This window comes from Trachurus japonicus, chromosome 18, assembly GCF_045865225.1.
Source record: "Trachurus japonicus isolate A0001 chromosome 18, Traja_1.0".
NCBI lineage: Eukaryota > Metazoa > Chordata > Actinopteri > Carangiformes > Carangidae > Trachurus > Trachurus japonicus.
Genome location: NC_140924.1, coordinates 3,870,158 through 3,930,760, shown reverse-complemented (window position 1 = coordinate 3,930,760; position 60,603 = coordinate 3,870,158). Strand labels below are relative to the sequence as shown.

At 42.2% G+C, this 60,603-nt stretch overlaps 6 protein-coding genes across 8 annotated transcripts; 4 read left to right on the top strand and 2 right to left on the bottom strand.

Moving 5' to 3' along the window:
- Window positions 1-14,148: 14,148 nt before the first annotated feature.
- Window positions 14,149-16,046, bottom strand: LOC146968386 (type-2 ice-structuring protein-like). Its single transcript, XM_085760503.1, has 5 exons — window positions 15,989-16,046; window positions 15,307-15,416; window positions 14,661-14,795; window positions 14,466-14,577; window positions 14,149-14,216 (listed from the first exon to the last, which is right to left on the bottom strand). The coding sequence occupies exons 1-5, from the start codon at window positions 16,044-16,046 to the stop codon at window positions 14,149-14,151; spliced, it is 483 nt and encodes a 160-aa protein (XP_085616629.1).
- A 4,727-nt stretch (window positions 16,047-20,773) lies between these two features.
- On the top strand, window positions 20,774-22,650 carry LOC146968385 (ladderlectin-like). Its single transcript, XM_085760502.1, has 5 exons — window positions 20,774-20,792; window positions 21,365-21,474; window positions 21,982-22,116; window positions 22,200-22,279; window positions 22,557-22,650. The coding sequence occupies exons 1-5, from the start codon at window positions 20,774-20,776 to the stop codon at window positions 22,648-22,650; spliced, it is 438 nt and encodes a 145-aa protein (XP_085616628.1).
- A 2,048-nt stretch (window positions 22,651-24,698) lies between these two features.
- Window positions 24,699-26,076, top strand: LOC146968384 (uncharacterized). The gene is made up of 4 exons (XM_085759141.1): window positions 24,699-24,778; window positions 24,906-25,052; window positions 25,145-25,247; window positions 25,872-26,076. The coding sequence occupies exons 1-4, from the start codon at window positions 24,758-24,760 to the stop codon at window positions 25,946-25,948; spliced, it is 348 nt and encodes a 115-aa protein (XP_085615267.1). The 5' UTR covers window positions 24,699-24,757; the 3' UTR covers window positions 25,949-26,076.
- Window positions 26,077-30,241: 4,165 nt separating this feature from the next.
- Window positions 30,242-41,881, top strand: LOC146968383 (butyrophilin subfamily 2 member A2-like). 2 transcript variants are annotated; one of them, XM_085759097.1, is made up of 6 exons: window positions 30,242-30,646; window positions 35,016-35,384; window positions 36,828-37,038; window positions 37,133-37,197; window positions 37,937-38,062; window positions 40,721-41,881. In XM_085759097.1, the coding sequence occupies exons 1-6, from the start codon at window positions 30,598-30,600 to the stop codon at window positions 41,104-41,106; spliced, it is 1,206 nt and encodes a 401-aa protein (XP_085615223.1). In that variant the 5' UTR covers window positions 30,242-30,597; the 3' UTR covers window positions 41,107-41,881. The 2 variants fall into 2 exon arrangements, with proteins under 2 accessions (XP_085615223.1, XP_085615222.1); XM_085759096.1 differs by lacking the exon at window positions 30,242-30,646 and adding an exon at window positions 32,126-32,524.
- Window positions 41,882-42,309: 428 nt separating this feature from the next.
- On the top strand, window positions 42,310-44,446 carry LOC146968382 (uncharacterized). Its single transcript, XM_085759115.1, has 5 exons — window positions 42,310-42,363; window positions 42,688-42,957; window positions 43,459-43,707; window positions 43,802-43,933; window positions 44,346-44,446. Exons 1-5 carry the CDS (start codon window positions 42,333-42,335, stop codon window positions 44,408-44,410), a joined length of 747 nt encoding a protein of 248 aa, XP_085615241.1. The 5' UTR covers window positions 42,310-42,332; the 3' UTR covers window positions 44,411-44,446.
- A 6,945-nt stretch (window positions 44,447-51,391) lies between these two features.
- On the bottom strand, window positions 51,392-56,307 carry LOC146968381 (uncharacterized). Of its 2 annotated transcripts, XM_085759105.1 has the most exons (5): window positions 56,237-56,307; window positions 55,503-55,772; window positions 54,173-54,433; window positions 53,754-53,894; window positions 51,392-51,493 (listed from the first exon to the last, which is right to left on the bottom strand). In XM_085759105.1, the coding sequence occupies exons 1-5, from the start codon at window positions 56,265-56,267 to the stop codon at window positions 51,441-51,443; spliced, it is 756 nt and encodes a 251-aa protein (XP_085615231.1). In that variant the 5' UTR covers window positions 56,268-56,307; the 3' UTR covers window positions 51,392-51,440. The 2 variants fall into 2 exon arrangements, with proteins under 2 accessions (XP_085615231.1, XP_085615230.1); XM_085759104.1 differs by lacking the exon at window positions 51,392-51,493 and having other exon boundaries at window positions 53,534-53,894.
- Window positions 56,308-60,603: the final 4,296 nt, after the last annotated feature.

The following is a 60,603-nucleotide window of genomic DNA, read 5'->3' as shown; positions in this document are numbered from 1 at the left end:
GCAACTCACCACTATGCCGCTCCACAGTGTCATACTGCCGTCACTTTCTCCAACTTCAGCCCTATCCTAAGCCATGAGTTATGCATGCGGATGGAGCGCAGCCGGTCTTCATCTGGAGCAACACCGTGTCCTCCCCAATGTGGCAAGGTGAAGAGGGCCCGGGCGGGGATTGAACCCACACCTCCCGGGTAAGAGTCACGCGCGCTTGCCAGTCACCAAGGTCCTCCCACGGTAAAATGTGATGATCCCTCGGTCAAAGCAGACAGGCACCACCGACTCGTACCACAGAAGGACCGCGACCACCGGTGGGGCCGGTGTTCCCGACCTCCTTTAGCCGAGAGACCATCACATTCCGGTGTTCCCGACCTGCTGTGGCCGAGAGACCATCACATTCCACGGCGAGAGGCTGTGACACGGCACGGTGCATCTGTCTTATTGTTGATCCCCATTAGCTTTTGCCACGCAGCAGCTATTCTTCCTGGGGTCTTTCCATCATAATAAATGACAAATACAAACCATTAACACACAACACATTAATACATAAAACAGAAAATACATACAGAAAACACATACTCAATACAATACAATACAATACAATACAAAAACAAAACATTCAAGACAAACACTTAACATATGTTACCCGCTCCTACATTGAATCACTACACAACAAGGATACCAGGACCCAATTTACAAATAAGCTACTAATGGTCAAAATTGCGATCAAAATAATAATCTCTTAGTTTCATTTTAAAACTAACCATGTTTCTTTGTTGTATAACATAATTCAGAAGGGCATTCCACTCCTTCATAGCTCGATATAACACTGTACCTTGAGAGAGTGCCCTGGGTAAGATAAAATGACCTCCAGCAGCATGTCGAGTTGAATAATTATGTATGTTTGAACTAAAAGACAATTTTCTATACAAAATGTATGGCATTTTAGTTGTTATTATATTTTTAAGAAAAACCATCAACAAATATGACAATCTGTGCTTAACATCCAGCCAACCAAGACTGGCAGCATTTGACAAATATTCAACCTTATTCCACACATAAGTGCAACACGTGCTGCTTTATTTTGTATAAGTTGCAGTTTTCTGATGTCGGCTAGTGAGGTATTGGACCAAATAACTGTACAATAATCCATATGTGACAAAACCAGTGCTTGAATGACTTGTTTAGTAATTTGTGTTGTTAGATATTTAGAGCATCTCCTAATCATTGAAAGAATGTTTCCAATTTTGGTTATTATCCTCTTAATATGCATGTCCCATGATAATGTATGATCTATGATGATTCCTAATAATTTTACCTCTTTCACATGTTTAATTAATTTGTTATTGATCATCACATTAAGCTCTGGGTTTGAACGCAGTGAATAGTTTGATCCAATAACCATACTAGTTGTCTTAGACACATTCAAAATTAATCCATTACAGTTAACCCACTCAGAAACCAACTTCATTTCTTCACTTAAATTTCAATTTAATCCATCAATAGTTCTTTCAGCTAAATAAATTGTCGTATCATCGGCATACATTGTCATGCGAGCTGTTTTTAATGCCAAGGGAAAATCATTGGTGAAGATTGAGTACAAAAGAGGTCCAAGGCAACTTCCTTGGGGTACTCCATGTCTTACTTGTGTAAGATGGAAGTTATGTTTTAGTTATGTTTTAAGTGAAAAAGCTAAGGTTACATAATGGGTTTAATGTAATGTTGAGCAGAGTTGTTCATGATGGTGTTACCGGGGTCAGTCACTGGGTGGCGCTAGTAGAACAGGAGGGTTTGGTGAGGGCGAAGCGGAAGTAGAGAGGGAAGAAAAAAGAATGCCGAGCGGTTAACCTGTTGTTGTGTTGAGAGACTTACTAAAAGTTTGGAGTAAGAACCCAGTACGTTGTTGGACTCATTCATTGACTCACCCACACCCACGTCGCTTACACTGGTGGCAGCGGTGGGATGCATCTCTGGAGAATCGGCCGTTGGGATTCTACTCAAGTTGTGTGAGTCTCCGAAGCTACAGGCTAACGTTGCTAGCATATTAGCTGGAAGTGCAGTGAGCTAGTTTAGTCAGTACCGTCGCGTTTTTTTTTGTTTTGATAGCTTCAGTGAAATTAGAAATCGCGTTTCGGTCTTCTGATTCCGTCGGGAAGCTGCATTAAACAACAAAGGACGGGAAGAATTATCCATCATGTCTGTCGAGGGGGCAGCCGCAGCGGGACAGCAGAATGCCAGCACCAGCTCCGGCTCCAGCTCCGGCTCCAGCTCCGGCTCCAGCTCCAGCTCCGGCTCCATCGGAGCTCCAGCGCCGGTTATGCAGCCACCCAGCAGTACACAGGGAGCACCGCGGGGCATTCCGCTGCCGCCACCTTTTCTCAACGATGGCCGGGAGTCCTTCCAGTTATGGGCTCGCCGCTACGAAGTAATCCAAGCTGCACGCTACAAAGACAGCGGTGTGGACCTGGACACCGTGTTAGCAGCTGAGCTACCCACTAGGCTACCACCGGAACTGTTCATCGTATGGGACAACCTGTCGTCAGAAACCCAGGTCTGTTATACGGAAACAAAGAGGCACTTGCAGAATGCTTTTGGCCAAAAGGATGTGATTGCATCTTTCCAGACTTTCCCCAATGCTCGTCACAGACTGCCCAATGAAGCTATGGAAGTGTATGCTGCAGATGTATGTAGGCTTGTAAAAGAAGCTTTCCCTGATTTTGAACATAATGCTTCAGAATATATGAAAATGTCTCGTTTCATCGCTGGTCTGGATCAGGAGCTTCAGGTAAAGTGCCATGAAAGAGGGGTGAAAAATTTCACCGAGGCGTTTGAGGTTGCCTCCCAAGCTGAACGGGCCCGCCAAGCTGCTAAATTAATGTTGCCAGCATCTTCAGCTAATGTAGCCATCAGAGACATGGGCATTGTGCAGTCAGTAAACTCTGTGAGTGAAACCAACACTGAACTAAGAAAAACAGTACAAAACCTCACTGCTACTGTCAAAGACTTGAGCCAGGATCTTGCTGAACTGAAATTGAAGCTGGAGGGGCGCAATGACATCCATCACTATGGCAGGCGTCCTCCTAGATCTCCCTCCCCATATGGGAGGAGCCCTGAGAGATCCGCAGATGCAAGGCGTTCAGGCTATGGACGCTCCCCATCCAGGTATTCATATTCATATCACTCCTCTCCAGAACGCTACCCCCCACAGAGAGCTCGGCCCCATCAGGAGTACACCCACAGGGAATCTGACCGGTATCGACAGTCTTATAGAGAGCCCCGTTACTCAGACCAGGCCTCTAGCCCTTATGAAGTACACAGAGGGAGAAACTCCTCTCCCAGCAGACCATACTATGACTCTCACCGTCGAAGCCCAAGCCCCTATGCCAGGCATGTTTCATTCCAGGAGCAGGACGATAAAGGCCAAGCACGTGGTTTCAAGGAGCATGGCAGATCTCAACAGGGAAACGGCCACTAGCTGGTGATGTGGGGAGTTCATCAGCTACTTCTCTGGAAGCCCCAGGTGACTGCCTCACTGACACATCAGACAAAAGCAATACACCGCAGACACCTAGTGGTAGTACAGATATGTCAATCCCCTTAATTGAAACAGAGAACACTGAGACCACTGTCAGAACAGACTTAACCTCCTATGTGAATGGCATTGTTGAGGGTACAGATATGCACATCATGCTAGATTCAGGTGCCACTATCTCATTTATCAGTGAGCAAACCAAAATGTCAATCCCCTCATTAGCAAAAAGACCTATTACCAAGAAGTACATCATGTCCCAGGCTGTAACTGGCCAAGGTCTGGACACACTGGGTATGGTAGACATCACATTTAGGCTGGGGTCTCAAACTCTGCAACACGAAGTGCAAGTGATCAGAAATGTTACCCAAGGCTTTATATTAGGTCTTGACTTCCTCATTCCTCAGGGTGTTATTCTGGACATGGGGAGAGGGCTATGTTATTTGGGTGATGATGTCTTGCCCCTTCTGAGTAAAAGTGAGTTAGCACCTGCAAGTTGCACTGCCCAAGTAATGGAAAACACCACCATCCCTCCCCACTGTGAAATCATCTGCAAAGTTGCACTCATCCCACCTATAACCGGTCTAGGGATACCACTCAGCTACAGCGGCTATTTGGAACCCAGGCAACTGGAGATGGATGGTATTTCAGTTGCCCGCACACTGTCTACTGCTGTAAATGGCTGTACTGTCGCACGCATTATTAACCCCACACCTGGGCCTATGGTGCTGCATTCAGGTATACAGCTGGGACAGTTTACCCCCATAACGGACACTGAGATAAGTCAGGATTCAGCCCCTGTATGTAAGGTATCCACCTGTCCAACACCACCACCTGGCCTCTCACCTAATGTCACACAGCCAACCGACCCACCTTTTAATGTTAAATGTGGAGATCTGACGGATGTGGAGAGGTCTGATCTGCATAACCTGCTCTCATGTTATCAGGATGTTTTCAGTAAAACCAGTACAGACGTTGGTAACACAGACATTGTCAAGCACAAAATCTTCACAAACCAAGCTCCCCCAGTAAGGAAGCGTGCGTACCGCACTTCCCCAAAGATGCAGACAGTAATTCAGTCACACGTGGAGGAGATGTTGGAAAAAGGATTAGTGGAGGTCAGCCACAGCCCCTGGGCAGCACCTGTGGTGATGGTTAAAAAAAAAGATGGCACGTGGCGTTTCTGTGTCGATTACAGAGGTTTGAATGCAGTCACAGTAAAAGATGCACACCCTTTGCCTAGAACAGACGACACACTGGATGCACTCAGGGGCTCAGCAGTCTTCAGCACAATGGATCTCTCCTCGGGATACTGGCAAGTGCAGCTGGAGGAGCAGGACAAAGCAAAAACAGCTTTTACCACGGGCAGAGGACTTTATCAGTTTCGGGTGATGCCCATGGGCTTGGTAAACGCCCCGCCCACTTTTCAACATCTCATGCAGTTGGTGTTACAAGGTCTCTCATGGTCAACATGCCTTGTATACTTAGATGACATAATTGTCTATAGCCCAACTTTTTCGGTCCATCTTCAGCACCTGAGAGAAGTGTTAGACCGCTTAAGAGCTGCAAACCTGAAACTGAAGCCCTCAAAGTGCTGCTTTGCTCAAAAGGAAGTGACATTCTTGGGACATGTGGTCTCAGCAGCAGGACTGCGGCCAGATCCAAAAAACATTGAGAAAGTGAGGGACTGGCCTGTGCCTAAGAACCCCACAGAAGTGAGAGCGTTTCTAGGCCTATGTTCTTACTACCGGCGCTTCATTTACCAGTTTTCAAAGAAATCAGAGTCCCTACATGCTCTCACACAGAAAGGAAAGACATTTCTGTGGACAGAGGTGGAGCAGAGTGCATTTGAAAACCTCCGTCATGCTCTCTGTAACACACCCATCTTGTCCTATCCCAATTTCTCATGTGAATTTCTGCTCTTCACAGATGCATCCAGCACATCAGTTGGATGTGTTCTAGCACAGATGAATGCTGAGAACATGGAGAACGTCATTGCGTACGGCAGCCGCAAATTGACAAAGACAGAGACCCGGTGGCCCACATATGACCGGGAATTGTGGGCTATTGTATGGGCAATCAGGCACTTTCGTCAATATTTGACAGGCTACCCTTTTCGCATCATCACAGACCACAAGCCTCTTCTCTCCCTAAGGACAATGGCTCTGGATTGTGATCCTACGGGTCGCAGAGCCCGGTGGGCTCTGGAAATTGATCCCTATGACTGGACAATTGAATACAGGCAAGGCGCAAAACATACAAATGCTGACTCCATGTCTCGTCGTCCTGAGACAGCTGAAGATGCCACCCTGGACGTGACAAACAATCAGGTGGAATGTGTTTCAAGTCATACACAGACAGACCCAGTAGCGCCATCTACATGTGCCTCAGCCACGGGGCTGGACATTTGCCCAGAGGCTGTCCCCACTTTTTCAGTCACTACAAAGGTAACATCACCTACACAGTCTGCCACGCCACACATTGCAGTTGTGACTGTGGACACTTGTCCCCTGAACATTGACAGACAGTTTCTCATTCAAACTCAAAAGGCTGACCCTGTGTTGAAAATAGTCCGGGATTGGGTGTTGACTGACTGTAGACCACCATTCTCAGAAGTGAAGGCAGTGTCAGCTGAGATGAGACAGTACTGGAGGGAGTTTCCAAAACTCACTCTTATTGATGATCTTTTGTGTCGCAGAGTCAGGCCCCCACCAGGTGACCTTGTCTTACAGACTGTTGTGCCCTGCAACCTACAAAAAGAGGTATTCCAGAGCTTACATGGACATTCACTCTCTGGACATTTCAGCACACAAAAGACATTACAAGGGGCACAGGTCAGATGCTTCTGGCCTCACATGTCACATGACATAACTGAGTGGTGTCTCAACTGTTCAGCCTGTGAAGCACGTCGGCCACAGACACCACACCAACAGGCCCCTATGCAAAACATTGTCACATCCAGGCCTTTTGAAAAAGTTGCAGCAGACCTGACTGAACTGCCACTCACATGCCGTGGTAATCGATACATACTTGTTGTAATGGACTATTTTACTAAGTACCTCAACCTGTATGCTCTCCCTGATCAACGAGCAACTACGGTGGCCAAATGTCTGTTTGAGGATTACATCAGCCACCATGGAGTGCCACAAAGTTTACATACTGACCAAGGCCGTCAATTTGAATCAGATCTTGTCAAAGAATTGTGTTCCCGGCTGGGAATACACAAAACACGGACATCGCCCTATCATGCTATGTCAGATGGCATGGTGGAGCGAGCCAACAGGACTATAAAGGACCAGTTAGCAAAATTCCTGTACACCAGGGGAGGTGAATGGGATGACTATCTGCGACAGGTCGAGTTTGCATATAACACAACTGTTCACTCTTCCACCAAATACACTCCTTTCTTCTTGGTCCATGGTCGAGCGGCTCGTCTACCAGCTGATCTTCTCCTTGGAGATCCCCCGAGAGCTTCAAATGCTACTCCTGGTACTCCAAGTGACTATGCCAGTTCAGTATTACAGAGACTGTGTTCTGCGTTCCACTCTGTTGCACATAACATTGAGGTGGCTGGCGCGCAGCAAAAGCACTACTATGACCGTCGGATGAGACATACAGCCTATGAGCCAGGTGATTTAGTGTGGGTGGACCTCCCTGCCCTGACTAGACAAAAACTGTCGCCAAAGTGGTCTGGTCCGTTCAGGGTGTTAAGGCGGCTCAGCTCAGACATGAATGACATTGGAGTGGACTATGAACTGTTGGATCAACGAGACCCCAGAGCAAAGCCTAAGATAATTCACTACAACCGTCTGAAACCTTATCGCTCTGCCTGGTCAGCTGGTGGTATACCACCGTCACCGTCCAATGAAGCAGTATCTGTGGACAATCCAAGTCCCCCACTCTTGACCGCGCTCTCAGGCTCCAGACCATATGTGTACAGTCACCCTGCCAAATGCCCTGTTACACCACCTCAAGCAAATGTTTCCTCGTCACAGCCAGGGCCTGCTACTGCAACGCCACAAACAAGGGACACGGTGGCGACAGGAGGTCATAGTGAACTTTCTCCAGTAGTGCAACCTCTCATGGGGGTGAGGACCAAGTCTGGTCGTTGTGTGCGTCCCCCAGTGCGCTACATGCACGATAACTGAACTGTTGCTCACGTGGGATCAACATGGACTTAATAAAAAAAAAATAAAAAAAAAAACCCACAATGACATGTACTGTGTTCTGCTGTAACTGTTGTATGCTGTTCTTTGCTGTGTTGATACAGTAGTAATTGTCGTTATGACTCTAGTTGAAGCGAAGCGAGGACGCTTCTTTTTGTAAGGGGGGGAAGATATGTAAGATGGAAGTTATGTTTTAGTTATGTTTTAAGTGAAAAAGCTAAGGTTACATAATGGGTTTAATGTAATGTTGAGCAGAGTTGTTCATGATGGTGTTACCGGGGTCAGTCACTGGGTGGCGCTAGTAGAACAGGAGGGTTTGGTGAGGGCGAAGCGGAAGTAGAGGGGGAAGAAAAAAGAATGCCGAGCGGTTAACCTGTTGTTGTGTTGAGAGACTTACTAAAAGTTTGGAGTAAGAACCCAGTACGTTGTTGGACTCATTCATTGACTCACCCACACCCACGTCGCTTACACTTGTTTTAAATCTGACTCACTTCCATTGAAATTTGCCATCTCTCACTCAAATAACTTTTAATAATTAACAAAGCTGATGATGAAAACCCATAATGTTTCAGTTTTGCCAATAATAATTCATGATCTAGAATATCAAACGCTGCCGAAAAATCCAGGAAGACAGCTCCTATCATTTTCTTTTGCGTGATTTCATTACACCAGTCATCTAACATTTGTGTCATAGCTGTTGTTGTAGAATATTTTTCCCTGTAAGCATGCTGAAAATCTGTAAATAAATAATTAGAAAAATATGACTGAATTTGCTCATACACAATTTTTTCCATGATTTTACTCAACATTGGCAATAAACTGATAGGTCGACTATTTGACTCAGAAAACTGCAACTTTTTGTTTTTGGGAATTGGTATTATTTTTGCAATTTTCCATCCTTGTAGCCATATATTTTTAGTCAAACATAAATTAATTATATGTGTTACCACTGGGGCCACAATACCAACAATAGGTTTCAATAACCTTCCATCAAGAAAATCAACCCTGCGTGACTTATTCTTACAATTCATTAATAATAACTCAACTTTTAAAACTGTAACAATCTTGAAATCAAAGATACATTCTTTACCTTCCATAATTTGGTTAATTAGTCTATCTGCGAGGTCAGTATCATTATGCTGTACAGTACTTTTTAACTTATCGATTTTATTAATGAAATAATTATTCAAATGATTAGCAATATCCTTGAGTTTGGTCAAGAACTCTCCTCCAGTTTCTAAGTAAGATGGTGAAGACTTGGTGTGGCCCTTAACTAAAACATTTAGTGTACTCCATAATCTTTTACTATCGTGCTTCATTTCCTGAACTATGTTATCATAATATTCTTTTTTCCTCCTCCTATTTAACTTTGTAACAAAATGTCTTAATTTACAATAAATTTGCCAGTCTGATTTAATACCAAATGATAAAGCAATCTGTTTTGCCTGATGTCTTTCAATCATATGTTCTTTTGTTTCTCTGTCCAACCATGGTGAGTTAACAGTCCTCACTGTGGCTTTTCTCACAGGTGCATGTTGATCTATAACACCTGTTAATGTATCATCAAAAACTTTAAAGGCAGCTTCAGGATCTTCAAGCAACAGAATATTTGATATCTTAGCATTTGAAACATCTCTTACATATTTTTCTTCATCAAATGCTTTAAACGACCTCTTCTTAATTATTCTCGACCCCTCCTTGGGCACCTTTGTTTTCCTAACTATTGCAATTAGATTGTGATTGCTGCATGCTATAGGCATAGATATAGCTTTGGAGCAGATCTCAGGTGTATTTAAATAGAGATGATCAATACAAGTGGCCACTCTCCTGCCATCATTATTAAAGCTAATTCTTGTTGGTTTATTCATTGCTTGAGTCAATCCTGAAGCTGCAAATATATCAACCAATTTCCTTCTCATTGGACAGGACAACAACTCCCAGTTTACATTCATATCTGCCATAAAATATAATTCAAGATTTGTACAACAAGCAGAGTCAAGCATTTCACACATTTTATCTAAATATTCACAATTAGCACTGGGGGGTCTGTAACCACATCCTATAAGTATAGGCTTAAGATGCTTTAAGTGTACTTGCAACCAAAGAACTTCAATGTCAGTTTGCATTAAATCATGTCTTATTCTTACAGGTAGGTGGCGCTGCACATAAATGCAGATCCCACCTCCATGTCTTTCCTATAAATATTAAACCCCTCTATCATCAGTGATGTGTCCTCAAATGTAGATTCTAAATGCGTTTCAGACACGGCTAAAATATGAAAATTATTTGACAAGACTATTCTCCACTTTATTTAATTTATTCCTAATACTACATATATTTATATGGTCCATTTTTAGGCCTTTCCTTGGTAATTTATATGACATTAAACAGGGTGTACATTCTTATCAGTCTTATTCGAGTTGATTCAATTTCAGAGCAACATAAAATACATTTAACATTGTAACAAATACCCACAAACATTAAAAAAACAAATAAATTAACACTTTGTATTGTCATAAAAATTGTACCACTCGTCTATCCGTGAGAATCAGCCAACCTCCTACGTTGACACTTGAATAAACTCAGTTCTGTTTAATCCTCCTGAAGTCATACAGTCATATCACTGAGCTGATAAACTGCAAATGCATTAGCTTAAACTTAATTTTCTACCCTTTTATCACTCCTTGGAAGTAAATATAATAATAATAATCATAACGGAAACCTCATTTATTTCTTGATATAAACAAAATCATATTTTCTTTACTGATCACCCATAGTTTATCCAAACTTAAACCATCCAAGTTTAGACAATTTATCATCATATAACAAATAATTATTCAGTCAGTTCTGCATGCTTACCGCACAAGTTTACTGTCTCTCTTTCTTTTCAGGGTAGATCATGTTGAGTCAGTCTCCACATTACGCACAGTCTGTGCTCGCGCTGTTCACCACTCCCCGTCTCCACATTACGCACAGTCTGTGCTCGCGCTGTTCACCATTCTCCCACACCTCAGCGACCTTGCATCCTTTTAGGATTGTCTTCGTGTTCAAATGTCATTCCATAAACTTAATCCAAAGTCCAAATCATGAGTCCCGTTCCTGTCCATTGCTCAAACACACACTGCTTCATGAGCTTCCTCCAGCTTCAGTCCAGCATTTACTGCGTATGCAGCGATGGTTTAATCTTTTCCTCGAAGAATTTCTCTGCTTCAGTAACTTTCTGGAAGATCTTTTTCTCTCCATTGAAAGTTAGGATGAGAGTGGCCGGGTGAATTAGACCACTTTGTATGCCAGCCCGATACAGCTTTCCTCTGACGTTGTTAAACAGTGCTCTCCTCCTTGCCATTTCTGTTGTCAGATCAGGGAATATCTTCAACTTCATGTTTTTATATTCCAACACCTTTTCTGATTTTGCCATTTTCAAGATAGCTTCCTTCACCATAAACCGCTGCAATCTCACGATCATGGGTCTTGGACCAGGGCCTTTGCCGGCGACTCTATGCGCAATCTCTACGTCAGGAGGACCAGGAAGATTCCTTTGTCCCGTGAAAACGTCTCTCAGAAGCGCAGACATATATTCAGTGGCATTATCACCTTCGACACCCCTGTCCAGTCCAAAGACCCTTATATTAAAGGGATAGTTCAACATTTTGGCAAATTGGCCCATTGCCATAATCGCTATAGTCATAGCAGTAGGTTCGTTACCTTTATTTGTCGGTGTAAGCTATATTTAGAACGGCAGAGGGAAGCAGCAGGCTGCTCAGAGCTACGCTATGGAGGCTAAAGGAATTTCTTGGTTTCCCTCATCAAACTCATCAAATACACAATTCAACAACTCCACAACGCTTTCGTGGACAAGTTGTGACCTGCACATTCACCACCCTATGAGATAATAATGGAACGTTACGAAACGGAGCCGTTTTCGAGGTAAATACAGGGTAAATACAGAGTCTGCTTGCTGAAAAACTGTCCCTGAACGCAACGCGCATCAGCGGTTTTGCATGAATTTACCTCTTAAACGGCTCCGTCTCGTAACGTTCCGTTATTATCTCATAGGGTGGTGATTGCGCAGCTCACACGATCCACGACAGCGTTTTGGAGTTGTTGGATTGTGTATTTGATGAGTTTGATGAGGGAAACCAAGAAATTCCTTTAGCCTCCGTAGCGTAGCTCTGAGCAGCCTGCTGCTTCGCTCCGCCATTCTAAAAATAGCTTACACCGACAATTAAAGGTAACCTAATGCTATGACTATAGCGATTATGTCAATGGGCCAATTTGCCAAAATGTTGAACTATCCCTTTAAATCTTCGACTGTAACCTTCCAGTCTGTCAGTTTTGTCTTTCAGCTCTTGATTTTCCTGTTGGAGTGCGTTACATATTTTCCGAAGTGCACCACATTCTCTCTCCAGTTCATTTATTTGGTCAGACTGACCCGATAACACCGTCTCCATGCCCGTCACTTTTTCTGCACATAACTTCACATCAAGTTTTATGGAATTAAGCTGCGGTTGCAGTTCATCCATGTGTGCTTTTAATTCCTCCCGTATTATCGAGCAGATTAATTCAGACATTTCTTTTTTATCCATCTCTTTTACTGGTACCTGTGCCGCAGTTGAAACAGGTGAATCAGGTAAATCAATGCCAGGTGGTGCGGAGATTGGCGTCTGCTTCTCTCCACGCTTTCTTCTAGTCATTTAAACTTCCAGACCACTTTACTTGGAATTTAACCATAATATCTCGGAGTATTGGCGTTCTCCGCACACGAGTGCTCCTCACGTGCCACCGGACATGACGTCTCTGTCATGTCTTATTGACATGTCTCTTTCATTTCAAAGACTGCTTTCTACCATCCTAGGAACATATCTAGTGTTAGACCCATTTTATCCTTACCTGATTCTGAAAAGTTGGTTCACGCTTTTATTTCAAGTAGGTTAGACTACTGCAACGCACTTTTACCAGGATTAACAAAACAAGCACTTTATGAACTGCAGCTTATCCAGAATGCTGCAGCCAGAGTTTTAACAAGAACCAAAAGATGTGAACACATCACTCCGATTTTAGCATCTCTCCACTGGCTACCAGTGAAGCAGAGAATTGATTTTAAAATTCTACTTACTGTTTTTAAAGCTCTGAACGGTGCAGCTCCTCTCTACATTTCTGACATTCTCACTGAATTCACACCAGACAGATCCCTGAGATCATCAAGTAAAAGTCTACTCACTATTCCAAGAACTCAAACTCAGCTCATGGTGCCTTTAGTCATTATGGTCCTACTCTTTGGAATTCCCTACCTCACAAACTCAGGTCTGCTAAAACAGTATCTTCTTTTAAAAGCAGACTAAAAACATTTTTTTTCACAAGCTTTTAGTTTTTTATTTTATTTTTATTTTTTTCAAAAATTGCAATATTTCCCTCTATCCTAACAAGTTTTTTAGTTTTTAAATTGTTTTTAATTTGCAACATTTTCTTCTTATTGTTTTTTATACGTATTTTGAGTTATGTTGTGCTTTGTTTTGTTTTTGTGAAAGCACATTGAGTTTGTGCTTGTCGCATGAAATGTGCTATATAAATAAAATTATTGTTGTTGTTGTTGTTGCTGGACAAGTTTTTTTTTTATTGTGGTCTTGAATACACTGTTGTTGAGTATCTACTTCTTCTCTCTGCTTTCCAGTGATGATGTCACTTTACATCTAGTTACTAGTTATTAGTTATTGTAAAGACCGGTGATCAACCAATTGCATTGGTTTACTGAGGAATTACAAGGAAAGCCACACAACAAATGAAAAATGTCGGTCTTGATGAAGGTCGAGAACGAAACGTTGACCCAATAAGCAGAGCTTTGATAGGAGTACAGGATTATGTCCTGACTGATATTTTATTATTATTTCTTAGTAACTAATGTAAGATGAATTTTATTTTATTATAAGGGACTATTTGATGTTGTGTGATTTCAACTGTGTTACATTATGTTATAGGGTGGAATGATCTGGGGGGCCGTTGGGGTGAGATGTCAGTTGAGGAGAAAAGAGAGTGACTGGCGGTTGTTGTTTTGGTCTTGTTGTGGCAAATCAACTTTCGAAAAGCATGAAGTTCAGGATCAATTAAAATCATATTCAACAAGATTCATTTTGTTTGTTTTGTGCTTGATGGAAAAGAAACTGGGCAAAGGAGACGAGGACGAGGAACAGAAAACAAATCTGCTGCTTGAGCTGAAGCAGGAAGGTTTAAAGTGTTGACAAAGACTCAGACCAGCGTGTTTCAATGTTTCATGTTTATTCATCACATTTTGCTAAAAGCCTTCTTTCCTCAACACGTTCAGTTTCCTTCAGATTTTGTTTACTTGTCGTTTCCTCCCTTTAACAGCGTTACAGCAGAGAATTACACATGTGATTACACAACACACTGATGACACCTGAGGACAGGTGAGTGTGGGTCACAGCTGATCTGGGGTCAGCTCCTTCATGCACTTCTGGCACAGACTGACGGGTGATGGTGTGAACACGGCTTGTCGTTCCAGCAGTTGAAGACTGTAAACAGAAGGAAAAACAGGAAGTCAGGAAAAAACCAAGAGAATTAAAGGAGTGTGTTTTCCCAGAACAGTTGTTGTTTAAAGCACTCTGTCATCAGGGTGTAAAATATCCAACGGCTAACATGCTAACAGTAAAATATAAATGAAGTGTAATAAACTCCACCACTGTGCTGCAACAGCAGGAAGCATTAACACAGAGTCTTCATCGTCCCTTCAACTGTCACAACTGAAACGTGTTGAGATTTACCTCCATAATTCATCATGAGACAGTGCTGTCGTGCAAGGAAATTGTTTGGTTTTCCTGGACACCAGTTGGTATAGCTGAAGTTTTTGCCGTCGCTCCAGAGCCAAACGTCCTCCTAGAGGACAAGAGACGACATGACAGAGGTTGTTAGTGAGTGGTTCTATCAGTAACATCTTGTGACTGTTTGTGGTGAGTTACCTGTTGAGCGTTGGAGCCTCCAATCCAAGTCAGTGTATCATTCTGAATGTTTGTCCGAGTCAGAGTCTGAATGAATTGATAATCCTCTAAGTCCTGGACCGACGCCAGGTTTGCGTCGTTGGTCTGACAGTTTTTCTACAGAGGAGACGGACAGACAGATGTGATTTTCAGAGATAGCTACTGATACAGAAGAGAAGACGTGACCAGGACTTCACTGTGGTCACCAGCTAAGATGAGCTAAGATAAGCTAATGCTTTAGCATCCACATCAGATGAAACTTTTGATACGTCCCAGACTTCATGACGAAATAAATGAAAAACTACTGAGATCATCTCTATGTTCTGTTTTGTGCTAACTAGCTGATGTTTGCATGCTACCTGCCAAACATTAGTTTAACTGTTAGCATGCTGACAGTAGCTTGTTTGTCCTTTAGTCATTTTGTCAGATACAACACTAACACCTTCATCACCTACAACCGTTTGGAAAAAGTCAAATCACCAGATGTGACAGAACCTGCTCTTGCATGGGCTCTTATTAATATTTCCAGTCTCACCACTGCACTGGGACGTTGGAGGCAAATACAAACCAGAGGTGCAGCAGGATAAACTCAGCAGATGTACAAGAACCCAGAAGTTCCTCTAATTACCTCAGCGTCAGCCCAGGACAAGTGTTTGAGGATGAACTTGAAACAGCGACGACTGAATTTACTCCAGCCTTCGGGACAACGGTGGAAGAGACCACGCTGGACATCATCATCTAATGAAAACAAACAGGTTCTTGTGAGTCAGTGTTTCCCAGACAGAGGCGTGCTGCCTGAGTTTATTAACAACAGCTTTCATTCAGTAGAATTTAACATGCTCTTTAATAACAACGAGCTGCTCATGATGTCTGGATGTTATCTTGGGACTGTTTCACTTCATGAAATCCTGTCTCTTCTACAGGAGCCAGTGGAGGTGGTTCATGCTTCTGATGCTTCCTGAGCTTCTACCACAGCAGGTTTTACTGGCAAACACAACTGGTAGGAGACTCTGGAGCCGACCGGACCCAGAATGCACTGGGGAGCTGGACTCTGCTGGACGTCTGGACAGTCAGTAGCTAGTTTGCTGCCACCATGGCCTCATTTAAAGTGAGAGGCTGGATGGATGACTGAGTAATTAAAGGAAGTAAAGGTGCAGCTGTAAAGTCTAAGGGCTGGAGGTCATCACCACGATGCTCTGACTCCACATTCATCTGTTTACTTTGGTCTGTTCTCATGTTTCATCTTTCAGCTGACGGATGTCAGAACGACTGCCAACAGGTTTCTACAAGGTCTCACTAGTGATACTCACCTGCTCTGGTCAGAACCATCATGGCACAAACAAGCAGAGAGACGATCAGGATCCTCATGGTGAAGATGATGAAGGATGTAGGTGCTGATGATTTAGCTTTGAAAACAAACTAGAAAGACAGAGAAGTGTTATAACCCTGGAGGAAGAGGAAGGCAGCAGAGTATCTGAGAGGAAGGTTGTACCAAACCTGCTGAAGAACGATCTGCTCCTCTTCTTCTTCTCGCCTGTGAAGCTGCTGGACAAGAGGAAGCATCACGTCTTTTATACACCAACTTATCTGGACAGGTGGCATCACGTTGATGTCATCTGTTTGTGCCCACAGGTTAATCAGTTCAGAGGTTGATCAACAAACCAAAGGGCACAACATCCCACACTGTTGTTTAACCAATGCTAGACCCTGAAGTGGGAGGCAGATGTGAGTCCAACTGATAAAAAGATGCATTTTATATGATGCTGTGTTGTCTAGCTTTAGAGCTAAATGTCTCATTTTAAAGGACAGAAACAGACGTTCAGTTTGTCTGTTCTGCTCTAATGTGAACCAAGAGCCTCGTTATAGACTTAACTCCACTTTTCACTGAGCTGCTTCATCTTTAAGGCTTGTGAGTGACGATGCTTTTGTCAGGACAAACAGACAAAATGCATCATGGGTAAAATTGGATTGTTTTAGCAATGTTTGTTTTAACCAGCAGAAAGGTTCAGAGACATGAAATAGAAAACTGGATGAAAACAACAGAAAAAAACGACTTAGAGGATCCAGCTGCTGACTTCAAGCTGCTAATCAGTTAGCTAGGGCTCAGGGTGAGGCATGTGGGTGAGGAGGATGAGGAGGGAGAGTCGGTATCAGTGCTTAAACCTTTGACTCTGAGTCGTAGATAAATAATGGAGAAGGAGCTTTAACTCCATTTCAGTTGGGTCCAACAAAAACCCAACCTTGGTTTGTCCATTTTGGGCTACCGTAGAAATCTGGTGGTGCAACTTGGTGAGCTCCATGAAGGCCGAGCGTGTAGATACCAAGAGCTCAGTGTGAACTGTAAAACAGTGTGTACAGCAGCATCAGTGTGTTTTCTTGACAGCAACACTGGGAACATTTTCACTTGTTCTTCCTTTTTCTGACATCTTTGAGTTTTGGTGAGATTGAAATGAAAACAACAAAGAGACGGTGATCGGTCTGAATGTATTTGATTGTATGTGAATGACTGAGTGGGTGGAGGTGGATATATGTTGCCACAGCATATGTTCCACACTGTATCAATGGTCTGTGTCATGTATTTATGCTTTTGGTGTTTTGGGGAATGTGTCATGTGGAATGTGAGAACGATTATCCTGGAAAGGACAAATAAACTAAACTAAACTAAAAAAAAAACCCTGAGAGAACAAACACTATTTGATGAAGATGTTTACAGCTCATTTGAAGCGTGGCCCTGATCACACTGGTTTCTGAACTACGTCATGAGCCCAAAATCCTTGGAAAGTGGTGGGTTAATCTTTAACAATGAGTAAAATCTCCATCTTCTAAGGAACTAGTAACTAAAGCTGTGGTGCAGAGGAGGAGGAAGTTCATGATCTCCCTCTGACACCTTGAGGAGTGGGAGCAGGATCAAGATTTACATGGAAACACTGAAGTACACCACTGCATCAAAATGTCCCTAAGCTGTGGTCTTGAGTAAATGTACTTGATTACTTTCCACCACTGTTTTACTCCAGCTGTGGAGGAGGACTGACAGAGGAAGGAGCTGCACAGCTGGGTAAAGTCCAACACCACTGAACTCAGCTCAGGTCCATGACAAACAAAATGTCCTCATTAAAGCTGCCAGTGTGGGGTGTAACACACACATCACCTCACCTCACCTCACCTCTCAACACCCACACCTGTATCCACCAGCCATGGGGGGAGGAGACGCCCACATACTAGAAAAACATGTCCTAACTGTCCAGTAGAACTATTTAGTAAAAGTACTACAACTGAACAGTAACACAGTGCACAGCAGTATTTGCAGATCATATTTCATCACATAACTAACTGAGTAGCAGATGAAAGGACATTGTCTCCTGAATCTGCAGCTCGGTGTTGAACTGTTTCCTCCACAGAGTCACTGTCAATGACTGGGGATTGTTTAGTGGAGTGAGAGCGCCCCCTGCTGACAATCTATGAAAATATGTCACTGTGGAGTCAGAGGATGTTACTGTACTGTAGTATTGTAGTACTGGACAGTTGGGACATATTTTCCAGTACCTCTCAGAGGTAAATCGTGAACTGCTTGTTGTCATACACAGCACAGACCAGCATGGAAATGGTTCTGGTCTGTGCTGTTGTTGTTTTTTAGCAGAGTGTGACAAGCACTGAAGGAACAACAGAAATGAAAGTGACATATTTCATGTTCGATGTGTTTGGTGTGTTTAGTCATTTTTTCAATTAGTTATGAAATATGATCTGCAAATACTGCTGTGCACTGTGTTACTGTACAGTTGTAGTACTTTTACTAAATAGTTCTACTGGACAGTTAGGACATGTTTTTCTAGTATGTGGGCGTCTCCTCCCCCCATGGCTGGTGGATACAGGTGTGGGTGTTGAGAGGTGAGGTGAGGTGAGGTGATGTGTGTGTTACACCCCACACTGGCAGCTTTAATGAGGACATTTTGTTTGTCATGGACCTGAGCTGAGTTCAGTGGTGTTGGACTTTACCCAGCTGTGCAGCTCCTTCCTCTGTCAGTCCTCCTCCACAGCTGGAGTAAAACAGTGGTGGAAAGTAATCAAGTACATTTACTCAAGACCACAGCTTAGGGACATTTTGATGCAGTGGTGTACTTCAGTGTTTCCATGTGAATCTTGATCCTGCTCCCACTCCTCAAGGTGTCAGAGGGAGATCATGAACTTCCTCCTCCTCTGCACCACAGCTTTAGTTACTAGTTCCTTAGAAGATGGAGATTTTACTCATTGTTAAAGATTAACCCACCACTTTCCAAGGATTTTGGGCTCATGACGTAGTTCAGAAACCAGTGTGATCAGGGCCACGCTTCAAATGAGCTGTAAACATCTTCATCAAATAGTGTTTGTTCTCTCAGGGTTTTTTTTAGTTTAGTTTAGTTTATTTGTCCTTTCCAGGATAATCGTTCTCACATTCCACATGACACATTCCCCAAAACATCAAAAACATAAATACATGACACAGACCATTGATACAGTGTGGAACATATGCTGTGGCAACATATATCCACCTCCACCCACACAGTCATTCACATACAATCAAATACATTCAGACCGATCACCGTCTCTTTGTTGTTTTCATTTCAATCTCACCAAAACCCAAAGATGTCAGAAAAAAGAAGAACAAGTGAAAATGTTCCCAGTGTTGCTGTCAAGAAAACACACTGGTGCTGCTGTACGCACTGTTTTACAGTTCACACTGAGCTCTTGGTATCTACACGCTCGGCCTTCATGGAGCTCACCAAGTTGCACCACCAGATTTCTACGGTAGCCCAAAATGGACAAACCAAGGATGGGTTTTTGTTGGACCCAACTGAAATGGAGTTAAAGCTCCTTCTCCATGATTTATCTACGACTCAGAGTCAAAGGTTTAAGCACTGATACCGACTCTCCCTCCTCATCCTCCTAACCCACATGCCTCACCCTGAGCCCTAGCTAACTGATTAGCATCGTACTGTAGCAGCTTGAAGTCTGGGGGCGACCCCCATTCCGACGGTCTGCCATTCCGAATGTGTTTTATTTTGAAAATTGACCGGATTCTCTCGTGTTTCTGTGTTTGATTTCCTGCCCGGCTTGACACGATCAAATGTGTCCTTGCTCTGTGCTTTGGTTGGGTTTAGGCAATGTAGAAAGGAGTTGGTTAAGTTTAGTGAAAAGATCAGGTGGAGGCCAAGAAAGTCTCTGCTGATGGCGGACTTTTTCAGGTTCAGAATGGCACCTCTTTCCCATGAATAATTAAGGACCGACATTCCGAAACATTAAAGTAAACGTTCGAATGGCGGCCCTTCGGAATGGCACATTGGAACCCTTGAAGCCAGCAGCTGGATCCTCTGACTCGTTTTGTTTTGTTGTTTTCATCCACTTTTCTCCTTTAGCATCATCACCTCTCTGAACCTTTCTGCTGGTTAATAAAAAAATAAACACAGCTGAAACAGTCAGAATGTTTTTCCCATGATGCATTTTGTCTTTTTGTCCTGACAAAAGCATCGTCACTCACAAGCCTTAAAGATGAAGCAGCTCAGTGAAAAGTGGAGTTAAGTCTATAACGAGGCTCCTGGTTCACATTAGAGCAGAACAGACAAACTGAACGTCTGTTTCTGTCCTTTAAAATGAGACATTTAGCTCTAAAGCTACTGACAACACAGCATCATATAAAATGCATCTTTTTTATCAGTTGGACTCACATCTGCCTCCCACTTCAGGGTCTAGCTTTGGTAAAACAACAGTGTGGGATGTTGTGCCCTTTGGTTTGTTGATCAACCTCTGAACTGATTAACCTGTGGGCACAAACAGATGACATCAACGTGATGCCACCTGTCCAGATAAGTTGGTGTATAAAAGACGTGATGCTTCCTCTTGTCCAGCAGCTTCACAGGCGAGAAGAAGAAGAGGAGCAGATCGTGCTTCAGCAGGTTTGGTACAACCTTCCTCTCAGATACTCTGCTGCCTTCCTCTTCCTCCAGGGTTATAACACTTCTCTGTCTTTCTAGTTTGTTTTCAAAGCTAAATCATCAGCACCTACATCCTTCATCATCTTCACCATGAGGATCCTGATAGTCTCTCTGCTTGTTTGTGCCATGATGGTTCTGACCAGAGCAGGTGAGTATCACTAGTGAGACCTTGTAGAAACCTGTTGGCAGTCGTTCTGACATCCGTCAGCTGAAAGATGAAACATGAGAACAGACCAAAGTAAACAGATGAATGTGGAGACAGAGCGTCGTGGTGATGACCTCCAGCCCTTAGACTTTACAGCTGCACCTTTACTTCCTTTAATTACTCAGTCATCCATCCAGCCTCTCACTTTAAATGAGGCCATGGTGGCAGCAAACTAGCTACTGACTGTCCAGACGTCCAGCAGAGTCCAGCTCCCCAGTGCATTCTGGGTCCGGTCGGCTCCAGAGTCTCCTACCAGTTGTGTTTGCCAGTAAAACCTGCTGTGGTAGAAGCTCAGGAAGCATCAGAAGCATGAACCACCTCCACTGGCTCCTGTAGAAGAGACAGGATTTCATGAAGTGAAACAGTCCCAAGATAACATCCAGACATCATGAGCAGCTCGTTGTTATTAAAGAGGATGTTAAATTCTACTGAATGAAAGCTGTTGTTAATAAACTCAGGCAGCACGCCTCTGTCTGGGAAACACTGACTCACAATAACCTGTTTGTTTTCATTAGATGATGATGTCCAGCGTGGTCTCTTCCACCGTTGTCCCGAAGGCTGGAGTAAATTCAGTCGTCGCTGTTTCAAGTTCATCCGCAAGGAGCTGTCCTGGGCTGACGCTGAGGTAATTAGAGGAACTTCTGGGTTCTTGTACATCTGCTGAGTTTATCCTGCTGCACCTCTGGTTTGTATTTGCCTCCAACGTCCCAGTGCAGTGGTGAGACTGGAAATATTAATAAGAGCCCATGCAAGAGCAGGTTCTGTCACATCTGGTGATTTGACTTTTTCCAAACTGTTGTAGGTGATGAAGGTGTTAGTGTTGTATCTGACAAAATGACTAAAGGACAAACAAGCTACTGTCAGCATGCTAACAGTTAAACTAATGTTTGGCAGGTAGCATGCAAACATCAGCTAGTTAGCACAAAACAGAACATAGAGATGATCTCAGTAGTTTTTCATTTATTTCGTCATGAAGTCTGGGACGTATCAAAAGTTTCATCTGATGTGGATGCTAAAGCATTAGCTTAGCTTAGCTCATCTTAGCTGGTGACCACAGTGAAGTCCTGGTCACGTCTTCTCTTCTGTATCAGTATCTCTGAAAATCACATCTGTCTGTCCGTCTCCTCTGTAGAAAAACTGTCAGACCAACGACGCAAACCTGGCGTCGGTCCAGGACTTGGAGGATTATCAATTCATTCAGACTCTGACTCGGACAAACATTCAGAATGATACACTGACTTGGATTGGAGGCTCCAACGCTCAACAGGTAACTCACCACAAACAGTCACAAGATGTTACTGATAGAACCACTCACTAACAACCTCTGTCCTGTCGTCTCTTGTCCTCTAGGAGGACGTTTGGCTCTGGAGCGACGGCAAAAACTTCAACTATACCAACTGGTGTCCAGGAAAACCAAACAATTTCCTTTGGCGACGGCACTGTCTCATGATGAATTATGGAGGTAAATCTCAACACGTTTCAGTTGTGACAGTTGAAGGGACGATGAAGACTCTGTGTTGATGCTTCCTGCTGTTGCAGCACAGTGGTGGAGTTTACACTTCATTTATATTTTACTGTTAGCATGTTAGCCGTTGGATATTTTACACCCTGATGACAGAGTTCTTTAAACAACAACTGTTCTGGGAAAACACACTCCTTTAATTCCCTTGGTTTTTCCTGACTTCCTGTTTTTCCTTCTGTTCACAGTCTTCAACTGCTGGAACGACAAGCCGTGTTCACACCAGCACCCGTCAGTCTGTGCCAGAAGTGCATGAAGGAGCTGACCCCAGATCAGCTGTGACCCACACTCACCTGTCCTCAGGTGTCATCAGTGTGTTGTGTAATCACATGTGTAATTCTCTGCTGTAACGCTGTTAAAGGGAGGAAACGACAAGTAAACAGAAGCTGAAGGAAACTGAACGTGTTGAGGAAAGAAGGCTATTAGCAAAATGTGATGAATAAACATGAAACATTGAAACACGCTGGTTTCAGAGTCTTTGTCAACACTTTAAACATTCCTTCTTCGGCTCAAGTAGCACATTTGTTCGGTGTTGTGGCTGTGGACATCAGCGACGTTGTCCCTAACAATGATGGCGTGCTGCTGAATTGTCCCAGCTCTTACCATCTTTAGAAATAATATAAAATATCCATCAGGACACGTGAGCATGTGACAAATAAACCAAACCTACACCCGAGTGATTCACCTCACAGAGTAAACTGATGCACAAAGCTTAATCAAACTGTGTGATACTCGTTGACTTGTTCAAAGTCCTGGTTGGCTCCACACACAATGGCTGAATTATTGAACATCAGAGAGCCAGTGTTTCCTTTAGAGGAGGTCAGAGTTTACTTTGACTGTGAAACTGGATTAGGGCGTCGATGCACCTGTGTTAGCCCTGGATAAATACCAGTGAAATTAACCATACCCATCTGATCCCGGATCTGTCTTTCGATAATTTGAATCCAGTTATGTAAATGATGTCGCCTGACTTTTCGTCTTTGTTGTTTGCAACGTCGTTCAAGGTATTTAAGAGCAGGTTCTCTCTGAAGGTCTCTCTGCAGCAGGTTTGCTTCAGACTCACACTCTTCATCACCTCCAGTGAACCCTGAGCCCTCTCCCTGACTCCAGCTCGTCACCGTCTTGCACATCTGCACCATCCATCATGAAGATGCTGATGTTGTCTCTGTTGATTTGTGCCATGCTGGCTCAGACTCGAGCTCTCTCTCTTCCACCACATCCAGAACCAAGTGAGTGTTTGGCATACAGCTCCTCATTAATAATACTGTTCAGTAATGATAATGTTTTTTCTATGTCACCACCTGCCTTGTTAACTTTCATGCAGCCATTCCCCTCATGGACTATGGAGTCGACATGCGAAACCCAGGTCAGTGGTTATTATCGATTCAGAGAGAAAGTAGTTTTATTTCAATGCAAGTAGAACATTTTTCTCTAATACTCATGTATTATTTGACCGCATGCAGATTATCACTACTATGACCACATACAGGACAAGGGTAAGTGGTCAGTTACACACTACATTACACATTACACACTACTGATAATTTTCATGTGTTATTTGACTGCATGCAGATTATTTCAACTTTGCCCACGGACGTCACGAGTTAGGTCAGTGGTTATTATTATTGATTCAGAGTGAAAGTAGTTTTGCATTTTAACAGTCGAGAAAAATGTGACTTGATCATGAAGTGATGTCATACCCACTTACGTATATGATGTCATATCCATGTGATGATGATCTGATCAAATATAGAATATAAACTTTGTCCAAATGTTCACCTGCACGGTTACATGCTGTCATTCCGACATCCCACCGTTTAGACATACCGCTATTCCGACATGCAAACGTCCCACCATTCTGACAAGGCATTCATTATAAGGAAATGTGCGTTACTCAACAGGTGACTCCCTCCTACTTATCTGGATTCTCTCTATCTATCTGTCCTGTCTAGCCTCTACCTAGTCTTTTACTAAATTTAACCAACTCCTTTCATCATTGCCTAAGCCCAACCAGCGCAAAATCTTTTGGGGAAAAAATACGCTACATACCGTCATTCTGACCAGGCCAGGCCTTGCTTGTAAAAGAGATTTTTTTATCTCAAGCAATCTGCCTGGTAAAATAAAGGCAAAATAAAATAAAAGGAGGCAAGAAGTGCCGGAATGATGGGACGTTTGATAGAAAATTAAGTGTTGCCATTTAGACAATTAGAGGCCTATGTCTGACTGGTGGGATGTCGGAATGGCGGTTGCCCCCCACCTTGCACACCCCTTGAGACTTGTGACCCTCTCTCCTGTATCACCAGACCACATCCTTCCCTTTCTTTCCTTTCATTGCCCTGAGGGTTGGACAACTGCCGACACTCACTGTCTATTCTACGTCTCTACACCGATGGGTTGGGATGAGGCTGAGGTGATCATCATCAGCATGAAATATCAACTATACAAAACATAATGCCAATGTCGACACAGCTCATCAATGTTGCATGGATGGATGGATATTTTTATTGCTCACCCAACTTTGTTCTTCTCCACTGTAGAGCCACTGCAAGTCCTTTTCAATCGGAACCTGGGAATCTCTTGCATCACTGATGAACAGTCATCGTGCCGGTGAGATCCACGAGTTGATGAAGAAAGCCGGGAATGAGCACGGACAAGTCTGGGTCGGAGGTCACAACACAGCAGAAGTATGTAAAATCACCATTGTAGCCTACCATGTCAGGTGGTTTTGTAAATAACAACACTGTTTTAATACCAGCATCTGGTTTTCCCTCCACAGAAACCCGCCTGGACCTGGACTGATATTGGTCATCCCAACCAATTACACCAGTGGTGCAGTGAGGGGAAGCATGAGCACCACTGCCTGATGGCAAACTATGAAGGTAAATCAACCAAAGCTGAGAGCGTGCAGCTTGACAGTGATCAAAGCAGTGTTCCCCAGGTCCTATGTTCCCCACTTTGTATGGGACAGGGGACAGGGGAACATAGAACCCTTTTTCTAAAAAAGGGTTCTATGTTCCCCGCTTTTCCCCAAAAGGGTTCTATGTTCCCCGCTGTGTCCGGACCGGGGAACATAGAACCTTATTTTAGAAAAAGGGTCCTATGTTCCCCACTTTTCCCCAAAAGGACCTGGGGAACATGCAATCTTTGTACCCATACCTCCATAAGTGGAGTTGTGACTTTTCAGATTTTTGCCTATTTCTGAGTGAGAAGTTGAGTTGTGACTTTGACTGAGAAGTGGAATTTTCCCATTGGTTGGGTTTAGGCAATGAAGAAAGGAGTTGGTTAAGTTTAGTAAAAAGACCAGGTAGAGGCTAGACAGGCCAGATAAATAGAGAGAGTCCAGAGAAGTAGAGAGAGTCCATTGACCAGCAACAGTATGTATTGCGACCGGGGAACATAGGACCCTTTTTCAAAAAGAACATAGGTACACTGAAAGCGACTCAGTTTTCTGCCTGTGACTGTGAGTGGTGACTTCCTCTGACTGCGGTCTTTGATCCTTTCAGGAAACTCTTCAGGATGTTTGGCCGACAAGGACTGCGAGGCTCGGCTCCCATCTATCTGCAGCATAGTGATCATGTGAAGGCATCGGTCTCATTAGCAGAATCTGACATCTTTATTTCCTCTATCGCTGTAACGCTAACCCTACTAACATGTGAGGTAAACCTGAGCTGTATGGTCCGTTGTTAAGAGCAGACTGTGTATATTACGGAAAAACGCAACTTTGATTCTGCAGAGTGAACTCTTCTTTGTTCTCTGGTGCAATATTAAAAACATGAAGCATTGAAACAATGTTTTTGTGGGTCTGATGTTCCTCGACACACAATGATAGAAGCTACAAAACTGTGGGTTTTCAAGCTCTGAACATCACTTGTAGTATTCTATTGGTAAAACTTTACAATAAGGGTCCCTTAATTAACGTTAGTTAGTACATTATTAAGCATTAATTAACTGTTTACAAATATATTAACAATCATTATTATGTATTACTTAGGGTTAGGAAACACAGCAGTTAATTAACGTTTACTACTTAAAGTTAGTTAATAAATTAAAAGTTGAATAATGTAATTAGTTATCATTATGTATTCATTACTCAGCATTAATTAACACATTAGTTTATATATTAATGCTTAATAATGTACTAACTAACGTTAATTTAGGGACCCTTATTGTAAAGTGCTACCATTTTATTTTTTCAACAAAGATAATACACATTTTTCTAACTGATCTTAGGTCAGTTAGAAAATTAGAAAAAGTAAAACAGAGTTTTGTGCTGTTCGGCTGTAGAAATGTCAGGATGATGAATCTGAGACTGAGCCGACAGACGGATCAGTTCCTGAGAAGGACCTGCAGTACCGCTCTGTGAACACCAGGTGGCATTAGACTGATGGTGGTTTCTCCCCATCTTCTTTTCTTCTTTTTCTCTGCCATCCAGTCCTCCCATTAAGCTGGCCTGCTCTCCCTGACTCCCTTGCCTACCAGAAGCTTCCTCCTTCAGCTGTTATTAACATTTCCATGTTTCTCACATTCTCTGTTATAAATTGTTTTCTTGTCTGTAACAACATCTCTGTCCCGTCTGTCCGTCCTGTGTGAGGGATCCCTCCTCTGTTGCTCACCCTGAGGTTTCTCAGATTTTTCCCTGTTAAAAGGGTTTACCATGGAGTTTTTCCTCAGTCAATGTGAGGGTCTAAGGCGAAAGGATGTTGTTATGATGCCATTGAGACAAACTGTTTGTAAAAACGGGCTATACAAATAAAATTGCCTTGCCTTGCCTTTATTTTTGTTTTTCCAAATGTACCTCATAATTTCAGTGTTGGTACAAAAGAAGAGCCAGAAACAGTCACAGTGTCAGTGAACACAACCAACGACTGAGCGAACTTCATTAGGTTACACTGTAAAACAAAAACATGAAGACCAGAGCTCGGCCCTTCCTGGCAGCTGCTTATCATAGATATTGATTATTGTTTTTTTTACTGCGAGGGGGCACGGTACGTTCATGAGTCCAGCCCAGATACGTCTACATCTGGATTGACTCTGGCTGTTTATGGGCCGGACCCGGGCCAGAGAAAACACAACCATGTGGACCGGATTTTACCCAGAACTATTGAATCTGTTTTTTTCAAGTATGTTTATTGTAAAATGTATTTTTCTTAAAGCCAAATATACAACAATACAACAACAACAACAACAACAACAACAACAGGCCGTTCAGCACAGTGTGACATCACAGTGGCATCATGCAAATGTTTGTGCACCCCTGGTTTAAAATGTCTGTTAATGTGAACAGTTCATCAAGGTGAAGATGGAATGATCTCCAAAACATGAAACACTCCTATTTTAATCAATACCAGTACTTATTAGTTTTAGTTTTCTACAGTTTCAGAGTGAAAAGGGGAGACTTGAGCTCTCAGATAACTTTGACCAAGGTATCAGACAAGATATTTACTATTTACACACTCTGATAGTTTCCAAAGGGGGGGGCTACTAGCTACTAACTATGCAGGGGGGCCAAACCTTTGCTGAGGGCCCCTTTTCCTTTTCTGTCAGTTTGAAAAAGGAAAACGTGAAAATGAAAATAAATATTATATATACAGTAATATGTATGTGAATGTGTTATCTGTAACTTGATGTCTTTTGGAGATAATTTTATATTCCATTATTCACATTAACAGACATTTGGACCAGGGGTGCTCGTACATTACTGCATTAACCACAAATCACAAGTCTGAGATGATCAGGCTACAATTACTATGTTATAGACGCAGACTTTATTTATTTAATACAGTTTGAACTGAGCCACTTACATAGCCTAAAGCTGAGCAGGGGTGTCACATTTTGTCATTGAGAATAATTAGCATGCAGGGTGATGATGAGATGAGGTGTTTTGTGGCCACAAACTTCCTGTCATGTTTCTCTTATCGACTCCTTGTGATTTCCTTTTTTCATTTCCGGTTACAGTTGTCAAAAAAAAAAACCCACAGGTGGTACGTTCAATGTTTGCTCAGAAATTACAAAATCACAAACGTGTGGGAATAGACAACTTCAGATATTGGTGGGACAACAACAGAAAGTAACAACAGCAGCGTGTTTACAATGTGTTGAACTCTTGAAAGACCGACTGTCTCTTCAGGTTGCGTCATTCACTCTTTGCACCGAGAAGGGAGGAGACGTAGAAAGTCTTTTTTTTTTTTTTTTTTTTTTACCCAACGACATTGAACGCATCTTACGTAGGAGCGCTTGTGAATGAGCAGCAGCGGCTCAGTGGAGCAGCGGGGCGCTCGGACCTGGACCTGTGTGCAGTCGCTCTCTTTCCTTTGTTTTTCGCCGCCACGGGAGTCTGACCTGAGTGTTTGTGGGTATGAGTCCTCGTGTCCTGCTGGTTTCCGCTCTGCTGTCGTGTTGTACAGGTAAAAACACACCTTTACACCTTTACCTGCTCTGAGTTTCTTTATTATTTCGTATGGAGGTATGTTTAGTATCTTTAGAGCTGTGGTAGTAGCCTATTTGTCTGTATGAAAGTGAGTGTGTGTGTGTTTGAAAACACGATCAGCGTTATCAAAGTGTTGTTGTTTGCACGTGACGTCAAACCTCTTTTATTTTGAAGGGGACAAACATTTACTGAAGTGAATTTGCGTCACACTTTGACGTTTTATTAGATTGTTAAGAGGAAGGGAGGAACTGAAACTTCACCTACTTATTTGTGTGTTTGTGTACAGTTCACTGCACACTGTAGCCTAGTGTGTGTTGGTTGTGATTTGTCAGATACTATCTAACTATCTTATCTACGTTTCAGGTTTAAATGAGGTGTAAAACAAAACATGTGTTTGGTTTGTTGTTTGTTTATTGACAACCAACTGATTGTGTAAATCACTGGATATGAACATTCATTCACTTCTTCTCCTTCTTCTTTGGTCCACACTGCAAAAACCCAAAATCTTTCCAAGAATATTTGTCTTATTTCTTGTCAAAATGTCTAATTTCTACTCAACATTAACCTCTTTCCACTTAAAATAAGACTCATCACCTAAAAATGATCTTGTTTTTAGATGATTTTCACTTCTTTCAAACAAATTTTCACTTGAAATAAGTAGAAAAATCTGCCAGTGAAATCAAGTTTTTTTGTGCTTGTAATAAGAAAGAAAAACTTGATCTATCAGATCATTTTTTCTTCACTTATTTCAAGTGAAAATCTGCTTGAAAGAAGTAAAAAGTGTCTAAAAATAAGATACTTTTAATGTGATGAGTCTTATTTTAAGTAGAATGAGATTGTTTCGACTAGAAATAAGACAAATGTTCTTGGTAAGAGTTTGAGTTTTTGCAGTGTAAGTCAGACCTCAGACTTTGATTCCAGTTTTCAGGCAGTAGACTGCTGTATGCCGTTGACTGATGGTCCAACAAGAACTGTTGTTCCTCTGGCCCTTCTGGACTCTGGGTTTGAGCCCGATAGTCCTCTTCAGTCCACTCTCTGTATTTCGTGTGTGTAAAGTGGTGACTTATCCCCACTCCATAAAAATCATTGCAGGAATGCTGCTCTGCTGGTCCCACCCTGGCTGTGTTTGGCACCAGAACAAGAGGAGTCAGATCAGTTTTATTATGGGAAATAAAATCAGGGCACTGTTCTTCTTACTATTATTATTCTTGGAGAGCAGGTCGAGACAAAACACAAACGTGTCAGTAGGAGGTTTGTGGTCACAGATCCAGACTCTGCACCAATAAACCAAGTCATTATCATTCTTTAACTGGGTATGAATGAGCACAGATAAGGAGAGAGGACAGAGTTGCATCATGGGATGTTTGCCCTGCCGCCCACAGTGTGTTTCTGTGTTGGGCAAGAAGTCGTTTCCAGTTAGAAAAGTTTGAGTTTTTTCTCCACAGGGAAACGTCTCTGTTCTGTTGGTTGTGAAATTATTATTCTAAAGTGGAAAAGAAAAAAAACAACAGGTTCCTGTTGTCACAAACAGAAAATACTTTGTGCGATTGTGCGACCTGCAGTAACAGTTTGACTCTGAGCCAAATGTTGCGTGAGCTTTAGTAATGTGGTTCTAGTCGGATGAGGTTCCTGGGGTTTTTTTTTAATGGAAATGTACTGTTTTTTTTTTTTTAATGGAAATGTACTGGCGGTTAACAGCTGCAATGCGGCAGTGTTGTTATCTCAGACCTGGACCTGTGTGCAGTCGCTCTCTTTCCTTTGTTTTTCGCCGCCACGGGAGTCTGACCTGAGTGTTTGTGGGTATGAGTCCTCGTGTCCTGCTGGTTTCCGCTCTGCTGTCGTGTTGTACAGGTAAAAACACACCTTTACACCTTTACCTGCTCTGAGTTTCTTTATTATTTCGTATGGAGGTATGTTTAGTCTCTTTAGAGCTGTGGTAGTAGCCTATTTGTCTGTATGAGAGTGAGTGTGTGTGTTTGAAAACACGATCAGTTTATCAAAGTGTTGTTGTTTGCACGTGACGTCAAACCTCTTTTATATTGAAGGGGACAAACATTTACTGAAGTGAATTTGCGTCACACTTTGACGTCTTATTAGATTGTTAAGAGGAAGGGAGGAACTGAAACTTCACCTGCTTATTTGTGTGTTTGTGTACAGTTCACTGCACACTGTAGCCTAGTGTGTGTTGGTTGTGATTTGTCAGATACTATCTAACTATCTTATCTAAGTTTCAGGTTTAAATGAGGTGTAAAACAAAACATGTGTTTGGTTTGTTGTTTGTTTATTGACAACCAACTGATTGTGTAAATCACTGGATATGAACATTCATTCACTTCTTCTCCTTCTTCTTTGGTCTACACTGCAAAAACCCCAAATCTTTCCAAGAATATTTGTCTTATTTCTTGTCAAAATGTCTAATTTCTACTCAACATTAACCTCTTTCCACTTAAATAAGACTCATCACCTAAAAATGATCTTGTTTTTAGATGATTTTCACTTCTTTCAAACTAATTTTCACTTTAGATAAGTAGAAAAATCTGCCAGTGAAAGCAAGTTTTTTTGAGCTTGTAATAAGAAAGAAAAACTTGATCTATCAGATCATTTTTTCTTCACTTATTTCAAGTGAAAATCTGCTTGAAAGAAGTAAAAAGTGTCTAAAAATAAGATACTTTTAATGTGATGAGTCTTATTTTAAGTAGAATGAGATTGTTTCGACTAGAAATAAGACAAATGTTCTTGGTAAGAGTTTGAGTTTTTGCAGTGTAAGTCAGACCTCAGACTTTGATTCCAGTTTTCAGGCAGTAGACTGCTGTATGCCGTTGACTGATGGTCCAACAAGAACTGTTGTTCCTCTGGCCCTTCTGGACTCTGGGTTTGAGCCCGATAGTCCTCTTCAGTCCACTCTCTGTATTTCGTGTGTGTAAAGTGGTGACTTATCCCCACTCCATAAAAACCATTGCAGGAATGCTGCTCTGCAGGTCCCACCCTGGCTGTGTTTGGCACCAGAACAAGAGGAGTCAGATCAGTGTTATTATGGGAAATAAAATCAGGGGACTGTTCTTCTTACTATTATTATTCTTGGAGAGCAGGTCGAGACAAAACACAAACGTGTCAGTAGGAGGTTTGTGGTCACAGATCCAGACTCTGCACCAATAAACCAAGTCATTATCATTCTTTAACTGGGTATGAATGAGCACAGATAAGGAGAGAGGACAGAGTTGCATCATGGGATGTTTGCCCTGCCGCCCACAGTGTGTTTCTGTGTTGGGCAAGAAGTCATCTCCAGTTAGAAAAGTTTGAGTTTTTTCTCCACAGGGAAACGTCTCTGTTCTGTTGGTTGTGAAATTATTATTCTAAAGTGGAAAAGAAAAAAAACAACAGGTTCCTGTTGTCACAAACAGAAAATACTTTGTGCGATTGTGCGACCTGCAGTAACAGTTTGACTCTGAGCCAAATGTTGCGTGAGCTTTAGTAATGTGGTTCTAGTCGGATGAGGTTCCTGGGGGTTTTTTTTTAATGGAAATGTACTGTTTTTTTTTTTTTAATGGAAATGTACTGGCGGTTAACAGCTGCAATGCGGCAGTGTTGTTATCTCGGACCTGGACCTGTGTGCAGTCGCTCTCTTTCCTTTGTTTTTCGCCGCCACAGGAGTCTGACTCTGACCTGACTGTTTTGTGGGTATGAGTCCTCGTGTCCTGCTGGTTTCCGCTCTGCTGTCGTGTTGTACAGGTAAAAACACACCTTTACACCTTTACCTGCTCTGAGTTTCTTTATTATTTCGTATGGAGGTATGTTTAGTCTCTTTAGAGCTGTGGTAGTAGCCTATTTGTCTGTATGAAAGTGAGTGTGTGTGTGTTAGAAAACACGATCAGCGTTATCAAAGTGTTGTTGTTTGCACGTGACGTCAAACCTCTTTTATTTTGAAGGGGACAAACATTTACTGAAGTGAATTTGCGTCACACTTTGACGTCTTATTAGAGTGTTAAGAGGAAGGGAGGAACTGAAACTTCACCTACTTATTTGTGTGTTTGTGTACAGTTCACTGCACACTGTAGCCTAGTGTGTGTTGGTTGTGATTTGTCAGATACTATCTAACTATCTTATCTACGTTTCAGGTTTAAATGAGGTGTAAAACAAAACATGTGTTTGGTTTGTTGTTTGTTTATTGACAACCAACTGATTGTGTAAATCACTGGATATGAACATTCATTCACTTCTTCTCCTTCTTCTTTGGTCTACACTGCAAAAACCCCAAATCTTTCCAAGAATATTTGTCTTATTTCTTGTCAAATGTCTAATTTCTACTCAACATTAACCTCTTTCCACTTAAAATAAGACTCATCACCTAAAATGATCTTGTTTTTAGATGATTTTTACTTGTTTCAAAAAAGATTTCACTTGAAATAAGTAGAAAAATCTGCCAGTGAAAGCAATTGTTTTGTGCTTGTAATAAGAAAGAAAAACTTGATCTATCAGATCATTTTTTCTTCACTTATTTCAAGTGAAAATCTGCTTGAAAGAAGTAAAAAGTGTCTAAAAATAAGATACTTTTAATGTGATGAGTCTTATTTTAAGTAGAATGAGATTGTTTCGACTAGAAATAAGACAAATGTTCTTGGTAAGAGTTTGAGTTTTTGCAGTGTAAGTCAGACCTCAGACTTTGATTCCAGTTTTCAGGCAGTAGACTGCTGTATGCCGTTGACTGATGGTCCAACAAGAACTGTTGTTCCTCTGGCCCTTCTGGACTCTGGGTTTGAGCCCGATAGTCCTCTTCAGTCCACTCTCTGTATTTCGTGTGTGTAAAGTGGTGACTTATCCCCACTCCATAAAAATCATTGCAGGAGTGCTGCTCTGCAGGTCCCACCCTGGCTGTGTTTGGCACCAGAACAAGAGGAGTCAGATCAGTGTTATTATGGAAAATAAAATCAGGACACTGTTCTTCTTACTATTATTATTCTTGGAGAGCAGGTCGAGACAAAACACAAACGTGTCAGTAGGAGGTTTGTGGTCACAGATCCAAACTCTGCACCAATAAACCAAGTCATTATCATTCTTTAACTGGGTATGAATGAGCACAGATAAGGAGAGAGGACAGAGTTGCATCATGGGATGTTTGCCCTGCCGCCCACAGTGTGTTTCTGTGTTGGGCAAGAAGTTGTTTCCAGTTAGAAAAGTTTGAGTTTTTTCTCCACAGGGAAACGTCTCTGTTCTGTTGGTTGTGAAATTATTATTCTAAAGTGGAAAAAAAACAAAACAACAGGTTCCTGAGACAGAAAATACTTTGTGCGATTGTGCGACCTGCAGTAACAGTTTGACTCTGAGCCAAATGTTGCGTGAGCTTTAGTAATGTGGTTCTAGTCGGATGAGGTTCCTGGGTTTTTTTTTTTTAATGGAAATGTACTGTGTTTTTTTTTTTAAATGGAAATGTACTGGCGGTTAACAGCTGCAATGCGGCAGTGTTGTTATCTGATGCTGCCTCTCCTGCTACTGATTGGTTGAGTCACTTCAGGTAAAGATAAAGACATGCAAGTGTTTGGACTGAATGGCATCGGATTAAAGGGAAGACTGAGCAACAGAGGCCATGAAGGCGTCGTTGAACCAGCTTCTATGGTCATAAGTAGCAAAGTTCACATTGAGTGCGTTTACATGGTCAACAAAACTCTGATATATCTGATTAACACAATACTTTGATTAAGAAACTACAATTTAAACTGTGATTTCTGATTACTTTAATCCAGTTAAGGTCATAGTCGAAGTAAACACTACAACAGGTGGGATATTCCTGTTTTAATCAAACACATGCACACACCTTCATTGCAATATTAATGTTTTGTGGGAGTTTCGCTGCATTTTCATACACAGCAACGGGTCAACCGTTTTACGACATACTAAGAGGTCTTGCATGATCAGAGAAGGTTTCGTCACATGGCTTCAAAGAAAAGAAAAGAGCTCATTTCTGTGCAATATTTGATGTGATTTTAAGTAGAAAATGAAGATGAAATGAAATGAGGATGGTGTGACGAAGGCCTGCAGACATGTCATTAATCCATCTATGCTTAACATTTAAAATGGGAACATGTAAACACCTTAATCAGAATATTGTCTTACTCTGAATAAGGTCAATAGTCAGATTGCTACTGTCCATGTAAACGTAGTCACTGTGATAATGTGAAATGATGAAACGATGTGGGAATGAATCGAATGAATCTTCTTCTTGCAGGTGAACCTCCAGCGCTTGATCCACCGGAGAGAGTTTACAATATAAAGCGGGTCGTGGCCTTTGCTGGTGGAAACACCCTCCTCCCATGTACGGTCAAGAACCCTGACGGGGGAGATTTCCCAACCGTAGAGTGGTCCAAGGACGGCCTGAAGCCAAACATCGTCTTCCTGTTCCGAGATGGCTGCGAGACCCACGAGATGAAGAACCTGGCCTTCGAGCACCGGACCAGCTTCGTCATGAAGAACCTCAAAGATGGAAACGTCTCGTTGAGGATTTCTGACGTGCAGCTGGCCGATGCTGGCACGTACAAGTGCATGAAAATCTGGCCGAAGTCCCGTCCACACATCACCCTCGTGGAGCTCGTTGTGGGTACGTCTGGTCCACAACAGTCGCCTATACAAGAGTCCATATGAGTTCTGCACAGGCCTGAAAGTTTGGTCCTGGTTCCAGGTGGATCCATTCAGTCCTGAGTCTGATCTCACCTGACCATGCCCGATCTGTTAAGCCAAAACACCTTTTTGTTGCTGTCAAAAAGCTTGACCAACTTCAAATTAGAGCCTTAAATCAGCAGAAGTTTTTAATTGTTTTGTCTGGACAACAAATTGAATCGAAGTCAACTGGACTTGTATTTGTCTAAGGAGACGTTTCACCTGCTGCTCTTTCATCTATACCCAAGACAGTGAACGACTCCACCTCGCATCACTCTCAACGACTGTTATGCACAAGAGATTTGAACAATGGTCAAGTGAAACTCTACCTAACCAAGTACGTTTGTGAACACACCCACAAGTACTTTCAGGAACACTCCCACAGAGGTTAAATCCCTGAGTTTTGCTCCACTGGTTGTCAGACTAGTGAGGACTAGTCAGACCGATGTATAGCGAACTGATGGAGACCCTTGGATAAGAGGAGAAACATCTTCCTAGACAAATACAAGTCCAGTTGCCTTCGATTCAGTGTGTTGCCCAGAGATAACGATGACCTAGATGAATGGGAATATCCATAGGTTTATTGTTTTGCCGTTTCATCCAGACAGAAACAGCGTCTTAGGGAGGTGAAAACAGTATTTTTTAGAAACGATTCCCAGAGTGGGAAAATCTCAAAACGGCAACGCCACTCAATTGTTTTCATGTAGACACCCAAAACGAATCTCTTGTGAAACGATGATGTCATACCCACCACTGCTCTAACCTGTGACCTTAGCCACACCGTTAGATGTGTCAAGTCTATCGATATAACGTAACAACAAAAACTAAAATAAATCGACTACTGTCTTAAATCATCATTATCGTCATATTTGCTCTGACACGACTCCCAGTCAACATTTAATCCACTTATAATGTTTAATAAGCTTTCTGTCTCCTTCTCTGTTTCTGGTGTTTAGCAGCGTTATAGCGCTACACACAGGCCTGGTGGATGTACTACAGCGTTTAGAGTCGTTTCTGGCGGATTTGTGTGAATTTGGATATTTCTTGAAACGATGCCGTGTTTTCGGTGAAACTCTTTCAAAATGAACAAGAAAAAGATCATTTCCATGTGGAGAAGGCCTTATTTTAATCATTCACCACAGAACAAGACTGAGCTCTTTGGTTTCAGTTTCTCAAATGGTTTTTCTGACCTGATCAAACTCTCAGTGAGATTCTGTCTTTGCTCTTCCACCTGAAACAGGACCACACAGCTGCAGGTTTGTAGCAGCCTAGGACAGTGTTTCAACAACACACTAAATAACCGGTCGTTTACCTACGTTTCCTGAATTCATTCATGATTTCCACCCACTCAGAAGTCACTCCCTGCTCGTTGTTGTTTTCACAGTTTCACTCTCTGATCCTGAACTCTCCGTGGTTTCACCTGAGTCAGGAGGCGTGACCCTGCAGTGTGTGGCTCGTTGCTGGCGGCCAAAACCTGTGATTAGGTTTTTGGATGATATGGAAAATAACATTCCCTCCAAGGGCCAGATAACACAAGACGCCCATGGATGTTTTACTGTGATACACAATGTCACCCTAACAACCGACACAACAAGGTTCAGAAATAGTTTATTACTATCATTATCAACGAATACATGATTTATGAACTAACCGAACTAAAGTTTTATCTGATGTCTCTTTACATCACAGTGTGACCTGCAGGGCTGAGCAGTTGGAGTCGAACGTGTCCAGGGACACGAAGATCCTCATCCCAGGTAAACCAGAGCTTCACTTCACAGCTCCATGTTTTCTCTTCTGCCGTCTTTTATTTTGAAGGGTTGATCAATGAGAAGATCTAAAAAAAAAACTCCTAGTTTTCCATCTCCTCTCTCAGCTTCTCTCTGGGCTCTTGTAACAACAGGTCAGTGTCAGCCAATCAGAAGAGAGGAAGAGGCTTTGAAGCTCTCTTCTGATTGGTTGACTGTCTTATGAGCGATCCCATAAAAATAGAGCAGATTTCAGAATAAAACACTCAGAGAAACCAAATCCTGCAAGTTGTTGGATGGATGGTGGGTCCAGGTGGTGAGGGGGCGGGGCTTAGTTGTGACATCACAAAGTGACAGGAAGGAAAACATCTACCTGGAGCTTTAACACAAACATCTACCTTTATACTGTATGGAGCTTTAATACAAACATCTACCTTTATACTGAATGGAGCTTTAACACAAACATCTACCTTTATACTGAATGGAGCTTTAATACAAACATCTACCTTTATACTGTATGGAGCTTTAATACAAACATCTACCTTTATACTGTATGGAGCTTTAATACAAACATCTACCTTTATACTGTATGGAGCTTTAACACAAACATCTACCTTTATACTGTATGGAGCTTTAATACAAACATCTACCTTTATACTGTACTGAGCTTTAAGTCATATTTTCCTTGGGGTGTGTTTAGTTATCAGATTGTACTTGTCTGTAAACACAGTGTTTACTGTGATTTCAGTGGACTGCCTGAGGACTTCCTGCTCCTGTGCCATGGCCATGGTCGTCACTGGGACTGTCGTCTTTGCAGTCACTGCGCTGACCTTTGGAGCAGTTGTCCTGTTGTGGAAGAAATGTGGCAGAACTGGTAAGTCACTGATGGAGGCTTCTCTCTGCCCGGAGGGGCAGGATGAAGTGGCTCAGTGCCAAGAACTGGGAGTCATTATAGAAAGTGAACAAACCACAGGCCCCAGATCAGTGCCACTGGGTTTGTAAACATAATGGGTCTCATTCATGAAACGTTAGTAAATCTGTGTGTAGATTTGCACATAAAAGCTCACGTTACTAAAACTCTACTCCGGATTCATGAACGGTGCGGGAAACTCAGATTTGATCGTAAACACGTGTGTAAGATGATGAATGCCAACCCATCGTAAACTAACAACACGTCCCCGGTGATCAGCAATTAGCATAGATCTCCATACATGAATAGCCATATAAGGAGATCCTGATCACCATATTAGGAGGTAGGTGCATCCTGCTCACCTGCGGCCATGACGCAAACAAGGAAAGAGGGAGAGAGAAAAAAGAGAGAGATCGCGGATTGAAGTCATTTTGGGTGAAGTGGAGTCCAGAAAAAATATTTAATTCTCTTCTGTTAGTAGTGGTGTGACTGGGACAGGTCAAAGGCTGGAGGGAAGAAACAGATTTAGTGAATTAAGTATCATTGGTTGATTAAAGAACCGTTTAAGAAGTAAAGCCAGAATAGTTCGATATGAAACATGAAAAAAAAAACAACACACAACTCCAGAGCTACAGCAGCGACGGGAGGAGGAGGCTCTTCACAGCCTCAGCTGTAGAGGAGCATGGTTGTATCAACACATGAAGTTATATAGGCAGGTTATATTGTTACAGAAGCACCAGCCGTCTGTCACAGCTCCATCCAAACCGGTGCTGACTGCGCTGCTGCGCAGGGTGAAGTGTGCGCCCACCGAGCGTGTAGCAACACAAAAAAGTTTTTTCCGGTTTTATATCAGATTATTATCATCATAAGATGGAGCCTCGACGTGTTTGTGCGTGTCCGATCCCTAAAACGTCTCTCTCTCCAAATATTTTAATTGTTTGTCATGTTTAAATTACGTGTTTCAAAGGCGTCGGCGTATTTTGAACATGAGAGAGAGTAATAAGGATTAAAATTGTAATTTTCAACAGTGACAAGCAGTATTTATTTGCATTCCTACATTTACACAAGCACTACACACAGTCCGGAGCAGGTGTAGATTTCGTGAGTAGCTACGAAAAAATCAGCACTACTAAAAGATTGATGAATGCGGAAATCCACGTAAATTTGCGCTGCTCAGGGTTTACACGCAAATCCGTGCTGCTCACGTTTCATGCATGAGACCCAATGAACTTAAACCAGATGTATAGGCTTCATTATCAAAAGGTGTGTTGATGGTGTGTTTTAGGCAAGGCAATTTAATTAGTATAGCCCATTTTTACAAACAGTTTGTCTCAAAGGGCTTTACATGGCATCACAACAACATCCTCTGTCCTTAGACCCTCACATCCACTGAGGAAAAACTCCACAGAAAACCCTTTTAACAAGGAAAAATTGGAGAAACCTCAGGGTGAGCAACAGAGGAGGGATCCCTCAACCAGCAGACAAGCAATAGATGTTGTACACAGACAAGAAAACAGTTTATAACACGGAATGTGGGAAACATGGAAATGTTAACAAGAGCTGATGGAGGCAGCTTCTTGGAGGAAAGGCAGGGAGAGCAGGCCAGCTTTTAAATGGGAGGAGTGAAACCACTACATAAAGGTCACATAAAAACTGGTTTGATAACTGAGATCAGGTTTTTTCCTCTGATGTGAAGATGTTACTGGTACATGTTGCAGAAAATCTCCATGATCTCATTTAGACGTTTGTTGGCAACCTGCTAAAAGCTAAAAGAACCAGGATGTTCACTGATGTAGGGCTACTTTGTGCCGTAAAATTAAAGTTAGTTATTTAGATAGCTAGTTAGCATGCTAACTTCAGTTAAAGAAGTAAAAGGGGTTCTTTCTACCTGTGGAGGTGGTTGTCATATTGGTTTTATTGTTAGAAAACAGATGCTAAAGCTATTGTTAACTATGTAGAAAGTGCTAAACCTACACATAGCTCCTTTGAAACCAGTTCAACTACAGGGCTGCTTACACTTCTTGTCCTGTCCGACTTCTTTGAGATGTTTGCAGATCTCAAAAAAACAAGACAAGATCCACGTTATAATAACATTCAGTCGTCCTCCAGTTAATGTCAGTTTAGTCTCGCTCGCCAGACCCTCCTCCAGAGAAGAAGGGTCTGGCTGGTCCGCCTATGATTCTGCGATCAGGCCGTTTGGAATTCTTTCAACCAGTCACAATCGTTGTGGTCGGCGCCGTAGCAACGGTGCGCTTGCAAAATATTGCCGGTTGGAAACTGGATTTGGGTCAGCGGTTTACCGACGGTCGGCAACCGCTGACGGATATTTATTCTTTTGTTCGGTTTAACGGCGGTTGACAACAGCTGACGGATATGTCTTCTTCTGTTCGGTTCATGACACGGATGTATAATAGATCCATGGTTCGGTTCCTGTTGTTGTTTGTTGATGTTTCCCTTTACCGGGCGGACTGTGAAAGCTGCAGCACAGAGGCGGGACTTCCGCCGGGTGGCTCGTTCCGACCAATCAGAGGCTAATCGCAGCAACAATGCACTTCCGTCAGGCCAGACTATGTAATGTCAGTTTAACTAACAGCTTCTTTGTTTTTCACCTTGTTACAACAGACAATCAAAAACCAATGCTCAGGGAAGGATCGGCTGAAAGTGCTACCAGTGATGCGTCTGAACATCCGCTCCTCCCGAGGAACCGGACCAGCACCAGGTCACAGGACGGTCCAGCAGCAGCGCTCTCCAGCATCCACCCTCCTCTTCTTCCTGCTCCTCCTGCTCTTGCTCCATCAGCCCAGAGCGACCATGTAAGACCTCCTCTCCAGAGGCAGAACAGCATCACGGCCTCTGTCCCCCCTGCTGCTGCTGCTGCCGCCCCAAAGAAACACCCAGCTCTGATCAGTCGATCTCTGAGCATGTCTGATTCCAACCACCCCCGGACTCTACGGAGAAATTCATCAATGTCGTCCTACAGCCCTCTGAGTGAAGAGTCAGAGCCGTGACCAAAAAACAAAAACATTACTTCTGGACTTTTTTTTCCAAAGAACAAACAAGATCAACAAATGCTTCTTTTCTATCAGTCTCATCTTTTGTCTATGGTTCGTACCTGTTCGGAGTCCAGGGGTCTGTACAGGAAGTTGTAAACTGTCTCTGTCATTTCGCACTTTCACCTTTTTGGTCTTTCATGACAAATGATCTGAAACCTTTAACGTAACACTACAGTCACTTTCTTTCTAGACAAGGGGAATTTTTTCTTTTCACAGACATTTCTTGCACTATTGCTTATCCTGTATATATTAATATTGTATATATCCTGTGTGCTTTCTACTGTATGTATTTATGTTTTAATGTATTCCTAAGGTTTTTACAATGTGACTTGATATCAAAACTGCTTTTTACTTATTGGATTGGATGTTTGTATGAATTTTACATTTTATTAAATGTTTTCAAAGCTACTCAGTCTAATGACTCTCTTTGTGTAATTTCAGTGCTTCCTTCTTCAGTGTACACATGGAAACAGGTCAAAAGCACCCCCTGGTGGATGAATGATTAAACTGCACCTTTGATTTTGAGGTGGACTCAGAGCCTCCTCTCTCCTTCCTGCCATATCTGCTGCTGAGGATGTAAAGAGACGTCAGATAAAGTTTATTCAATCATATATTTAATGTTTTTATGGAAGAGAGTGGATTGTCTTGGGTGTAGAGAATCACACCAAAGTGTATGTGACATTTAAAGCGTCAATAATTGATGTTTTAATGGCAATAACGACCATGGATCAATGAAAAGTCGAATTTGTCCCACAAAGACTTTGGTTAATCTCAGATCTTTAGCATCTTTTAGCTCAATGTTTTGGTTCAGAGAGCAGCTGGTGAACATCTGGAGCCTTTAGCAGCTTCACAGCCAGATGTTTCCATCTGGATCTGGTGGACGCCAAAACCAAAAGAGCCAAAAGAGTGGGAGCACTGGACTCAGAGAAATCACCACACAGGAACATTCGTGTTGCTGCTGTCCAGCTGGACGTGTAGGTCGAACCATCTGTTTCTCTTTGCACCAGGCAAGATTTTCTTTTGTGCAGCTTTTGTGCAGCTCAGAGAGAAATCTGCGGCTGCCATGACACCTATCTGGGCCATGATGTAAGTATTGAGTGTGTGTGTCGGGGGGGCAGGGCCTGTCAGAGAGGAAGTGCAGAGTGTCTGAGTGTCTGTCCATCAGTCGTGGTTGGGACAGGATGCAGGTGACACCGTTCTGCTTGATGCTGTGTGAGTACAAACTCTGATATTTTTCACTGTCATCAAATTTCTCTCTGTCTTTAACCTGCTGTCGACAGATCAACTCAAACATCGCAGATTAACGTTTCACTTGTTTTTTTATTGTTGCGTCACTGTTTTCTTGTGTCTCTTGTTGGTTTTCACACTTTCACACTTTCACTGTTGTCGTTTTGCTGCTTCCTTCCTACTCCCCCCTCTTCTTTCTCTGCTACTTTACATTTGTTGTTGTTTAATTCTCCTTTTCTTCATTGACCCGTGATTCCTCCCTGCGCTCTGTCCTTCCTCGTCCTCCTGCCTCTCTTCACTTCCTCCCAGCGGCCTGTCTTCACGTCAGCCCTGACAGGTCTCAGTTCTCCGTGTACGACACCATCTCCATGAGCTGTGTGGATCCTCTGAACTCCACCGGGTGGAAGGTGAAGATGAGATCCCTGGACGGAGCGACCAGGACCTGCTCCTCCGGCTGGGGCTCCACGTCCTCGGCCTGGACCTGCATCATTGGGAGCACCTACCCTACAGACAGCGGGGTGTACTGGTGCGAGTCTGTGGACAGGCAGCTGAGCAACACCGTCAACATCACCATCACCGGTACGACACATACTCAGTGCGTTTACATGACACTTGAAAAAAACAAATTATTGCCTCAATCCGACTATAACCGAACAACTGAAGTGCATGTAAACGCGTTAGTCCGACTAGTATCGGAGTTCTCCTTATCTAACTAAGACACCCAGATTATGCGATTGGAAATCGATTTTCTTCTGCATGTATACACCTTAATCAGGAGGGAACAGTGGTCAGCTGTAGAAACAGAATTGCCCTATGGGATAAATAAAGTAATCTCAACTCAACTCAACTCAGATTGGGTCAAAAAGGGAGGAAGAAAGAAGGGAGGGAGGGAGGGAGCACCGTCAGTTATTCAATTTTAAACATGGACAATGACAGAAGTCCGACGTGACTCTCAAATCAAGCTGAGAGCAGGGCTCGATTTAGCTGAGCATGTAAACGTACTGACTGACAACCGGCGGTGTAGGGTGGTAAACTGAAAGCTGCATGTTCGCTTGATTGAGTCTCCTTTGTTTGTAAAAGATCGGGCCGTGATCCTGGAGAGTCCCGCCCTGCCTGTGTTGGAGGGAGCCGCCGTGACTCTGCACTGCAAAGCTCAGACAAAGTCCTCGGACCACAGGTTTGATTTCTACAAAGATGGCCGTCTCATCAGCAACGGCTCCACCACAGATCAGATGACCTTGCACAGCGTTTCCAAGTCGGATGAAGGCTTCTACAAGTGCAGCATCTCCGGAGGGGAAGAATCCAGAGCCAGCTGGTTGGCTGTCGAAGGTGAGATGAGACGATGTCGCTCACACATCACATCACATTTTCCTCTAGAGAGCAAACAATGCACCACCCAACGTTCACGTTTCATCTTCCTCAGCATCGTCCTCAGTCACATCTGCAGCTTCATGTTCGGTCTCTGTCCTGAGAATCGTGCTTCACGTCCTGGTGGGAATTCCTTACCTGCTCTCCACCATTGTACTGGGACTCATATACAGAGACAGGAGGAGAGGTGGGTCCACACCTGTGAGGTCATCCTGTTTAACCGTTAGTGTACAAGATCAAAACTGATGCATTTGGAAAGAAATTTGGCGAAAACACTAAAGTATCATCTGCATATGGCCGAATACGTTCATAATCATGGTATGAAGACATTTTCCTGGACACAGTGATCTGTGTGTGATCCATGTGTGTTCAGTAACTTCAAACACAAACTCAGATGTAGCACAGTGACAAATCTGTGGTTCAGTCTGAGGTTTTAGGTGAACTCCGTCATTGCAACATGACGGACAGGTTTTTTTTTGTCAGTTATCAATCTGACAAACGGTAGGCTAGTGAATCCTCCACCTTAATACTGACTTCTTGGTTCTTGCCATCATGTTGTGATGCTGATGTTGTTTGTTTGTTTCTTTGTTTCTTTGCAGCAGCAGCTCAGGCGGTCGCAAAGAGAAGAGGCAGCAACGACGTCGTCATGGAAATAGTTGTGTAGCCTGACGGAAACCTGACGATCCACTGGATCAACACATCGAGGTCATCATAGTTTGTTTTACGAAGCCTTGCGATCTAATATACGTGATGTCATCGTCAGGTTCAGGCTTTTTACATTAAAAAACACATACATTTAAAAAAAAAAAAAGATTTGATTAAACTGTTTTTTCATGTTTTTCAGTTGCCGAATTGTAACGAGTTTACATTGTCAATGATTGTCTACCTTCATCATGTCCACTGTCAACAATCAGCCAGTAAACTCAGACAATTAAGCATTTGTTGTGTCTTTCTAAGCAGATGTAACCAGGCTGTTGATGCATCGATATGCTGCTGAGTTTGCAGAGGAAGTGAAGTGACTGTGTCTTTGTTTACACTCCACTGTGGTTCTGCAATCGTGAGGTGTAAACTTTTGTTTTTTTTCCATTTGACATTTGACTCTGTCCTCGATTTACTCAACATCCACCACACACGATGTTCACTGGACAATATCAGCTCTGTAAAACCAACAACTTCTAAATTATAATCATTTTTTTTATTCTTTAATCACTCCATCACGCTCTTATTCTTTGGTTTTATAAACTTCACTTGATTTAACAAACAGGAAAAGCTTTTTTCACCGTTATGCACAGAATTTCCTTGAGCGTCTGTCTGTGTGGGTCGACTGTGGTGAGAACAAAGGCACTGAAACCAGGTTTCGAGGGCTATTTCTCAGAAGTGTGGACAAAAAACAACATGCCCACAAAGAGGCCGACAACTGAATATCAAACAAAGAAAAGAAAAAAACACAACGCAAAAGTCTGATTGAAATGGAAAACAGAGATAAAAGGCCCAGATGTTGACACATTAAGGGTGAGGACAGATGTTGACCCACCTCTTCTCCACCAGTGTTCACATGATCCCACAATGCATTTCACTTCAAACCCACCCCATAGAAGGACAGCTTCATCTGTATCTAATGACCTTTCCTGACATGAAGGTACAAAATGACCAGAATGTTTGACTTGACTCTTTGTCATTTGCTTGGTCCACATCTGGAACACATCTGGTTTACTCACTGTGAGTGAAACCCAGGTAAAATAAATACAGTGACTGAACAAACAGATGGGTTGTACTTTCCTCTTGTTCTCCAACACATTATCAGCTTCTCTGTTTACTGATGGGTCAACAGGTCAAACTGATCGATAAACTCCACAGCGCCCTCTCCTGGCTCCACGTCATAATACACCCTGTCGTATGAATTACAGTGTTTGTTTTTTTTATCCCTGTGTTCAAATACATGTGTTAAATCTAAATCTGAAGTGTTTGGTGTTTTCATGTGTTAGTGTGTTTTAAAACACATAAGCTATTTTCGTTAGACCAAAATTAAGACCAAATCCAATTAGATTACATATGCACAACTGGGCCCAAGACAGGTGGACGTGAGCCCTCTGCTGGTTAGAAACACACAGAGCTGCACTTCAGCTCTCACATCTGTGGCCTCCATGTTTGTTATTCCCTGGCTTCCTCTCCGACATCACATGTGTGACATGTGCGACACCTAAACTCTTCCTCTTTCTTTTTACTCTGTGGGAGAGATGAGCAGTCTTTAGGAGAGCAGAGTTTATTGTAGAAAAAAGTTTATAAGTCCTGTGCACAGCAAGTGTCTTTTCTCCTATAGGTGCCAGTTGGTGCAGGATAAATAGAAGTGAAAAAATTAAAAGTCTCCTAGCGCACACTAGAGTGGATATACAAATGTATTTGTTACCTGTTGCTTCGTCCGGTTCACTTGTCAACAGGTGTTGGTCGCTGCTTTTAAAATTTGTCAATCCGCTCTAGTGTGTGCTGGGAGTTTTTTTGATTTTTTCACAGAGTTTATTGTGTTTAATGTCATAACAGGCCCCATAAAGCATGAGGAAAGAGGCAGATGCAAGATTTGCATTAAATGAGAAGGGAGGGTACACCAGGGCCTGTTCTTTATATATTTGTTTATTTTTACCAACTCAAATCTAACACTTCAACAGCTCCATTCAATAATTATATGTATTTGAGGAAATTTGTCATCATCACATTTTCTACACAGAGACATTTAAACCCAAACACACACACACACACACACACACACACACACACACACACACACACACACACACACACACACACACACACAGGTATTTCAGGTTTTTCAGGTTTTACATTGAACTACAAGAGCTCAGTTTACAGCGCGTGTTTATGTCCTGACCTGCCTCTTACAGGAACAGCTTATCATGATCGTGGGGGGTGGGGCTTTAAAGTGACAAAAGTAAACTTTCGCTTTGGTTTGTTATTCTCAAAGTCACAGTCACAAAGTCGTTAGTTACAGATCTCCTCGTGTTAAAGTTTTTATTTCACATCTTTATTTGATGTCAAGTGGAGCAGCTGCCAACAAACAGGTGAGTAACTAAGACTTTAACCGAGATTTAACCGACATTAACCGAGTTTTACCTGTTTCTCCATGGGCTCATGATGACGCACTTACATAAAAAAGAAACTGTCAATGTCCTGAACTGTTCGTTTTCTTTCATGTGAATCTGAACATTTCCTAAACTTGACTTTCCACCTTGTTCATTTGCCAAAGCTTCAAATAATCATGTTGTTATTACGTAAATCACAGTTTTCCTGGTTTTCTGATCTGTAGCCTACAGTACTACTATAAAAAGAAAAAAAACTTAATATACAATCCCATAACTAGCAGATTTATTATAAATACAATATATCTCTATAGTCATTGTTGTTTTGTGACGATGTTTGGGCTGCTCTAACAATCAGACACTTTATCTGATCTGATTTTCTGTATTTAGATTAAGACCTGACTGGTCTATTGTTCTGAGTTACGTTGAAAGCACCATGAAGTACAAATGTTGTTGTTAAACATTAACCTGTTGGTCTATATACACATTGAGTTCATATCCTGTTTTATTTCCAGTTGTGTGTGACTACTATGACCTCAGAGCGACTTCTTCTTCTTCACCTTCTTTGCTGGTTTGTCCGTGACCCTGTGTTGGAGCTGCTGGTCCCCTGGACCAGCTGACAGACAACACACACCTGAACAGGTAGAAGCCTGTTTGTATATTATCTGAAAACAGATTCAACACTGTTTTATTCATGTGCGCAGAAATAAATTCCCCTAAGTACAGTGGTAATGTTGCATCAGAAACAAGATCACCTGAGCAGTGACATAAATATAGAGTAGTCCAGCCACATTCCACAGACACATGGTGTTCCACTGAATCAAAACAACTTTCTTCTTCTTCTTCATCATCGTCTTCTTTTTCTTCTTCTTCTCCTCTGGGTTTTTAGGTTTGACCCAGGTTTAGATCACAGGGAGAAGAAGATGATGTGGATCTTTGTGCTCGTCGTCCGGACCTTCTCTGTCTCTGGTGAGCAAACCTGACACTAACAGTCTTTACTACCTTCATCAAACAATCTCATCATCATCACGACGTCAAAAAAAAACAAAAAACAAGAGGAGAACTGAAAGAAGCCTGAATATTTTCTGACATCATGACATTTCTTAATAGTTTTAGACCTGTGGACACAATGTGACCTAATGTCTCTGTTTCCTCCTGCAGGGATGTTGCCTCCAACCGTCTATGAGGCCGAGGAGAATGCAAACATCACCATCAGTTGGGACGTCTCCACTAAAGCAGACGTGTCTTACATCAACATGGTCTGCTTTCTGGACTCAGAACCTCCTAAGATGCTGTATCACGTGATACGAGGCGCTGAGGATCCAGAGTCTCAGGATCAGCAGTTTGCAGGACGAGTCCGGTTCGACCGAGACGCTCTCAGAGGAGGACGAGTCAGAGTCCAGGTCTCCAGAGTCACGGACAGAGACTCTGGACTCTACAGGTGCGACCTGGCTGCCGATTATGATGCAGACATGAAGCGATGGAGGCTGGAGGATACAGGTGGGTGGACTACACTGGTACCCATGCAGGATGGGACTGTAACCATGGCTACAAGTGTGAAATTAACTCAGATTTCAACCCTTTAGAAACGTTCGTCCTGAATGTGAAGCAGAAGGTTGAAGAAGTTTCTGTCACCAAACCAGATCCTGGACCAGCAGCTGGAGGTGAGTCAGACATCCTCAGTGGATGTTGACGGTTACTGTGGTATAAATAAAAAATAAAACTGTCTTGCTGTCTCCATGCAGGTTCAAACCCCCCACACAGAAGTCAGTATAAGGACTACATCTTCCTGGCTCTGTTCATAGGAGCTCAAGCTGTAACAGCTGTAGCAGCTCTGGGGATGATACTCCACGACCACCTGAAGCAGAATGGTATTTCAGCTCTCACCCACTTGTATCGACTGAATTTGAATGTGTCTGTGTCTGTGTGGACTCACCTTCGTCTCATCGATCACATAGATCCAGACGAAGATGAAACCTCCAACAACAAGTCCTCAACCAGGAGAGACGTTACTGTCGACGTCCCGGACGACACCGATCCTGGATGATCCTGGCAGAGACATAGAGCTTCTTCTGCTGCCGCTGCCGCTGCTTTGCTTTCTCCAATCAAGGCCCACAATGTAAAAATACTTAACATCTTGATAACTGACATAACATGTTTATTTCAGTAATTCAGTTCACAAAAATAATACTATACATTATAAGATCCATTACGCACAAAATGGAACATTTAATGTCTTTATTTTTTTTATCAAGTATATTTTTTGGGCTTTTTATTGCCTTTAATCGACAGAACAGTGGAGAGAGAGACAGGAAATAAGGGAGGCAGAGAGAGGGAATGACATGCAGGAAAGGGCTGTCCGATACGGGATTCAACTGGGGCCACCTGCAATGAGCACTGCAGCCTCTACATGGGGCAGCAGCTCTACTAAGTGAGCTAAACGCCGTCCCTTAATGTCTTCATTTATTGAATTTATTTTAATTGTAGATTATGGTCTAAATTCAGATTCAGTATCTCAAAAATGTTGCAAAAGACTGATTCAAAAAGGCATTTTTAATATGGAAATGTTGGCCATCTGAAAACTCTGTCCACCACTGAATACTTGACTATTTGGACTTTTCTGTGATATATTGTATTTATTGTATCTATCAAATAACACTATTTACAGAATCATATAAGTTAACATATATAATTTATGTAACATCCACCTGATCTAACTGTACATCTTTACATTTTTCTAACAATATTTATTTGTTTTTGTTTGTGATGATCGAAATGTTCTCTTTTTTTTTGTTGCTGTTTTGGTTTTGTAACTAATTACATTTATTTATTTTTTAACACCTTAAACACTCTGGGTCTGATTGTATTTTCGCTATAGTAATGGTGACATCTAGTGTTCAAAGGTAGGTGTTACATCAATTTCATTGGCAGCTCTGTCTTGCTCAGCTAATGTTGGCTCACACTGTGAAAGGCTAAATAAACACGTGCATTTCTGTGGTTCTGCTTGACGTCTCTGAACACATCGACTCTGAACAACACAGACGTTTAAAACCAATGGTGAATTTTGTTTATTCATTAGATGCAACAGGAGCAGATAAATATCAGTGCACAGGAAAAACAGCAGCAAGATTATTGACAGTTTGACTCACAAGAAGAACATTTTTTAAATGAACACGTTTATTTATGCTTCATATTGCAACACATAAAAAAAATATGTTATATGTTATAAAAAATATATTTATACATGTAGTTAGAAACATTCAAATAAACTAAGTATAATGGCTACATACCGCACATGAGACAGGATTTAGGATGTGAATACTTGTGATTATCTTGTTTTTTCCTTTTGTGATGTAATCCTGAGAGTACCTACTTCTGATACACTAACCTTTTATATTACTTGTTGAATGAATTAGTTTTTGTGAGGCTAGTCATAATGGTATTTTTTGCCAATGAATCAATGTTGCATTTTTTTTGTCGTTCAATTACCTGTGTAAATTCACAGAGTGCTGTTTCCTATTTCGGACCTAAAACCTTTGAGACCTAAGGTCATGATAGTGCATGGGAGAGGGCATGGGGACTAACTTGCATCGGCCTGTGCCTTGCCCTGGTCTCCCGTTACATCCTTGACTGGCAGCGGCCATGATAGGGGGAGAACTCGAGTACTTTCCTACTTCGCCTAACCCTAAATCCTGTCTCGTGTGCAGTACGTAGCCACTATATGTGGTTTCTCTTTACATAGTTACACTATTGCCACAATACACCGTCACCTTGACTGTTGCTGTGCACGGGCATGTTTCTATTTTTAAAGGTAGGGTTGGAGGTCCTGGAAAAACGGTTCTAGCAGGCCACATTTTCGAAAATACACTGACAAACGTCCCAGCCCCTTTCCTCAGATTCTCTCTGAAACCTCCAGAGCTCAGGCTGTTTTCTTATTTAGGTGAAGCCTCGCTACACACGACAGTATTGTGGAAAGCCGTCTAGCTAGTTCACATTAGGATTACATTGGGTCGCGCCGCTAAGTATCGCCTTCGCGGCCCGACACTGTGCAGCATCGCTAACTTTCCTCCAGCTTTTTCTCATGGCTCATTCAGGTGAAAGGAAACACCTGACATCATAATAAACCTCCCAGCATCCAGCTCAGAGCATCACCACCTATCGGACTGGAGTGTGGTATCACTAGCATTGTCTTTTCCGCGGCCGTAACTCGGTTGACTCTGATCGTGCACGTGATTAGTGCACAAAGAGTGGTAGCTATGAGCAGAGGTGGGAGGGACAGATACGGCAGTTTGATCGACACATCACAATCCAATAATCAATAATGTTGTGTTAAAGATGATTGGATGGTGTTTTTCCAGGTTTGTTCATTCCACAGGTGACCGACTTTCTTCATTTTTGTAAAAAAGCATTAAATTACCTGGTTGTAATCAGGGTGTGGAGAGGATTTCAAGCAATGCAGTAAAAAATGCCACAGAATAAGATCCCCAACCCTACCTTGAGTATATGACTTTATTCTGCTGATCATTAATCAGCATATGCTTGACTGTTCAATGTGAGTTGTTGCTGTTGTTGTTGTTGTTGTGAACAGGAAACAGGAAGTAAGACTCATCGTACCGCCACCAGACGAACAACGCTTCGTCTTCTAGCAAGAGCTCGAGCTGCAGGAAGAGCAGAGGAGAAGATCTGAGATCTGAGAGGTCGACGTTTCCTCATCAAACTTTTCAACTTCCTGTCTGACTGACTGACTCTCTCCAAGGACTCACACAGTCTCTTACATTTAACCCTCGTTCATGACCTTCACCTGCCCCGAGGCTCAGGTGGCTTCATGCTGTCTGTCCGTCTGTCTGTGTGGTCCAAACTTTCACCTTTTCCTGTTCTGTCACTTCCTCATTGATACCGATGTTGCTATGACAACCAGCTATACTGCTGCTGCAGATGTTGATGATGGCGTCACCGCATTAACCACAACAATAAACGGTGTTGGAGTTCAAGACGCTTCGCTCTGTGCTGCACTGATTTGACATCATGTTCTGTTTTGTTCTCTGGAACTGCTGCACTTTTTTTTTCCTTTTTTCTATTTTACCTTACTTTAAGGTTTAAATCACCATGGTAACTCAGACTCGTGCAGATTTTAACCAGTGTCAACAACAAACAGTGAAAACATCTGGATCCATTGTTTCCAGTGCTGTGTCTTTGCAGTGTTGTTAAGAAACTGAGATAATTACTGTACTATAATACCTACTATACTATAATACAGGTCTTTCATTATTGAGCTGGATCAGAGTAATTATCATATTCAATCATCAATCAATCATATTTGATCATCAATCAGTGAACACCACTTCCTGTCACTGGAACTGATGCATTGATGATGTTTCTGTAATCAACAATCAACTGGATTATTACTGTAACAAACCCAGAGTTCACTGGTCAGGAGGATCAATAACAGTAACATCGTCAGCAGGGGAGAATATTTCAACTTCCAACTTGATTTTTGCCAAACTATAGTTGAAAAAAAGTTAGATAAACTCCGTGGAGAGAGGAGTTCAGCTCAGACAACCGTGTGTGTGTGTGTGTGTGTGTGAACATGAGTATAGGACAGGAAGTGGGTTCAGTACAGAGGAACACGAACTGTATGTGAAAGAACAGCACACAGCTTGTTTCACCCACGCGTGTTTCACCTGCTCTCAGTCAAAATGCAGAAACAACATGGAGGAGGCTATACAACAGTGTGTTTCATTCCTAATAATGTTGAAATCCCCTAAACACAACGATGTAAAATTGCACCATTAATCTAAAGTTGATCACCTTCAATCCACTCAGCAAGTCACACTTCAACTTTAACGTTTAGTTGAGCGCTAAAGCCGAACACAATTGAAACTCCTCTCAGTTCCTGAAGACATTTTGCCTCACATCCAAACGACAAAACTGTTACGTCTCGTCGTCAAATATGTATATTTTTAATCATGTTTATGTTTAGTGTATCACCTTTTGTCATGTCTTGATTAGTTTCATGTTTGATCCATTGTCACTCATGTCCAGTCTTGTAATACACTTCCTGTTTCAACCTTGCCCTCTTGTTTCAGATCCTGACTTCCTCCCTTTGTGTGATCGTCAACCCCGCCTCTGACTGGTTTCACCTGTGTTCCTCCACCTCATGTATGAATGTCTTTGTCTCCCTTTGTCTTGTCGCCAGTTCGTTTTGTCTGTCTTTTGTGTGTCACAGTCCTGTCGTCATTGAATCAAGTCTTCAAGTTTCAGTTAATGGGATAAGTTGTGAAAAGCTTTGACCTGCACTTTCACCACGCTATGAGATAATAACACAACGTTACCAGACAGAGTTGTTTTAGAGGGAAATACAGAGACTGTTGATGAAAAACCGTCCCTGAAGGCAACAAGCATCAGTGGTTTGGCATGAATTTCCCTCTAAAACAACTCTGTGTGGTAACGTTGTGTTATTATCTCATAGCGTGGTGAATGTGCAGGTCACAACTTGTCCACCAGAGTGTTGTGGAGTTGTTGGATTGTGTATTTGATGAGTTTGATGAGGGAAACCAAGAAATCCCATGAGCCTCCGTAGCGTAGCTCTGAGCAGCTCACGGCTCTGCTCCGCCGTTCTAAAAATAGCTTGCACCAACAAGTAAGGCTTTTGAGTATAGTTGATATAGTTGATCCTCCATGTGAGCGTTTTTTGTTTTTCCTTTTGTTTCACCCCACCTCTGAGTTGTGCATTTAGTTGTCCTTGTGTTAAAGGTTGGTACAAAAACATCTTCAGTAACTGAAAAGGAGTCCACTTGTTTCGTTACAACTTAATTTTTCCGATAATTCAGATGACGTCTATGTAAATGTTTGTTGGGTTTAGAGAAGTCGTTAAACACTGGGGTTTGATATGTTCTGTTGTTGTTGTTGGGTTCTTACCTTGAGCCGTCTTTCGATACAGGTGTATACACAGGACGGTTATGATGGCATAGAGGACAAACAGCAGGACGGTGCACAGCAGCCTGGGCCACGACATGATCGGAGGGACAGTGGTGGGGACGACTGTAGGCTGAGGGCGCTCTGAGGAGGAAACAACAGCAATTTAGTGATGATCATATCTATCTAAATTAACATGTTGTTAGGTTGTTTTGGTAGGTATAAACCTCACTCCACTAAACCAAGTCATGCATCCAACCACTGATTTGCAATCCACTTCCCTTCAGTAAACCACAGCATCCCCTGAAAGTACTTTCACTTCTGTGTTAAAAGAACATGGACGCCGGTTTCAAGGTGGTTCAAGAAGTTTGTGCCCAAAGAGTCGTCTAATTGTACTTAGACCAGCTTTGTAAAATCATCACCTTTTACAACCAGCAGACTCTGAGGTGACGTTCCTGCCGTCGGGTGCTGACACGTGTAGAAGCCTTCGTCTTGCTTGGACACTGATTGAAGGATCATCTTCCCGTGAGGGCTTTTACCGATGAAAGAGCCGTTTCTGTGGAACGCAGTGTAGAAATCTGATGTAGACTTCACGTCATACCTTCCCTTGTGGGAACAGCGAAGCGTCACATCGTCCCCGTCCTCCACAGGAACTGTCGGACTCTCCAGGATCACAGTACCCGCTGAGATACAAGAACGACAAACCGTGATCAACAAGAGCCTGTCGAAGCAGCAACAAGATGGTATTTTGAAAGAAAAAAATAGCAGTAACAATACGCAAACATAATATTAAGTTACAGTGCTCCTTCACTGGAGGAATTTGAGTATTTGGAGGTTTTGTCCTCAAGAAACGTTCTGATGCTGTCCTGTACAGTCACAAGGTTGGGTAACGTTGGGTAACACATGTGCAGACACACATGTAATCTGTATGTACTGTCTAGAGCTAGACTTCAGCTCTGTATACTACCTACTGCTGTAACATGTTATGTCAAAATGTCATGAGTAAAAGAAATTGTTATGTCAAAATGTAAAAAGCAAAAGAAAAGAAAAGATTATGATGAAGATTTTATTCTAAGCTTTAGCTTCTCCTGCTTTCCCTTTCGGCCATGTGTATTGTATTATTTGAACTAAGATGAAGTGTGATGATGATGATTTAATTGACATGCCCGAAATAAACAAATAAATAAATAAACGTTTGGACGGTTGCAGATACAAACAACGAGGATGAGTTTGCTCAGCCTGGTGGCTCGGCTCAGCCTTAGACAGTAGACCGTAATGAGGTGGAGCTCCTCTAGGTTCATGCAACTGGTACAAGATATCGGCATTACATATCCTATCTGGCCTATCAAGGAAGACGTACAGATCTCCAAAAAGGACTGGACTACCGTGGTGCCAATACAACCCAACCCTCTGATTAATCAGTTGGATGGAATTAACGGTATCATAAACGTAAACCCTGGTCGGTATGGACGTCAGGGATCCACCCACAACCAATCACATAAGAGCTTGTTGTATTGCATCCTGGGTGAGGGATCCCTCCTCTGTTGCTCACCCTGAGGTTTCTCAGATTTTTCCCTGTTAAAAGGGTTTTCCATGGAGTTTTTCCTCAGTGGATGTGAGGGTCTAAGGACAGAGGATGTTGTTGTGATGCCATGTAAAGCCCTTTGAGACAAACTGTTTGTAAAAACGGGCTATACAAATAAAATTGCCTTGTCTTGCCTTGCCTAGCTCTAAGGACATTTGCAAGCTTACGGTTCACTGTGATGTTGAGGACGTTGCTGCACTTTCTCTCCTGCTCAGATTCACACCAGTACACTCCGGTGTCCGACAGGTAGACGCCGTAAAGGGAGCAGGAGGAGCCGCTCTGGCGACCCCAGCCCTTCTGGCATTGTTGAAAGGACCCGGAGGAGGTGTTTCTCTTCAGGGTCCAGCCGCTGAAGCCCCCCGGCACTGAGCAGCTCAGAGTGAAGGTGTCATAGCGGAAGAACTGAAACCTGTCAGGTTGGACACTCAACGTGGCCGCTGTGGGTTCACACAGGAAGAGAGATTATCACCTCCTCTCGTAAAGTTTAATAAACATAAACATACAATGTTTGGTGTTTAATCTCTTCAGAACCCAAGACTTCACTTAATTAAGGGTCATAACTATATTATTTTTAGGAAATTAAAAGAGGGTTTGAAAGCTGTTGTGTCATCAACAGATGAAGAAATGTTGCTGTTAAGGTAAAGTCATGGTGCAGCCAAAAAAACAAAACATATATGGATGACTTACTGCTATGTCAAGTATATATAAATATAAGTGTTGTACTATAACCTGAAACTAAACCTCATGTCCAGGGTTAGGTAACATCCAAACAACAGGTCATTTAGGTACCAAAGTCTTTAACTTCAACACTTATGGTCAATTATAGTCAATAATGTTTTGTTAGCGACCCTAAAGCAGAGAGGTGAAACTAAAACATTAGAAAAATAGCAATATTTCTTACTCATAAACAGGCAGAACGATGAAGCGTCCATTCTGCTTCGACTGTGTTCCTGTAAGTTACTTTCAGACTTGTCTCACCACATCCTGACTTTGAACAGAGGAAATGTCACTAACTCAGCACAACCTGTATCTGACACTCACACACACACTCAATGGTAAAAAAAAAAAAAACATTTCCTTGTCTATTCAAAACATTTAAAAAATAATGGATCTAATTGAGCTGTTTATGACAGGATCAATGATTTGCAACAGTTTTCACAGATACACAATCTACATGTTTGGCAGGATCTTCTGTGGTCTGTGGTCTGATGAACCCAGTACCTTTTGTTTGAGTCCCACCACCCGCTGGAGCACAAACTGGGGGTTATTCGAACCCTACAACACCGGGCCCAGGAGGTTCCCTCCAGTGCAGATGGCAAACAGAAGGAACTAACACACGTCAAGACAGCACTCCAAACCTGTGGTTACTCGAAGTGGACCTTTATCAAATCATTGTAGTGTATTATACACCTTAACTTTCTTGCTTAAATATCTTGTATTGTCTTATGTTCTTCTTTTGTGTGTGTGCTTTCTCTGAACTGAAGGAATGTGTGAACTGATGCTCTGCTTCATGGGTTCCATATCCTGCCTAGAAGCAATTTGGTCTGTTGGAAAGTTGATGATCGTTTTGTTTAGCCTAAAGGCTGAAACCTTACGTCAAGGGCATCTTCTTCCGTTGACCTATGGTAGCCCAAAAGTTATCGATTTGGTCAAGAGGTTAAATGCCAGAAAGTAAATGATCCAGATCAAGGTTGTCTTTGTTGATTAGTTGCATTCCTTAGTTTGGAGAAGGTGGAGTGTTTGGAGTTAGAAACATATATAAGGTCAGAGCTTTGGGTCAGTAGAGAGAGATCTCATTTTGGACCAGAGATGCTCCAGGATTCGGCATTTTTTGTACACTGTTCTTCTTCTTGTTAATAAACTTCTTTTTGTATACAAGCGAAGACGTGTCAGCGGTGATCCCTTCTTTTCATCAACACATCAATATACCACATAATCAAAAAGACGCCACAAAGAAACACCTGAGGCGAAAAGGGAAAATAGGAAGAACATTGTCACTCCATACGTGGCAGGTCTATCTGAGAAATTCAGGAGGATCTTCCACAAGCATGATATCCTGGTCAATTTCAAACTGGGCCAGACCCTAAGACAGAGACCGGTCCACCCCAAGGACAAAACACCCAGGCACAAACTCAGTAATGTTGTGTATGCAGTCCAATGCAGCGAGGAGTGCTCAGACCTCTACATAGGGGAAACCAAACAGCCCCTCCACCGACGCATGGCACAACACAGAAGAGCCACCTCATCGGGACAGGACTCAGCTGTATATCTGCACATCTGCATCTGAAGGAGAAAGGTCACTCTTTTGAGGACTCCAATGTCCTTGTTTTGGACAGGGAGGACAGATGGTTTGAGAGAGAAGTGAAGGAAGCCATCTATGTCCACTTAGAGAAAAAATTACCTGGGTTTCTGTCATTAGTCTCAGAACTGAAGAAGCCTCTTGGATGAGGAGTGAACCGTCTTCAAGCAAGAAAAGAAGTCCAGTTGCTTTTTACTACAACTCCACAAGAATGAACCCAGAACCATAATAAGTGTGTTTGGCCTCCTCCATCAGTGGGTCAGGCTCAACAGCATGTAGATTGATGCAGATGCTGCATGTTTGGACCAGCAGGGGGAGCTGTCGGACCACACAGCCGGGTCTTCATGCTGCTTCGGCCTCTGAATTGTGGGATTGGTGTTTTTTGCCACAAATCAAACATGTTGCAGTGACAACAGTCATCTCCTGTCTCTCTCAACTATACTATCCAATAAAGGCATAAAAAGCCTAAAAACATCCTTAAAAAAAACATAATTGGAACTGGAAAGTGACAGAATTGTGGGCTAAAAATCTGACAATACATATTGCATCTTGACAGCATGGAAATGTGATTAGTTTTTAATAAGTGTTTTGCTCAATAAGTTCCATGAGAGCAGAATTTAAAATGTTTTCAAAAATTCAGTTTTTGAGATAAAATTCTGAAATTTGCCAAACTTAATCAACCATGACTGTAATAAAATGTATTTGTCACTGTTTGGAAAAACTTTATAGTGCCTCAGTAGTTTTACATATCAACCTGAAATTTGGTGCATATGTGGACAGGGAGTGTGTGAAATATACTGTATATGTAAAATTCAACCTGTTTTATAATTAGGATTTTGAAATATCACCTTTTCACCAAAAATGTCAAACTCGTTTTTTTCCCCCCCAAAAAATTGTATTTTCAGAAGCTTCATTTTTTATGGAATGACTCAATTCAATATTTTATAGATGTAGATGTAAAGGGACAGAGGTTGTCTTTCATTTAAGACATAAGCCATAGTTGTGGGATTAGTACTGTAGTTATAAAGCTTTAATTGCAGTGATACAAAAACAGGCGGAAATTGCCAAAAACACATACAGGAAATTATTCCAGTTTTTCCAGAAGCATGGAAAATATTGATACAAATATTGATCCTGTAACCTGGCTACTATACACAATAAAATGATAATAAAAAAAACAAATAAATAAAAAATACATTTTTTTAAAAACTAAAATACAATCGTCTCTGTCACTTCTAATGCAGTGAAAAGTACAACAACAGTGTAAAGTCGCAGACAGAAAGTCAGTTCCTGGCAGGTCGCAGTAATATCTGTCGGAGTGAGACCTCTCTGACTGTGTCCGTGTTCCAGCTCTGAGCGCCGCTGACCCCCCCCCCCCCCCTCCAGGCGGGGCAGGGCGGGGCAGAGCCGTGGGGGCTGCGGCTGACTGGCTGCTTCGCTCTCTCTGTCTTTTTTTCCCCCCAACTTTATTGAAAGTTATAGCAACAACAAAATAGTAACAATACAATAAAGTTACAAATATATGGCAGTATAACAAAGGCCAAGCAAAAGAGAAAACAATCAAATTAACAACAAAGAAAATAAACTTTGGTGACAGACCTCGTATCCCATGAAAATTATAATTATAATTGTTGTGACAGATTATTGGAATGTATGTTCATACATTTCTTATTTGTAATTAAATTAAGAGACTTAAAATAATAATCAACTTCAATCAAAAACTATTTAAATTATGGTGAAGAATTCTGAAATTTGCATTTGTGGATATGAAATTTCCCTAATAAAATATAGCTAAAGGTTTACTATAGTACAGTTTATTTTCTTTGAATTCAAAATAAGTAATAATGTTGATTTTATGTTTTGTTTTACATAATATCTCAAGTTCTTTCCAAAATGTAGCCTACTGCTATATGAACAACCATAAAACAAATGAGTTACATTTCAAAGTTCAATTTTACAAAAGCTACATTTGTTATCGATGTCAAAGAATCTTGAATATACATATAATTAGATGGGTGTATGTTATGTAGTATTTTTTTTTTTTAATGTAATTCCCTAATCGTATCTGCTTCTCTCTCTCAATTTCAATTTCAATAAGCTTTATTGGCATGACTGTGATATACAATATTGACAAAGCAATGTATTGGGGCAGCAATACAATACAAATACAACAACAACTACATGATCTCATCTTCTATTATCAATCCATCAGAAAACAAATCATCTGCAGCGGTTTTAATGATCAATTCATTAGTTGGACTCTTTTATAGGAAATCTCTCTCTCTCTCTAGATGTAATCTACATCTATGTATATTCAAGATTCTTTGACATCGATAACAAATGTAGCTTTTTGTAAAATTGAACTTTAAAATGTAACTCATGGTTGTTCATATAGCAGTAGGCTACATTTTGGAAAGAACTATTATGTAAAACAAATGTTATGTTATGAAGTATTTTTAAATGTAATTCTCTAATTTTATCTCTCTCTCTCTCTCTCTCTCTCTCTCTCTCTCTCTCTCTCTCTCTATGTGTGTGCGCGCTTTGCTCCGTCACAGTCGGGAACGCGCCCGCACGCTCCACCACGCCACACACACACACACACGCACAGTCGCTCGCACACACACACACACCCCGGCGCCGCGCGGCCAGGCCACCGGCCAGCCTCTCTCTCTCTCTCTCTCTCTACTCTCACACTCACTCACTCACTCACTCTCCCCCCCTCTCTCTCTTTTTTTCTTTCTCTCTCTCTCTCTTCTTTTTTCTCCTCTTTTCCTCCATTTTTTCCCGGTGAAACTTTCCGTTCACGCCGGTAAACTTCCCCCTCGGGGCGGACTAAGGACCAACCGACCGGATCACCGAGTGAGTTCGGGTTCAGGATCGAGTCCGAGTCCGGCCGTGATTCACCGCCCGCGGCCTCCTGCATCCGGACACACACTACAACATTATTACTATTTGATCTTATTATTATT

Bases quoted from the DNA above. Each gene is read 5' to 3' on its own strand.
- LOC146968386 (XM_085760503.1), bottom strand. From the start codon at position 16,046: ATGAGGATCCTGATCGTCTCTCTGCTTGTTTGTGCCATGATGGTTCTG. The intron at 14,578-14,660 runs GTAACTCACCAC...CTTGTCCTCTAG, and splicing joins GAGGCTCCAACGCTCAACAG to GAGGACGTTTGGCTCTGGAG. The intron at 14,217-14,465 runs GTAAATCTCAAC...TTCTGTTTACAG, and splicing joins TCTCATGATGAATTATGGAG to TCTTCAACTGCTGGAACGAC.
- LOC146968385 (XM_085760502.1), top strand. The intron at 21,475-21,981 runs GTAATTAGAGGA...TCTCCTCTGTAG, and splicing joins TGTCCTGGGCTGACGCTGAG to AAAAACTGTCAGACCAACGA. The intron at 22,280-22,556 runs GCGACGGCACTG...TTCTGTTCACAG, and splicing joins AAACCAAACAATTTCCTTTG to TCTTCAACTGCTGGAACGAC.
- LOC146968384 (XM_085759141.1), top strand. From the start codon at position 24,758: ATGGGTTGGGATGAGGCTGAG. The intron at 25,053-25,144 runs GTATGTAAAATC...TTCCCTCCACAG, and splicing joins GAGGTCACAACACAGCAGAA to AAACCCGCCTGGACCTGGAC. The intron at 25,248-25,871 runs GTAAATCAACCA...TGATCCTTTCAG, and splicing joins CCTGATGGCAAACTATGAAG to GAAACTCTTCAGGATGTTTG.
- LOC146968383 (XM_085759097.1), top strand. From the start codon at position 30,598: ATGAGTCCTCGTGTCCTGCTGGTTTCCGCTCTGCTGTCGTGTTGTACA. The intron at 37,039-37,132 runs GTTCAGAAATAG...TTTACATCACAG, and splicing joins CTAACAACCGACACAACAAG to TGTGACCTGCAGGGCTGAGC. The intron at 38,063-40,720 runs GTAAGTCACTGA...TTGTTACAACAG, and splicing joins GAAGAAATGTGGCAGAACTG to ACAATCAAAAACCAATGCTC.
- LOC146968382 (XM_085759115.1), top strand. From the start codon at position 42,333: ATGCAGGTGACACCGTTCTGCTTGATGCTGT. The intron at 42,364-42,687 runs GTGAGTACAAAC...ACTTCCTCCCAG, and splicing joins ACCGTTCTGCTTGATGCTGT to CGGCCTGTCTTCACGTCAGC. The intron at 43,934-44,345 runs GTGGGTCCACAC...GTTTCTTTGCAG, and splicing joins ATACAGAGACAGGAGGAGAG to CAGCAGCTCAGGCGGTCGCA.
- LOC146968381 (XM_085759104.1), bottom strand. From the start codon at position 56,267: ATGGACGCTTCATCGTTCTGCCTGTTTATGA. The intron at 55,773-56,236 runs GTAAGAAATATT...GTGAACCCACAG, and splicing joins ATCGTTCTGCCTGTTTATGA to CGGCCACGTTGAGTGTCCAA. The intron at 54,434-55,502 runs GTAAGCTTGCAA...CTTGTATCTCAG, and splicing joins CCTCAACATCACAGTGAACC to CGGGTACTGTGATCCTGGAG.